This window comes from Rhinolophus sinicus, chromosome 14 (genome assembly GCF_057876585.1).
Source record: "Rhinolophus sinicus isolate RSI-liver-muscle chromosome 14, RSI-T2T, whole genome shotgun sequence".
In the NCBI taxonomy this organism is placed as follows: domain Eukaryota; kingdom Metazoa; phylum Chordata; class Mammalia; order Chiroptera; family Rhinolophidae; genus Rhinolophus; species Rhinolophus sinicus.
The window spans coordinates 125,422,442-125,494,530 of record NC_142514.1 but is presented as its reverse complement, the minus strand read 5'-3'; positions in this window follow the sequence as shown (position 1 = coordinate 125,494,530).

Here is a 72,089-nt window from a genome sequence, read left to right as displayed (position 1 = left end):
TGATTTCAGAGCTTGGTTCCGTCTGTTGCACCACATGGCCTCCCATTTAAGGGCTTGAATATCAAGCTGTGTCTGAGCTTCTGGGAAGGGGAACTCTGACTCCTGCTTCAGAGGAGAGCCCTGGTAAATTAATCAAATTGGCTAGTGCAGTAAAAACAGCCCAGTGGCCTGAGTAACTAAAAAACTGAATATGGGACCCTGAACTACAAGGTGTATGGAGGAGGGTGGCTAATCACAGATGGGCCATGTGTACTTGCTCAGAGTGTGTAACACACTAGAGTAACTCTAACTATACAAAGCAGTGGAGCAATTGCAATCACAGTTATGCATAAGACTGTCCATTACATGAGTCACAACAGGTAAAAAAAAGGTGGTGAAACAGTGCATCTCAACTGTTAATTCTGCAGACAAGCTTTGGGTCGGTAACTGGTTCATGGGTGTAAGCTCAGCACCTAACACAGTGTCTTCACACAATGGAGTTTCAACACATGTTGACTAAATGAATGAATGACTAAATGACTAAATGAATGATGGCAGCATACAAAAATCCATATACTTCAATACAAATTATAAGCCAGGTCTTTCTTTCTCGTTCAGGAGGTGGGGCTGAGAGTGAAGCCCTGGAATCTGAGGGACAAACTCCCATTTACCTGCTGGGGAAACCTACAGTCTTTTGGGTGAATGCACTGTCTTCATGTATTTTCCCCAGGTCTCAGCTGCAGCATCTGTTCAAAGGGCAGCATTGATGTTTGCCTCAGCGTTTAAAAGGCCCAGTGGAACTCGAGTGTGCTCTGCAAGCTCATTTTTTTTATTACAAGGACTTACCACTTTCTCTCTATGCATATCTAGTCTACAGATAAGCAGAGATGAATAAATAGTGCACTGCATTAGTGCAGAGATTTGGAACCTCCATTGGCACATGTTGTCTCTCTAGCCTCACCAGTTTCTAAGAATACATCTAATTATCATGGTGAAGAAGCAGAGGACCTACCTGATGTGAAAGAGAAAGTAAGTGAATGCTGACTGGCAGGGTGTGTATTTGTGAGGCGGTGTGTGTGGAGGGGGGCACTGGGGAGTATGTGTTAGTCTCAATGTGTTTAAGAGATAAAAATAAACATGTCAGGAAGATAGTGTGATATGGAAAGAGCACGGACCTTGCTGACCGACAGATTTAAGTTTAAATCTTACTTCTAACATTTACTTTGTCATATTACCTTGGAAGGTCACTTCTCTGGGTGAACTTATCCATGAAACAAAACAATTGAATGTACTTTCATGGATTATGGTACAACTGAATTGAGAGAACTATGGAAATCAAATGGCCAAGTATTTGGTCTACAGCTGGCACTTCATTAATATTTTTCTCCCTTCTGAAGGGGAAAGCATCCCTTGTTAGTATGCCCCCTTCTTCCCATTCATCCAGACCCATTTTGCCATTACCTAGTCATTGAGGCCTAGGTTAACAACCCAAACAACCAGGGAGACTTTCCTGGTTAGCTGTTAGAGATATCATCCATCCTGTCTTTTTAAAAAGATTTTTATTAAAATATAGCTAACATACAATATTACATTAGTTTCAAGTGTACACCATAGTTATTCAATATTTATACGTATACCTAAAGAAGTGATCACCATGATACGTCCAGCAACCATCTGACACCATACCACGCTATCACCATATTATTGATTATATTTCCTATGCTGTATATTACATCCCCAAAACTTATTGGTTATATACCTGGAAATTTGAACCTCTTATTCCCCTTCACTTTTTTAGCCCTTTTTTAAATTTTTCAGTTACAGTAGACATTCAATTTGATTTTATATTAGTTTCTGGTGTACAGCATAGTGGTTACACATTTGTATAATTTAAGAAGAAGTCCTTCTTGCTAGTCTAGTACCCTCCGGCACTATACCTAGTTATTATCATATTATTGACTATATATGACTATGCTTTACTTTACATCCCATGACTATTTTGTAAGCACAGAGAGTCTCAAATAAGATGAACCCAAAGAGGCTTATACAAAGACACATCATAATTAAAATGTAAAAGTTAGACAAATAAAAAATCTTAAAAGCAGCAAGAAAAAATTAGTTGGTTACCAACAAGGGAGCTCCCATAAGACTATCAGCTGATATTGCAACAGAAGCTTTGCAGGCAAGAAGGAACTGGCACACAATATTGAAAGTGATGAAAAGCAAGGACCTACAACCAAGATTACTCTATCCAGCAAAGTTATCATTTAGAATTGAAGGACAGAGAAAGAGCTTCCCAGAAAAGAAAAAGCTGAAAGAGTTCATGGCCACCTTACAAGGAATGTTAGAGGAACTACTTTAAGATGAAAAAAAAAAGCTGAAAAGTTATGAATAATAACATGGCAATAACTACATATCTATCAACAATTACTTTCAGTGTAAATGAATTAAATGCTCCAATCAAAATATATAGGATGGGGCTGGCCCGGTGGCTCAGGCGGTTGGTGCTCTGTGCTCCTAACTCCAAAGGCTGCCGGTTCGATTCCCACATGGGCCAGTGGGCTCTCAACCACAAGGTTGCTGGTTCAACTCCTCAAGTCCCACAAGGGATGGTGGGCTTCGCCCCCTGCAACTAAGATTGAACACGGCACCTTGAGCTGAGCTACCTCCTGGGATGGTTCAGCTGGTTGGAGCACAGGCTCTCAAACACACGGTTGCCAGCTCGACTCGCACAAGGGATGGTGGGCTGTGCCCTCTGCAACTAGCAATGGCAACTGGACCTGGAGCTGAGCTGCGCCCTCCACAACTAAGACTGAAAGGACAACAACTTGAAGTTGAACAGCACCCTCCACAACTAAGATTGAAAAGACACAACTTGACTTGGAAAAAAGTCCTGGAAGTGCACACTGTTCCCCAATAAAGTCCTGTTCCCCTTAAAAAAAAGAATCCATTCAGCCATTATATATATATATATATATATATATATATATATATATATATATATATATATACATATAATGGCTGAAAGGATAAGAAAACAAGATCTATACACATGCTGCCTAAAAGAGACTCACTTCAGATAGAAAGACACACACAGACTGAAAGTAAGGGGATGGAAAAAGGTATTTCATGAAAATGGAAACAACGAAAAGCTGGGTAACAACACTTATACCAGACAAATGAGACTTTAAAAAAAAGGCTATAACAAGATACAAAGGAGGACCCAGTAATCCCACTTCTGGGTAATTATAAAAAAAAAAACCAAAACAACACAAACACTACTTCAAGGGGACCTGTATGCTTCCATATATTCTTTGCTGCATTATTTATAATAGCCAAGATATGTAAGGCAACCTGGGTGTCCTCAAATGGAAGAATGGATAAAGAAGAAGTGGTACATATATACAATGGAATATTACTCAGAATAAAAAAAAAAAGAAATCTTGACATCTGCAACAACATGGATGCACCTACAGGGTATTGTACTAAGTGTAGTAAGTTAGACAGACAAATGGCATGTGATTTCACATATAAGTGGAATCTAAAGAACAAAATAAACAAATGAACAGAAACAAACTCATATATACAGAGAAAATTTTGATGGTCACCAGATGGGAAGGAGGTTGAAGGTGGGTGAAAAATGGGAAGGGATTAAGAAGTACAAATTGGTAATTACAAAATAGTCACCCATCTTGTCTGACTATCAGAGATATGGACAAAGCCTCTACCATAAAGTAATGCTATTACCATTCAGATTGTCAAAGTACCTTGGACAATGAACATTGGAGCACACATGTCTTTATGCATAAATGTTTTCAGATTTTTTGGGTAGATATCCAGGAGAGGGATTGCTGGGTCATATGGTAATTCTTTTCGTAATTTTTTGAGGAACCTCCACACTGCCTTCCATAGCGGCTGCACCAGTCTGCATTCCCACCAACAGTGTATGAGGGTTTCTTTTTCTCCACAGCCTCTCCAACACTTGTTACTATTTGTCTTGATGATAGCCATTCTGACTGGGGTGAGGTGATATCTCATTGTGGTTTTTATTTGCATTTCTCTGACGATTAGTGATGTTGAGCATTTTTTTCATATGTCTATTTGCCATTTGTATGTCCTTGTGTTTGGAGTGTTTGGAGAAATGTCTCTTCAAGTCCTCTGCCCATTTTTCAATTGGGTTGTTTGTTTTTTTGTGGTTGAGTTTCATGAGTTCTTTGTATATTTTGGATATTAGCCCCTTATCGGAGGCACTGTTTGCAAAAATCTTCTCCTATTCACTTGGTTGCCTCTTTATTTTGTTGATGGTTTCTTTTGCTGTGCAGAAGCTTTTAAGTTTCCTATAGTCCCATTTGTTTATTTTAGCTTTTACTTCCATTGCCTTTGGAGGCAAATTCATAAAACGCTCTTTGAATCAAAGGTCCATACGTTTAGTACCTATGTTTTCTTCTATGCAGTTTATTGTTTCAGGTCTTATGCTTAAGTCTTTGACCCATTTTGAATTAATTTTGGTACATGGTGACAGATAGCAGTCCAGTTTCATTCTTTTGCATGTGGCTATACAATTCTCCCAGCACCATTTATTGAAGAGGCTGTCTTTCCTCCATTGTATGTTTTTAGCTTCTTTGTCAAAAATTATCTGTCCATATTTATGGGGGTTTATTTCTGGGTTCTCAATTCTATTCCATTGGTCTATGTGTCTGTTTTTCTGCCAATACCATGCTGTTTTGATTATTGTAGCCCTGTAGTACAAGCTAAAGTCAGGGAGTGTGATACCTCCAGTATTGTTCTTTTTTCTTAAGATTGTTTTTGCTATTCGGGGGCTTTTGTGTTTCCAAACAAATCTGATGAGTTTTTGTTCTATTTCTTTAAAAAATGCCATTGAGATTTTCATGGGGATTGCATTAAATCTGTATATTGCTTTGGGTAATATGGCCATTTTAACTATGTTGATTCTTGCAATCCATGAGCACAGAATGTCTTTCCATTTCTTTGTGTCTTCTTCAATTTTTTTCAAAAATGTCTTATAGTTTTCAGCATATAGGTCCTTCACATCCTTGGTGAAGTTTATTCCTAGGTATTTTATTCTTTTTGCTGCAATTGCAGAAGGAATTGTTTTTTATATTTCTTTTTCTGAGATTTCATTGTTAGTATGTAGGAATGCAATGGACTTTTGTACATTGATTTTGTAGTCAGCAACTTTACTGTATTTGTTGATTGTTTCTAATAGCTTTTTGGGGGAGTCTTTATGGTTTTCTATATATAGCATCATGTCATCTGCAAAGAGTGATAATTTAACTTCTTCAATCCCAATTTGGATGCCTTTTTTTTCTTTCTCTTGTCTGATTGCTCTGGCAAGGACTTCCAACACTATGTTGAAAAGCAGAGGTGATGCGGGACAGCCCTGTCATGTTCCTGAATGTAGAGCAAAGGGCTTCAGTTTTTCACCATTAATTATGAGATTAGCTGAGGGCTTGTCATATATGGCCTTTATTATGTTAAGGTATTTTCCTTCTATACCTATTTTGTTAAGTGTTTTAATCATAAATGGATGTTGTATCTTGTCAAATGCCTTTTCCGCATCAATTGATATAATCATATGATTTTTGTCCTTTATTTTGTTTATGTGATGTATCACATTGATGGATTTGCGGATGTTGAACCATCCTTGTGCCCCAGGGATGAAACCACCTTGGTCGTGATGAATATTCTTTTTAATGCATTGTTGTATTTGATTTGGTAGAATTTTGTTTAGGATGTTTGCATCTGTATCATCAGAGATATTGGTCTGTAGTTTTCTTTTTTTGTGTTGTCCTTACCAGGAAAAACAGTATTTTCAATCCACGTTGGGAATATTTGCCTACAGAGGGCCAACTGTATGCATTTTCTATGCCATTTTATATAAGGTATTTGAGCACCTACGGATTTTGGTATTCATTGGGCGTGGCTGCCTAGAACCAATCCCCCATGGATACCGAGGGATGACTGCAGTTAGGTTTTGGGGGAATCAAAAGTTATATGCAGATCTACAACATATTGTCCAAGGGTCAACTGGGAATGGGTATTTTGAAGTCAGAACTCGCATAAAATTTCACTGCACCTTCTAACTCTATAACTCTGGGCATTTATTTTACCTCTTTAAGCTTTGATTACAATTCTATAATATGGAAATAAAAATAGCATCTATTTTTCAGAGTTTTTGTGAAGATTAAATGAGGTGTTTATGTAAGATAGCAGTTAGAGTAATACCTGGCCCGTGGAAGTGCTCCGCATTTGTTAATTTTTATTGTTATATAGCTGATGCTATGGAGACTTTTCTAATTTAATCATTTCAGCCCAGGGCAGTTGAGGTAACTGATATCCAGAGAAGTTTAGGAACTTTCCTAGGTTCCCATACTATCCTAACTTCTTTTTTGATTGAGCCTCCCTACATAAGGTAATTTCTTCAAACCTGCCTAGAGCAAGGAGGCCCCTGTAGCGTGCAAAGCAAGCTAGACTAGGAGGTGTGAGAAAAAGTTTAAGCAGTGGTTACTCCACTTACCAGCCTCATAAAGGGGCAATTCACTTCATCACTCTGTAAATGGAAGGTTTGACAAGGTGTTTGCTAAGGTCACTCCTGGCTCTGACACACAGATTCCATGCAAGGGGCTTGGAGACTTAAGAGAAGCACACACATCTCATGGGACCTCAGTGGGCCTAATTGATGGTGATGACATTCCTGGGATCATCACCCTGCTTCCTTCACTTTTCCATTCACAAGGATGGCCCTGTCATCCCTCTCCCCACAGGGAACTGAATGAGGTTCTCATTATAATTCAACTTCCTCATCTGGAAAAGTATATTCCCAAACACCAGTCATGTTTCCATATGTACAAAGAACAATTCATTTCCTCTCTTTGTTTCCTTTGATTTGTCATCTTCAGTCTGGGTATATTTCCTTGGATATTTTCAGGCAATCTCCACTAAAAATAATCACAAGAGTCAGGGGATGCAAATATTGAAATCATAAATATCATTTTGAATTCTAATTCGAAGGGCAGACTTGCATTGCATCGATTCTGGGGTGGGGCACCTACTTTTATACTGAGATAACATGTGTAAAAGTAGTATTAAAGAAATTTTGTTTAAATTAAAATGCAGGTAATCTCATCACATTGGCACAACTATATTTATTGCCTTGCAATATTTAACACGCATTGATCTCTTTCTATGTATCAGGCACTGTGCTAAGAATTTAATAGGACCTATCTCATTAGAGCACCCTGAGGATACTAGAACTATAATCAACTCCATTTTACAAATGGGAAAACAAGCATAAAATGGTTAAGAAAAAAATCCCTCAGATCACACTGAGATAACTTGGGTCAAGTTTTTAATCCAGGCCTATCAGACTCTAAGTTGTAGGTGGCTAAACTGTTCTACCTGCATTTGTAGTCATTCATATTTTTACATAGTTTCAATGATAGTGGACATGATGCTCTGCTATTTCTGTGTAACATTTTCATAAACATTTGCTGGATTCACATGAATTAGTCTTTAAAAATAACAACCAACATCAGCATTGCCAGGCACTGTGTTAAGTGCTTTACCACCACTCTTTGATCTGACCTTCAAAATAATCCTGTAAGGTAAGGAACTATGAATGGCTCCATTTGATGGAGAAAGAGCAAGTTCGGGGAAGTTGAACAGCTTGTCATGGTCACAGAGCTTAGACACGGCAGAGACACCATTTAATCTCAGGTCTGCCTGACTGCAGAGCCCAAACTCGTAACTACAGTAACACACTGAAGAGCATCCTGATCAAACTAAAACATTCTCTGTTTTCGAAAAGGTGAAGAGAAAGCAAGAAGTACCAGTACTCCCTCTAGAAGTGGTGTTTCTTTCCATTTTTACTTGTCATCATTCAGGGACTCTGAGCTTTCAATAAAGGCCCAGGACCTCAGCAAAACCATGGGTGAGATTATAAGCCGCTCTGGTTGGAAAGGGGTTTGTGATGAAACCACCCACAGCAATGCTCCAAACACTGATAAGGTCAGCGATGACCACCCACATGGAAGTTTCCTGGAAACCAAGAGGAAGGCAGAGAAATGTGTGATTCCTTCAGGTTCAATCGTCAATGACATCATCTACCACTAGGCAAGCCAGCAACTGCCCCCTATGGATGTCCATGTGGTCATGCCAAATACGCCATTTCTCTCTATGGACAGACATAGCTTTCTAATCGTTTTCTCTGGCAACAAAAAGTCAACAAATGCCCACTGGTGGAGTCTTGAGCTCCACAAACAATTCATGTGAAAGAAATCATAAGGAAAACTCATGAACTTACAGAGGCGGGCTTCAATTTCTGCTATACCACTTCCTAGGCATGTCACTTTACCCTTTGAATATCAGGTTTGTCACCTATAAATCCAGGCAATAATGCCTCTCTCGAGACTCTGTAGGAATCAATTGAGATAATCTACACAAGTCAGCTGGAACATTTTTTAGCCATAATACACAGAGTACACAAATTCTGGGCCCTCGTGCAATACCCACCCTTTCTCATGGACACACACCCCTAAAATCAGAAAACATTCTAATCCAAAAACCACAAAAGCTTACTCACAGCCTTAAAAGCTGCTGAGATATCCAGTGGTGCTACACAGTCTATACAATTTTATGGCAAGCAGCACAGTCATATTCTTTGGGAAATCATCGGTTTGGAGCCTTTTGTCTCACTTCTATTAATTTCCTTGTGCAGACGATAAAACTTAACAGAAGAGAGCTCGATAGTGCCAAGGCTTCAGACGGCAAAAGTTAAGAGGCAAAATCCCTCTCAGCTGAATTCACTTACACATAGATTATGCTTAAACACTGGTCATTATGCAGGCGTAGATAAGATTTCCAGATGTGCACATTTGGGAGACCAACCCCGTATGTTAGAAGACAGAAGTGAGTTGTGTTTTCACTGATGATGAATGATCTCTTCACCCACAGAATAACTCTCAGGAAAGATAGGGACAAACATGTCTGGTCACCACAGGGCTAATCCCCAGTTTTCAGGCACATGTGAGGCTCCTATCCTGGCTGAGGCAAGACCCTCATCCATCAATGGAGGGAAATCTGGGTTCTTTAATACTTGAAGTTACTTCTGAGGCTTGGAATGCAGGATGGTGGGATGGCTGGAATTCTGCATCAGACCCTAGTGTTACCTCTCCTTGTGCAGACTCTGAATCATTCAAGGAAAAGAAAAAAAAGAAAGAAAAAGAACACTAGCCTTTACCTCCTCTGATACTTTTTATACCATGAAGAAAACTGGAGTTGTAACAGTGATACCTGTGTCTAATTATAGCGAGGGCAAGGATTATGTAGCAGTTCAGCCAGGATGGTTTAAGAGCACTTTTCAAAATACAGTTCAGCCGCCCTCTCAAGCTTCTGCCAGTCTCATAAGCCAATTTCTGAGTGCTAAAATTATTTTAACAGGCTCAGAGCATGGTGCATTAATAAATGATCAAAGGGTGTGCATTTCCTAATGACCCTTTGGCCTTGATAAAGAAACTGGCAAACATTCCATTAACCACAACCCAGGAAGTCATTTTTTAAACTTCAAATATATTTCTCCCATCTCATGCTGGAGGTGGGTCACTAGGATTGCTTAGCTTATGCACTTGAAAACTGGATTCTTAAAGAAAAAGGTTGAGATGGATTATTTATGAACAAGCGTAAATTATGTAGTGATTTCATTGAGACTTCTGGGACTTCTATGAAGTAGAATGTCCCCTGTGGTGGCCACATCTCACTTAATCCATCCGTTTCATCTTTTCTTGCACTTGAGAGACTTCCCATATTTCAAGGTTCATTTTGAAACAATACTTCATTTCGAAATGTAATTTAGAAATGTACTTACTACATGTTTCTGTGTAGAACGAAATATTGCTTTATAAAAGAGAAGCCCACACAACATGCACAAACACAAAGGAAATTGTACCTAAGAGTCATCATGCATTCCTGATAAGATGGGTGGAGGAGTAACAATAGCAAACAAAGTCATAATAGGGAAGATCGATGAGAAAAGTTAGAAAATAATAACCATGAAAACTATATGTGACAGTATTCTTCCCAGTCTCCTCTCTTCCACAAAGGTTGAAGGTAAATATTATTGGTTTAATTTTCTGGGTAAACCATTGAGGGACATAATGTTACATGTTTTACCAACACTATATAAATGAATCATTTGCAAATCAACACCAGAAATCTGCAAAAAATATTATTTTCATCTCAGCCACAGAATTGAAAGACATGAATCATTTTGGCCCTTTTTTGTCAGTGTTCCAAGAGACACAGCCACATAAACAAGAGAACATTCTAACGTGTATTTGCATGTTTAGACTATATACTTACATATGTATGTAAGTACCTTATCATACAAATAATATCTAAGATAATATAGCAAAGACATATGCATAAAATTTTTCATCACAATTTTTTCAAACAACTTCAATGTTTAGTCGTAAGGGATTATATCCATACACTAAAACACCAAGCAGAAATTTAAAATAGCATTAAAGGCAAATCTTTATTGATATGGAAAAATGTTTTATTATATTGCTAAGAGAAAAATAAAACAGACTTCAAAATGACTTAAATTGTTTTGTTTGTTTTGTAAAGAAAACTGGAAAATCCAGGCATACACCAAATTTTAATAATAATTATCCTTGCTGGTAGAATTAGAGTTAATTTTTGTTTTCTTCTCTGTAAACTCCCCTGCATTCTAATATTACCATACTGAGTTTTACTACAGTTGCAACTAGGTAAAAAATTGCAGCCTCCTCTTTTTAAAGGAAAAACAAAAAAAATTTTATAAAGAGGCCACACCCAGTAATACTTACTAATTAAATGAATATATGGATTCTGTGAGTTCTAGTCTAGAACCTTTCAAATTTTGCACTAGGTTAAATATGTACTTTGACACCATGGTCATGAAAATAGGAAGATCAGCATCTGTAAAGACCTCATCCTTAATTTTCAAAATACAAGTGGAATCTAACAGGAAGAACATTTAATGGGGATTTATCTATAGTTTTATAAGTTAAAGCAGTTGGGTTCTGAATCATATGAGGAAACACAGCATAAGGTTTTGAGGTTGTCTAAGCTAACCATCTAATGTCTAAGCTAAATCAACAGTTTAATTTTGATTAAACAACAGTCTAAGTTTAATTCAACCAATATTTATTGAATAGCCAATATATAATATGCCAGGAAGTCTGCTGGGTGAAAGGAAAACAAAGGATGAATAAGACATAGTCCTTACAACTCACAGTCCAACGTGGAAGGCTGTGTGTGATACAGGGAAGCATAGGACTCATGTTAAATCAGAGAATGGGCATCCAAGTCACACTAAGGATTGAGAGGCAATGATTCCCTGAAGAAGATGATGCTGAACTGAATGTGAAGAATCTAAAGAAAGTGAAGCAAATAAGGGAAGCAAGGAAGATCACTTGAGGAGTAGGGGACTGCACAACTAAAAGAAAAAGAGAAAAAAAACAAACGTTAAAAGATTCAAATATTTGAGTCCTGCTAGCACAAAGCCCAAGATGCTGGTAGTGGTGGGGCTGAAGGCTGAACAAGTAGGCAAAGGCCAGAGCTTGTAGTTACTTGGTTGGGGAGAAGGTGGGACTTGGGACAGATAGTGAGATTTGGGATGACTTTCAATATTCTGGCTTGGGTACATGGTTCAGTGATATCACTGGGTGAGATACGAATAACAAGTAGTAAGAAATAAAAAGAATAACAAGTAACAAGTAATAACAAGTAATAAGAACAACAAGAAATAAGTAATCATGGCAAACATTTCTTGAGACTGAAATATTTGCCAGGCCCTCTGCTAAACATGTTCACATACTGACTCCCTTAACCCTCACAGCTAGCTTACGAGCCAGAGTGATGCTGAGAAGTTAGGAAAAGGAAGGTGAACAGGCTGAGTGGGAGGAGCAGATGGAAACCAATCTCAGACATGTTGAATTCAAAGTAAACACAGAGCCTCCAGATGGAGTGGTCCATCATCAGGAGGAAGCTGGATTCTCACATCAGGAGAAGAAACTAGGAACAAAGTTGTACATGGGAGAAATTTTTATATATAAGAATTCCTTAAAAATGAAGCGTTTTTGTTTCGTTTTGCTTTGCTTTGCCTAAGTTATTGCGAGTTCAGGCAACATACATAGGTGAAATAAAGGTGGATTACAGACAGGACCTTGGGGGTGAGGCAACAACACTAGAGAAAAGCAGACAGATATTTTTGTTATACTTGCGAAGGAAGAGCCAATGTGTTGGGGGAGAGAAGTTGCCACAAACACCAAGGCAAATAGAGTTCTAAGAAGATTAGTATAAAGGGCCAATGCTGGCAAGAGATCAGATAAGATAAGAACCAAAATATGCCCATTAAATTTGACAACAGGAAGTCACTGTTGACTGCATTGTCAGTGCCTGTAAGAATGGAAGCCAGACTGTTGCTGACCAGAGATTCAAATGGAAAAGAGAAAGTGAAATCAAAAAGCCTAAGGACACTACTAAGATGCCTGCCTTAAGGGAGTGAGATAAACCAGTAGGTAGGATGGTAGCAGCAGGGGTTAAAGACACAAGAGAGTAGGTTTTTGCTGGTTTGTTTTACTGGGCTGGCAGAAAACTGAGGAGGTTGTAGATGGAGAAAAGGAGCTAGTATAGAGGCGCACGGATAGAGGCTGAAAGAAGGAAATCATTTTTAATACACTATTTTTTAGAGCAGGTTTAGCTTCTCCGCAATATTGAGCAGAAGGTACAGAGATTTCCCACGTACTTTCTGCTCTCCACATATACAAAACTTTCCTGGTTATCAAAATCCTGAACCAGAGTGGTGCATTTGTTACAACTGATGAATCTACACTGACACATCATTACCACCCAAAGTCCATAATTTACGTTAGGACTCACTCTTGGTGTTGTACATTCTATGGATTTGGACAAATGTATAATGACACGTATTTATCATTATGGTATCAAACACAGTAGTTTCTCTGTTCCACATATTCCTTTCACCGCCATAACCCCTGGCAAGCTCTGATCCTTGTACTGTCTCCATAGTTTTATCTTTTCCAGAATGTCAGAGAGTTGGACTCATGAAATTTGTAGCCTTTTCAAATTGGATTCTTTTTCTTAATAGTATGCATGTCTTTTCATGGCTTGATAACTCATTTCTTTTCAGTGATGAATAATATTCCATTGTTTGGATATACCACAGTTTATTTACCCATTCACCTCTGTAAGACATCTTGGTTGCTCCCAAGTTTTTGTAATTTTGAATGGAGCTGTCATGAACATTCACATGCAGATTTTTGTGTAGATACAAGTTTTCAATTCATTTGATTCAAAGAGTGCGATTGCTGGATAATATGGTAAGAGTATGTTTTGTTATACACTCATGGATGGACATGAGTACTTTTTCAGCTGAAAGTAAACAGCGGCCGAGATTGAAGAAACAGGACAGAGGAATAATTGCTGAATTGAGTCTCAGGGGGAAAACAGGAGCCAGAGCACGGATGGTGGGATTACCCCCTTTTCACCCACCAAGATGAGAATAAGATAAAGAAAGGGGAGGAGGCAGATAAGATAATTGCCTCGAAATGTTTTATGGATTATGCTTTACATATCAGACCCTGTGGGGTTAAAGATTACGTTAAAAAGAAAACCATAAGAGACCCTAGATTGATAGTTTTTTGAAGCTCATAACACATGTTTAAATATATTTGTTAAATTATTTCCTCACCACAGCATATTATCCTAATTGCTAATAGTCTAAGGAAAGAATCAAGAAGTCAACATATTAACTCTCTTATGAACCCTGCTGGTCTTCAAAAAACCGACACTTTCTGAGGTCAAAACAATAATTAAAATCATAAATATGTATTACTACATCGTCAAACAATTGGAAAATGCAAACTCACTTAGACTATTTTAATCATCTCATTACTTCTGTGGCATGGCTGCATATAAGTAATTTTAATTGCCCTACAATTTAAGTAAAACATTTGAAAGGGCGACTTGTTTTTTGTATTTTTTCCCCAAGGCAAAAGCACAAATTGACTGAAACTGGGGTACTTCCTATGGGATAAACCTTTCAACAAGGAAATAGGAGATGAAAAGGCATATGAATGTAGTGACATTTTGGTTTAATTATTGAGACCACTGTACAAACAAATATTGTGAATCATGAAACAGGTTGCTATAAACAGAGGTGAAAAATTCCACCAACAGATGATACCTTTAATTCTACTGAAAGTGGTCTTCTCAGATAGCACAATTAAACTGGTTATTGGCAATTTGCTTCTAGTTACCTTCATCTCATGGTAAAGAAGTGTGGGAAATAAACCCATTCATCCGAATTGCATCAGCAATCAAGAAAATGGATAGAGATACACATGCATCGCCCTTTTCTCCACCTCTCCTCACTGCCCCACTCTAGGCAGGTCATCTCTCTTTCCAGAATCAGACACAGGAAAAAGAATAGCTTTCCAAATGACAAATAAATATTCACAATAGAGTTTCAGTTTTTAGCTTTGCAATGAGCTTCATTATGTTGCACCATTGGCCTCCAGTCTGGCACGACAAGACATATTTTCAGAATTGGTGGGCAGCAGCAATAATGTGAACAAGGCCTTGTTTCACATTAACCAGAGAAACAAGCAAGACTCTTCTCTTCAGTGAACCCAAAGGTGTCACTGCCACAAATCAGCAGAACTCTCAGCCCGTGCAGAGCAAGGCAAGTATTCATAGGAGATGAGTGGTTAATATTTCACTGCACACATTGCAAGCCCAGATAAAGGCTGCTTGCTTTTATGTATTAAAAACAACAAAAGTCCAGTCTTCTCAGCAGCCCAAAGACTATTTAACAAATATGCATATTTTAAATTTGCTTTTTATAGGCTTAGAGAATTCTATGTATGAAGTCTGACATTTAAGATCACGAACTCATCCTAGAAAAAGTGCTACATACCTCATTGCTGAATATCACTATGGTCACCTTCGAAGTACTCCCCTTGGGAAGCTATGCACCAACACCAGCACCTAGTCCACCCTTCAAAGCAATTTTGGAACTCTTTTTCTGGAATGGCCATCAGAGGTGTTGTCATATTACCCTTGATGTCCTGAATGTCATCAAAATGTCTTCCTTTCAATATTTCCTTTATCTTTGGGTAAAGAAAGAAGTTATTGGGGGCCAGATCAGGTGAGTACAGAGGGTGTTTCAATTCAGTTATTTGTTTACTGGCTGAAAGCTCCCTCACAGAGAGTGTCATGTGAGCTGGTGCATTGTCGTGATGCAACAGCCATGAATTTTTGACGAAAAGTTCAGGTTGTTTTCGTCTAATTTTTTTAAGCAGCATTTCCAGCACTTTCAAATTCTAAACTTGGTTAACTATTTGTCCAGTTGGTACAAATTCATAATGAATAATCATTCTGATTTCAAAAAACATTAGCAACATAGTTTTGATGGAACTTTTTTGGTGGCAGAGAATTGGCTGACTTCCATTGTGCTTTGTTTTTGATGCTTTGTTTCAGGGTCATATTGGTACACTCATGTTTCATCACCAGTGATAACACAGCCCAAAACATCGTCTTGCCTCTCCAAAAGGTCTTGGCAAACTTCGATTCTCCTTTTCCTTTTCACCGATTGCTTTTGTTCATCGGTGAGCTCCTTCAGGACCATTTTTGCACATACCTTTCTCATGCCAAGATTTTCGGTTAAGATTTTCCTAACTGTTTATCATAGTTTACTTGGTCAGCTATGTTTCTCACAGTCAGCCAATGATTTTGACGCACAATTCAACAAATTGCTGCAATGCTTTCGTCAGGTCTGCTCCTTACTGGCCACCGTGATCTCTCTTCATCAGTGACGCATCCTCTCCTCTCAGAAAAATGTTTAACCCATTTGTACACTGCCTTTTTTTCATGGTATTATTCCAATGAACTTGGACTAATATGTCCCTGATTTCACTTCCACTTTTGCCAAGTTTAACAAGAAATTTAATGTTTGTTTGTTGCTCTAATTCAAGCTCAGACATTCTCATGATGGCATATAAAAACACACAACAACAATAACGAACGTCATTCGACAAGGCACCACCACATGTCGACATGAACACAGCTGTGAGACACTGATATACCAACGTTATGAAACTTTACCGAGCTGTTTGTACAATGCTGTCAATGTAAGTGCATGGTGGGAAGTTTGCAAAACCAATTGTCAGAACTTGTACACTGAAAACATATTTGGCCAACACTTCCCACCTCATCCCACTGATCATACCCATTACTACTAATCAGCCAAAAGAAATACACAGGCTAACTTAACTCCTAACCAGACCAGGGAATATTGATTTGCATAGGAAAAAATATGTTAGGAATGAAAAAGCAGACGTCATCAAAATGGTGGCGTGAGGTGAGCCTCTGTAAATCTCCCCTGGAATTCACAACAAATTGAACAACTATAACTCCACAAAGGACTCCCTGCACAGCAGACAGGCAAGACGAAGAGGCCCACTACTGAATTCACCTAAAGGTGGACAAATTGTGTGAGTGGGGGAGGAGGGAACGGAGAAGTGTGGAGACGGGGCCACGCGGGCACAGGACGCAGACCTAGCTCGGTGCTCCGAGCTCGCTATATCCCAGAACTACTGCAGCTGCGGGAGAGGGAAGAACTCGGACTGCTAGGGCTCTGTTTATGGCCCACAGGGCTGAGGGGACAACATATAAGATGGCTGAACCCAACGCTCACGGCAAAGACCTCGGAGTAAAGGCTGAGGGAAGAAGGCTGAAAACGGTGGTTTAAGCCCTCACTGCCAAGCAGAGAATGGAACTCTTACAAACGGAGACTAGCCGCCCCCTCCCTACCCTCTCAGAGCTTGGCCCGCCCCCACCTGCCCAGTGTTGGAAGCGGAACAGTAGCAGTGTTAGATCAAAAGAACAGAATATTTGCTGTCCTGAGATCTGTTGACCGCAGACACAGATTTACAGTCCAACTAGTTTCAGCAAAGGGGAGGGAGTTGTGGAAACAGGACCAGCTGTGGTGGTGGTCACTGCCGTTGCTCTGGGCCACCTGTCACAACTCACCCCACCCTTGGCCCCACCTATCTGGGCAGATCTCTGCAGGAGAAAATAGAACTGCTGAAACAAACGGGTTCTGAATCTGCTGCAGGAAGAGCTTTGGAACTTCAAAAGCTCTCCACATACCCACACAGACACTGCGCACTGTAACCCAGGTGAACTGTTAACAGAAGAGAAGTCCACCTTCCAGGGAATCCCCCCATTGTGTGAGAAGCTGGAATAGTGCAGAGAAAACATAACACTACCGTGTGAGAGAGAAAAAAGGGCTGCAGTTGCAGAGAAAATAAAAGCATTCTACCATCAAGTACTGGAAAACAAAAGAAAGACCGCTTCCTATCAACCTGTTGCAGAAGCCACTCCTGTAGATGTCTAGGAAGAGAAATAATAAATCAGTAATTGCCATGAATAACCAAGGCAACAAGATAGCTCAGAAACAAAGTGAAAAGTCTCCAGAAAATGAATGTAAAGATATGGAAATATGTGATTTAAATGACAGAGAATTCAAGATTGCAGTTCTGAAAAAACTCAACGAGATGCAAGAAGATACAGAAAGGCAGTTTAATGAACTCAGAAACACAATCAAAGAACAACATGAGCATTTTACCAAAGAGATCGAAATTTAAAAAAAGAACCAAATAGAATTTCTGGAGATTAAGAACTCAATAGAAGAAATTAAGAATGAAATAGCCAGCTTAGGTAGTAGAGTTGACCAGATGGAGGAAAGAATCAGTGACATCGAAGATAGAAACTTGGAAATCACATGGATGGAAGAAGAAAGAGACTTGAGACTTAAAAGAAATGAAAGAACTCTACAAGAACTTTCCGACTCCATCAGAAAGAGCAATATAAGAATAATGGGCATACCAGAAGGAGAAGAAAGAGAGAAGGGAACAGAGAGTATATTCAAACAAATAGTCGATGAGAACTTTCCAAACTTGTGGAAAGACCTGGATCCTCGAATCCAAGAAGCAAATAGAACACCTAATTACCTCAACCCCAACGGGCCTTTTCCAAGGCACATTGTATTGAAGCTGTCAAAAATCAACCACAAAGAAACTATCATCAAGGCAGACAGGGAAAAGAAGATGGTAACCTACAAAGGAAAGCCCCTTAGATTATCATCAGCTTTCTCAGCAGAAACTCTACAAGGCAGGAGGGAGTGGAACCAAATATTCAAACTATTGAAAGAGAAAAACTATGAGCCAAGAATAATGTACCCACCAAAGATATCCTTTAGATATGAAGGAGGAATAAAGACCTTTCCAGACATACAGAACCTGAGGGAATTTTCTAATACACAACCTACACTACTAGAAATACTAAAGGAGGCTATTCGACCACCATCAACAGGGACAATTTGTGGCAACTAAAACATAAAAATGGGGAGAGTAAAGGCCTGAACTGGAATATGGGAATGGAGAAAGTAAGCATTCTGAAGAAAATGGAATACTCTAAATATCAAACTTTCTTTTACATTAACTTAAGGGTAACCACTCAAAAAAAAATCCAGAACTGAAATACGTACTCTAGTAAAAGAAGAAACAGAGGGAAACATCATAGAATACCACCACACAGAAATAATAGACTACAACAAAAAGGCAAAGAAACCATGGAGACACAATCTTACCAGAAAACTAAAGATAGAATGATAGGAGATCCTCACATAGCAATAATCACCCTAAATGTAAATGGACTGAACTCACCAATAAAAAGCACAGAGCAGCAGATTGGATCAAAAAACTAAACTTAACTATATTCTGTCTCCAAGAGACACATCTCAGCTACAAGGACAAGCATAGACTCAAAGTGAAAGGGTGAAAATTGACACTCCAAGCAAATGGTATCCAGAGAAAATCAGGTGTAGCAATAATGATATCAGATGAAACAGCCTTCAGGGTGAAAATGATAACAAGAGACAAAGATAGACATTTCATAATGGTAAAGGGGACTATACAACAAGAAGACATAACAGTCATGAATATTTATGCCCCTAATCAGGGAGCACCAAAATATACCAAGCAACTACTAACAGAACTGAAGGGAGAAATTGACCAAAACACAATTATGCTAGGGGACCTAAATACATCATTGACAGCTATGGATAGATCATCCAAACAGAAAATAAATAACTAAATAGCAGCCCTAAATTACACATTAGATGAAATGGACATAATTGACATTTATAGAGCACTTCATCCTAAAACATCAGACTATACATTTTTTTCTAGTGTACATGGAACGTTCTCAAGGATAGACCATATATTGGGACATAAAACTAACCTCAGCAAATTTAAGAAATTGAAATCATATCAAGCATATTCTCTGATCACAAGGCTTTGAAATTGGATATGAACTGCAAAACGAAAGCAGGAAAAAACACAAATATGTGGAGATTAAACAACATACTTTTAAAGAATGACCAGATCAAAGAAGAAATTAGAGGAGAGATCAAAAGATACATAGAAACAAACGACAATGAAAATACATCCTACCAAAATTTTTGGGATGCAGCGAAAGCAGTTTTAAGAGGGAAATTTATATCATTACAGGCCTATCTCAAAAAACAAGAAAAATCCCAAATAAATAACCTCATGTTACACCTTAAAGAACTAGAAAAAGAAGAACAAATGAAACCTAACATCAGCAGAAGAAAGGAAATAAAAATCAGAGCAGAACTAAATGAAATAGAGAACAAAAAGACAATAGAAAAAATTAATGTGACAAAGAGCTGGTTCTATGAAAAGATTGACAAAATTGACAAACCCTTGGCTAGGCTCACTAAGAGGAAAAGAGAGAAGACACTAATAAATAATCTCAGAAATGAAAAAGGGGAAGTTATAACGGATGCCACAGAAATACAAAGGATCATCCAAGAATATTATAAAGGTCTATATGCCACCAAATTCAATAACCTAGAAGAAATGGACAAGTTCTTAGAAACATATAGCCTTCCTAGGCTGAACCATGAAGAACTGGAAAATCTAAACAGACCGATCACCAGTAAGGAAATTGAATCAGTCATCCAAAACCTTCCCAAAAGCAAAAGTCCGGGACCAGATGGCTTCACTAGTGAATTCTACCAAACCTTCAAAGAGGATCTAATGCCAATCCTGCTCAAACTCTTCTGAAAAACTGAAGAAGAGACAGTACTACCGACTCATTTTATGAGGTCAACATTACCCTGATACCAAAACCTGGCAAGGATAACACAAAAAAAGAGAATTACAAACCAATATCTCTGATGAATACATATGCAAAAATCCTAAACAAAATTCTAGCAATTCGAATGCAACAATGCATTAAAAAGATTATTCATCACGACCAAGTGGGGTTCATCCCTGGGGCACAAGGATGGTTCAACATCCGCAAATCCATCAATGTGATACATCACATAAACAAAATAAAGGACAAAAATCATATGATTATATCAATTGATGCAGAAAAGGCATTTGACAAGATACAACATCCATTTATGATTAAAACATGTAATAAAATTGGTACAGAAGGAAAATAACTTAACATAATAAAGACCATATATGACAAGCCCTCAGCTAATCTCATAATTAATGGTGAAAAACTGAAGCCCTTTGCTCTACGTTCAGGAACACGACAGGGCTTTCCCCTATCACGTCTGCTTTTCAACATAGTGTTGGAAGTCTTTGCCAGAGCAATCAGGCAAGAGAAAGAAAGAAAAGGCATCCAAATTGGGAATGAAGAACTTAAATTATCACTCTTTGCAGATGACATGATGCTATATATAGAAAACCCTGAAGACTCCACCAAAAAGCTATTAGAAACAATCAACAGATATAGTAAAGTTGCTGGCTACAAAATCAACGTACAAAAGTCCATTGCATTCCTATATACTAACAATGAAATCTCAGAAAAAGAAATATAAAAAACAATTCCTTTTGCAATTGCAGCAAAAAGAATAAAATCCCTAGGAATAAACTTAACCAAGGATGTGAAGGACCTATATGCTGAAAACTATAAGACATTTTTGAAAAAAATTGAAGAAGACACAAAGAAATGGAAAGACATTCTGTGCTCATGGATTGCAAGAATCAACATAGTTAAAATGGCCATATTACCCAAAGCAATATACAGATTTAATGCAATCCCCATGAAAATCCCAATGGCATTTTTAAAAGAACTAGAACAAAAAATCATCAGATTTGTTTGGAACCACAAAAGACCCCGAATAGCAAAAGCAATCTTAAGAAAAAAGAGCAATGCTGGAGATATCACACTCCCTGACTTTAGCTTATACTACAGGGCAACAATAATCAAAACAGCATGGTACTGGCAGAAAAACAGACACGTAGACAAATGGAATAGAATTGAGAACCCAGAAATAAAACCACGTAAATATGGACAGATAATTTTTGACAAAGAAGCTAAAAACATACAATGGAGCAAAGACAGCCTCTTCAATAAATGGTGCTGGGAGAATTGGATAGCCACGTGCAAAAGAATGAAACTGTACTACTAACATCTACCAAAATTAATTCAAAATGGATCGAAGACTTAAGCATAAGACTTGAAACAATAAACTGCACAGAAGAAAACATAGATACTAAACTTACGGATCTTGCGTTCAAAGAAATTTTATGAATTTGACTCCAAAGGCAATGGAAGTAAAAGCTAAAATAAATGAATGGGACTATATCAAACTTAAAAGTTCTGCACAGCAAAAGAAACCATCAACAAAATAAAGAGGCAACCAAGTGAATGGAAGAAGATGTTTGCAAACAGTGTCTCTGATAAGGGGCTAATATCCAAAATATACAAGAAACTCATGAAACTCAACAACAAAAAAACAAACAACCCAATTGAAAAATGGGCAGAGGACTTGCAGAGACATTTCTCCAAACACTCCAAACACAAGGACATACAAATGGCAAATAGATATATGAAAAAATGCTCAACATCACTAATCATCAGAGAAATGCAAATCAAAACCACAACGAGATATCACCTCACCCCAGTTACAATTGCTATCATCAACAAGACAAATAGTAACAAGTGTTGGAGAGGCTGTGGAGAAAAAGGAACCCTCATACAACGTTGGTGGGAATGCAGATTGGTGCAGCCGCTATGGAAGGCAGTGTGAAGGTTCCTCAAAAAATTATGAATAGAATTACCATATGACCCAGCAATCCCACTCCTGGGTATCTACCCAAAAAATCTGAAAACATTTATCCATAAAGACACATGTGCTCCAATGTTCATTGCAGGTTTATTTACGGTGGCCAAGACATGGAAACAACCAAAATGTCCTTCGATAGATGAATGGATAAACAAGTTGTGGTATATATACACAATGGAATACTATTCGGCAGTAAGAAAAGATGATACAGGAAACATTTGTGACAACATGGATGGATCTTGAGATTATAATGCTAAGCGAAATAAATCAGACAGAAAAAGCAGAGAACCATATGATTTCACTGATGTGTGGTATATAAACCAAACAAAAGAACAAGACAAACAAATGAGAAACAGAAACTCATAGACACAGACAATAGTTTAGTGGTTACCAGAGGGTGAGGGGGGTGGGGGGTGGGAGATGAGGATAAGGGGGATCAAATATACGGTGATGGAAGGAGAACTGACTCTGGGTGGTGAACACACAATGGGATTTATAGATGATGTAATGCAGAATTGTACACCTGAAATCTATGTAACTTAACTGACAATTGTCACTCCAATAAACTTTAATTAAAAAAAAAAAAAGAAGAATGACAAAGCACTGCCTCCTAAGGCCAAAAAAACAAAAACAAACAAAAAAAAAAAAAAACAAAAAACCAGAAGATGTTGAAAGAGGGTACTGAAAGAAAAAAGAGAGAGAGAGAAAAGGCATGTCAGATGGGGAGCAAGGAAATGATTTTTATTTCATAGCCAAAGTAATTAAAATGTCTTATGGTAAAGATGGCAGTTCTATTCTAAGATGCTTTTAGGCCCAACTTTAGCAGAAGGCTGGGCCCTACTGTCTACCACCCCCAGTGCTAGTTCCCTCTCACTCCTGTGATCAGAAGACACTCACTTGTCAACCTTAGACAACCTGCCCAGCAAGTGCTCATCACTCCTGAGACAGGTCAGTCACCACCAGTTCACCAGGAAATCTAAACAGGGCCTTACATCTGTCCATCCATTCAATCAGCCAGTAAGCAGACAATTAGTCTGAAAACATTTACCAAATCCTATTATATACTTGGCATTGTGCTGTAAAGTGGTCAGAATCATGGACACAAGTGCCACCCTGATAGGGCTTATAGTTTAGTGGGATCAACAGATAGATACTGATGTAATAAAATAAAACGGCTGTGGGCTCTGCTTTAATCTGGGATGGAGTTGGTGTGTGTGTGGGGGGGGTGTTGGTGAACATAGCTCTGACAAAAGGTAAATTTGAACTGAGATCTCAACAAGAAATAGGAGTGAGTTAGGATGTGTGCCTCCCACAGAGGAAAGAGAATATGGAAAACCCTTGAGACAGGCAGGAGCATGGGACAGTCAAAGAACTGACCCAAGTGACTGAAGAGCAGAAAGGCAGAAAGGGATCCGGCATAGACTAGCGGTGGCAAATGTTTCCAACAAACAAATAATGGATGAGTGAACACATGAATGAACAGGTATCCAGTTACGCAATCACCCAGCATTCCAGACACTCATTCACACACGGATACTCAGTAAAATCCTACTTGTTCGTTCCTTTTGCCGTCTCCCAGTTTACCTTTTTAAAATTCAAGTTTAATTCAAGTGGAAAAATTAGAGAAAGAAAAAAAAAAGGCAGCAGAGCCATCCTCTCCAGTATCTTCAAACTGAGATTCAAACCTTCCTGAATTCAAACACCCTATAGGAGGAGAGTAGTGTGCCTGGCATTTAGTTAGGAAGAGATAAATAGATGACAGATAGATAGATAGATAGATAGATAGATAGATAGATAGATAGATAGATAGATAGATAGATAGATAGATAGATAGATAGATAGATAGATAGATGATAGATAGATAGACAGATTTAATCTGTACCATAAAGGTAGCTATTATTACTTCTAATTTTGAAGATAAAGAACAGACAGATTTTGCTACTTTGCCAACATCCTAGCACTGCTATTCAAATAGCCAAAAAGTAGGGGAACAAATGTCCATCAACTGATGAATGGATTTTAAAAACGTGATATGTCCACACAATGAAGTATTTTTCAGCTATAAAAAGGGAAAATATACCACATATGCTACAGTATTGATATACCTGAAAACATTATGCTAATTGAAAAAAGCCAGACACAAAAAGCCATATATAGTCTGACTCCATTTATATGAAACGTCCAGAAGAGGTAAATCCACAAAGACAGAAAGTAGATTCACAGTTGCTAGGAACTGGGGGCAGATAAAATGTGCAGTGACTGTAAATGTGTCTGCGTTTCTTTTTGGGTGATGAAAGTGTTCTAAAATTAGATAGTGTTGATGGTTACACAACTTTGTAAATACACCAAAACCACTGAATCATACACCTTAAAGGGGTGAATATTATGGTAGGTGAATTTTATGTCAGTGACGTTCTTGTAAAAAACAAAGGCATTTAAAGTATTTCATTTCCTTCAGTGATAGGATTCATTAAGTTTACTGTTCACATCATTCTTGATGCTGTATCTTAAAAGTATTATTGTGTATCTTTTCATAGGTAATTGAATGATTATGATACAAATTCATTTAGAGATTTCATGACTAAAATGTATCATTTCTGAAGATGATTTCAGCTGCCTTCTTAGGATTGCAAGTCCTTCAAGACTTCTCTAGTGCTTACGGAATAAGTATGCGTCTATTTTCCTCAAGAGTCCACATCCTCAGTGGTATCGCTCATTATGAACTTGCCTGGGGATGTCACAGGATCAGGTCAGATAGAACTGAAACCTTAAAAGGGAGGTCCTTGTGCCATTTGATCAAATATCTTTAACTTTTTGCTCATAGTTTTTTAAAACCTTTGAGAGTACCTGTTTCATTTTCTTGTAACATCAATACTCCAATCCTTTCAAGATTATAAGAAAAATTGTATCTTGAAAAAAAGCACATCTACTCTCAATTTCAAACTAACTCTAATCTCTTGATGTTTCCATCCTAGGTTTTATTAACTACATCAGTGGCGAGAGCTTTAAAGATTAAAATTTAAAGGACACTAGGATCCTTCCAACCTTCACTCTGTCTCAGGAAACAGAGCCTTCCCTTCACCCTTCACCTCACACCCTTGTCGGCTGAAACCTGCCAGGGGAGGAGATCGAAGAAAGAGACTCTTTGATTTTCCCCAAGGTCCTTTTCTGGGCCCAGAATGTTCAGTCCTTTTACCTATTCAGCAGAAAAAGGAAAGACTAGCATAGAGAAGATACGTAAGTTCTGAGATTCTTCTCATTGACTCCCATCGCCAAAATAATCACTGCATGTAGACATCATAGTCTATGGATTTTATAAACCCGTGGGTAGCTCCATGATGCCGCCTGGAGTTCTGCAGTCCTGTTCACACCTGTGGGCTCAGTGATGCCTGGACATGTAGAGGCTCATGGGACATGACATCATCTTTTGATGAAAATACAAAATCTCATAGTTGAGAGAACACGAAACAGGAAGTTTCATGCTTCTCCTCCAAAAGTAATTATCTAGCCTTCATTCGCATATCACTATTAATGAGATACTCACTACATGGAAAATAATGACTTGAACTTCATTCCTCTTTCAGGATTAAGGCAACCAAAATGCAGAGCATGTTTTGGTATAGATTTTAATTGTAGTTTTATCGCTTACCAATTGTGCACTAGTATTACCATTATCATTATTCCCCATCCATCCTTTCCATTATTATTCCTATCCTTTCTCTCAGCAAAATGTCATGGATGAGATAGAAAAGACAGAAATGCTGTGTTAGACTCTCTTCCCAATTCAAGGGCTGAACGGAGGTGCCCAAGCAATAGAGCAGAGCAGCTGATCAGCTAACACTACAGAGCACCACACATCCTTAATAAAAGCAGGGAGCTTGCTCCCATCTAACACTTATCCGAAAAAGGGAAGGAGCCAGGCTGTGATTGCCTGATAGTTTGAGTGTCACTATTCAGAAGTCGCAACGCAATCCAGCCATTGCCCCTGAGAAGGAGGCCTTAAGTGGATACAGGGCAGGGCACGCATGAGCACACGGATAACACCGTTGGGCTATGGCACCAACATGTAGTACTGTGTTACAAGATTTCCTACAGATTTGGGGAGAAGGAGATGATTTATTTAATTAAATGTTATATTAAGTGATCCTAAACTGGTTTGGTGAAGGGAAACAAAGGAGAAATCAATCTTATTTTTACTGAGAAACTACAGTATGCCAAGTCTGGTGCCAAATACAAAAGCATTCAGTCGTCACAAAGGCAATGACTAAGTCCAGAGGGTAGAGCTGAAGCTGAAGAATTGAGACAAGACCCAAGAACCTGCCTAGTCCCTGCTCAGACCAACAGGAGTCACCCACGGGGGCTCCCTCAAGGTCCCCATTTTAAAGCCCATTGCAAGCAAAATGACTTATGTAAGCATCCTAACAAGAGCCCTAATTCTCAGATGAAAAAACCCAAGAGTAATTCCTTATAACACCCAAATGAAGCACAGAACCTCATTCCTTGAATCCAGCAAATGAGCACCACATGGAGAGTCCCTATTTTGTCCCTGGGACAGTCTGTGTTCTCTACGCCAGTCAGCTAACATTTATTAAGTCGTACTATGTCTGAGGCACTGCGATACAAACGGGGCATTTAATGATAAACAGCAATTAGTCTGTATCTTAAGGAATTCATACTCTTTTAAGCGAGGTAGGAACATGCAGCCAGCTGTATGAGTTGAGATGTTGCTAAGTGACATAACAGAACGTGCTAAGGCAACCTAAAAGACGGAGGAATTAATTCCTACTGAAATAATCCAGAGAGGCTTTTCAGATCTGGCTATTAAAAAGGCCAAAGATTTTAACGTAGTGTAGGACATTCCAGGTAGAGACCACAGGGTAAGAAAGGCACGAGGGCACATAACATGTTTGGGAAATCTATAGGTGACTTGATTATAAAGGGCATGTAATGCTAAAATGTTTAGACTTGACTCATCAGGGAATTAGAAGCCAACAAAGTTCTTGAGCACTGTCTTAACATGATCAGCACTATATACAAAGAAAGGGAATAAGTTGGAAGAACAAGGGAGGGTTTAACAGAGGAAGTGACAATTAAGCTGAGTCTTGAAAACTATTTCAGAAAATAAGAATCAAAGGAAAGGCAAAGAGCTTTCCCTCGAAGGTGAGTAAAGACAAAAAGGCAACAGAGCCCAGGACACATTTCAACAACAACATCCTAAAATCTGGTTTATCCAGAAAATAGACAGTAGATATGATGGGAGGGTGAGAAGAAGATCTTGAAACACAAAATTGAATACAAAAACAAAGTGTTTATTTATGATTTCTCAAGAGATGCTGAAACGGTACCAAAGTTTTTGCTTAAATTTTGTTGATTAAAGTTTTGCATAATGAGATTGTAACAGACAGCCAGAGATAGGAGAGTTTAGAGAGACAGCAGAAGAGAGGAAATCAGTGGAATGTTATAATAACAACAGCTAACTTTTATTGAGTACATATATAATTACTTTATAATAATGTACACTATTTCACTCAGTGTTCACCTATGAGGTCAAAGCTTATTTTGACTGAGTTGAGGAAACCAAGCACTTGAGCGATTAAATAACTTTTACTACAGCTTATAGCTAGAAAATAGCAGAGCTGGGACACAGTTCCATCATATGTGAAACTGCACTTAGGCTAGCTCCTGACATAGGGTAAGTATCTAATGAAAAATGATTGAATTACTTTTGTTGAACCATCTTAACTCCAAGGCCAAGATTCAATACTATCTATCGAAAAAATATTTTTCCCAATCTTTGCAGATCAAAATGGATACATTTGTCTGCATCTCAAGTTGTATGGATTATATTCATTTGCGAGTATGTCCTCCTCCAAGTGTATGGGGGTGGGGTGGCAGGAAATACATATCATTCACTCATGTATTTCTCACAAGATGTCCAGCACAGTGTCTACCAGAGAGGAGGCTTGATACATATGGGATGAATGAATGGATGAGTGAATAAATGAGTCACTTTGCTAAGTGGTCTGTTCTCCATTTCAGCACAGGTAAATTTCGATGACTTTTCATGAAATACCCAAGGCACATAATTGACTCAGGGTTCACAATCAGATAATTCCTTTCATTTTCTTTTCTGATGAAAATCTTTATTGGCTGTGACTTAATTTAATCATTGCATTCATATTCTCTTTATAGAAGCCCAGGGACTCTAAGGTGGTGGGTTCTGTTTAATTAAATTTGATCAAGTCATAATGATGTTTAATTTCCTAAAATCAGGATCATTGAGCATATAAGAGGTGTTACTTAATGCAATTTTATGACGATGTTCTTACTTCTGTGTTAACAGAGACATGGATGGACTAAGTGTCCTCACTGTGAGGTGTAGTGGAACTGGAAAGTCACCTTACTTACAAATATTTCTCACACCAGCCTGCCCCACTCTCTAAAATTCCACCATCTATATTTCTTTTGAGTCGACAAAGGATCCCTTTTAAAATGCAAATAAGCCATGTCAGGGAAAGCAAAACATTAAGTGATTTATCACATCTCTTTTATCTTTTCTGTGCAGGGAAAAAGCAAACCAACATTTATTGGCAACGTCTACACACCAGGCTTGTACTAAGCACTTTGCACACATTATCTCATTTAATATTCACAACTCTGTGTAGTATTTCTTTATTTATAGATGAGAAACCCAAAACTCAAAGGAGAGGAGTAATTGGACAAAATCAAACAGGAAAGAGTAGAACTGGGATTCTGGGTTTTGTTTCTCTGCTTCAGTAGCTCTCTCTACTTTTTTATGTTGCCTCATCTTTGAGAGCGTGGAGTTGTGAGAGGAGGAGGGATCTATAATGTTGGAATACAGGAATGGCATGGCATGCCTTAATTTATGTCAGGAGCTATGATGGGAGATTCCAAACTGTCAGGAGCGACTGGAGATTGAGGAGATTCTAAGAGAAAGGGGGGTGGTTACAGGATTTATTGGCCGTAGATGTTCTACTGTGTTTCCCTGAAAAAAAGACTGGGTCTTATATTAATTTTTGCTCCAAAAGACACGTTAGGGCTTATGTTCAGGGAATGTCATCCTGAAAAATCGTGCTAGGGCTTATTTTTCAGTTAGGTCTTATTTTCGGGGAAACACAGTAGTCCGACTGACTTTATAGGATGGCTAATGGATAGTTAATTTTGAAGAAGACGCTTACTGACAAATGTCATCTCATACATTCAATAAATCATAAATTGGAAAAATATATATATAGTAAGGTACTATTTTCTTTCCTTTTTTTTGATTTAAAACCATACATTGAGAGATTTTCCAAAAATGTTAAGATGTTTGCACACCATCCATTATGAGTGTTTGTGTGAAAACCTTTAGAGACCTACAGTGTGGGTTGTGAAGGCAGAATTGAGAAGTCTCCAGCCATATGAAAAACTCACCATCCTTTTGACCTGACTTGGACTCAGGACTTCTTAACCTGTCTCTGAATGATAAGTGACATTTGGCTGGAGTCTTACAGATCAAAGACTCCATGCCCCCAAAAGAGTGGTCTGGGTAAAACACCCACAATTTTGCAGCTGGATGTTCAACTTTAATGTCTTTATAGCGATGACTTAAATCAGTCTGCATGTTTGCCAACCACAGTGTTTTGGCGGTGTTTCACCTTTAATTTTAGAAAAAGTCACTTTGGGAAAAACTGTGATTTTGTATTTTTCAGTGTAAATTAATTCTTCCCTCTTCATTTCCATGCTCACCAATAATTGTTGTAGGGTTTTTTTGGGAGGGAGGGCTTGTCAAGAGACTAGAAAAATCAGCACATTTAAAAGGAAAAGAGCACCTAAATAAAATAAAGTATGTTTCCATCCTTGACTTATATCTTATATCTGAACAGATTGCCTCAACCCAATTCTTCCTACAACCTACCCCACTGAGTGGGAGATGGCTCTTCTGAAACATGCACATCTTTTTGTGGCAAAGGCACTGTGTGTCGCTTACAAAGATCCTGTGGTAACAGGATCAATATGGCAGGGCGCCCCAGTGTACTGTATTATTGTTAACATCCTGCTGGCTAGAACCCAGATTTCCATTTAATTGTGTTCTTATTTAAAATGTCTGCTGCACCTGCAGCTGGCTCGATCAGTATTAGCTATTTGCCTAGTGTCATGTACACTTATGAACAATGAAACTTTAGGAAAAAATGTCAGCCGAGATGCATAGATCATAAATCACAAGATGATAACATCTCACGTGAAAAGAAAGTCTCTGAGAAAACAGCCCCGGTAATGTAAATATTGAATTTACCAGCACTTCCATATCCCAGTGGAGACTGGACAATAGACCATTTCTTAAATGGCAAAAGGGATGAGCTCTCTTCTTTATCCTTATTCACTTTTTCTTTTATTTCATTCCTGGGAAAGAGAAATGCCAGAGGAGAAGCTTAAGACAGATTAGACTGTGAGTACTGTATATAGGCTATTACATCATAACTGTCTTTGAAAACTCTCAAACAGCTGACCTGTTTATATTACAAGGCAGGGTCAATTTCCATTCTAGAGACTCTTTTGATGTTTGTGAATGCTAATGCTCTCCCCAGAATGCTGGCTTTAGAATAACAGCAATTGAACCATTCAGCCTTCTCTGATGCAATCTTTCTGCAGCTAGATAGGATTCTATACATGGATTTCATTCAGCCACACAGCTTGGCATGATCAAAAGCTTTGCTGGAGCCATCAGTAAATGATGTTTCAAGTAATAGAATCACACTAATGCCTATAGTTTCTATTCTAGTCACTGAGGCTATATGTATGAGTGTGTATGTGTGTGCATGTATGTAACACAAAGTCAGTTTTGCTTCCACTGGAACTCAGAATGAGTAAACATCAAAACGAAACAACAGCGTCATTTTCACAGCAAATATCTGAGAAAATAAGAAAAGACTCTACAGCCATATAGAGTCTAAAGAAACTGTCATGGCTTTGGTGTGACCAAGACACAGATATGACTTCCATTTCCACACCTTTCCAACTATGGGAACTCAAGCAATTTACTTGACCGAGGCCTCTGATGGTTCATTTCTAAGATGAGGATGACATCATCAATCTCACAAGATAATAACACAGAACAAATTTACATACAAGATTAATAATGATCAACGCTTATTGGGAAATTATTCTGTGCAAGGAACTCAACACTTTATGTGCATCATCTCAAACCAATCTTCACAATAGCTTCATGAACCAGACACCATATTGATTCCCTTCTATAGAGAGAGAATCCGAGACTTAGAAATAAGGTTGTAGAAATTTGTAAAAGGTCTTCAGTACACACCAATTCCCCTTAGGACAAATTGAATTGAAGAATCTGCTTAAACAGATTCAAGCCAGCGCATATTTTTAATGGAAAGACAGTTCCAACCAACATTTTATCTTTGAATATTAGCAATAGAAAAGACCTTAAATTTTGTGCAGTTTAACACTGTACATCCCAAAGTAGGAATTCAGACATCAGCATCCCTGGTTAGCATTCTGAACACCAAGGATACCGCCCCACAAACCAGCCTGTTCCATGCTTGGACAGTGCTCTTTGTTACAAAGGATTTTGACCTGCTTCCCTTTATATTTCACCCCGGGGCACTCCAGAGCTAAACATCTACTCTTCAAATAGAAAAAACAGTTTTCTTATTTTCTCTAAGCCTCATCTGGTTGAGAATCCCCAGTTCCTCAACTGTTTCTTGTAAAATAATGTCTTTACAATGGTAAAATTTGCTCTAGTTTGTCAATATCTCCCTAAAAATATGGTAAGCAAATTCTAGTCTCGATATAAACTACATTCCCTGTGCGCTTTAATTTTAAATTAAAGTAGTTTGTAGGAGTAGTTCATTTAGAGATTCATAAAGGAAAGATATCAACTCCCTTGTCAGCCACAATCTATATAGAAAATCAGATTTCGGATACTCTTCCCTCCATAACCCACCTTCTATAGAGTTCACTGCTGGTTTTTCCACTTGCACTAGAAAGGCTTTGCTATTCAGATGGAGGCAAATTATGAATTATTTAAATTTTATTTAAATACCTTTCCAGAGTTTAATCTTCTTCAGCCAGCTGGGCACCAAATACTTGATAGCTTCAATTTTGTAGTGGCAGGTGAATCAGACACAGAGTCTTCCAATGGAAATACTGACTCTAAAAGCTGAATCACTGACATTACAATTTGCTCCATTTAAGGCAGAAATGGGACATGAATTAAAGACATTTCTTCCTGCAATGTAAGGAATTCATTTTCTTTCTTTCTTTTCTTTCTTTTTTTTTTTTTTTTTTTATGGCAATGGTCCCAGGGTTCAAATTGATTAAATTTTTATAGTATTTTTTATTCCACTTTGATATAGTGGAAGAATGTTCCAGCTCTATTGTTATCTGGCCATATTACTTTGGGCACTTCTGTGTGTCAATCCTTCATTTATGAAATGCGTATAGTATTTATCTAACCAAGTGTGCTCTGATGATTAAACAAAGTATATGAAAGCATAAACGTTTTAGTATATTTCCACTGAAAAGGCGAAAAGGCAATGAGGTGAGAGAAAGATGTGGCAAGAGGTGAAGAAGAAATTAGCACTCAGGAAGGGGAGAACCAGTATATTTCTTTGGGAAAAGTCATGAAGTTTATTTCTTTACAATAAAATTATATCTGCATAGTTGTTTTGCTTTTATCTACACCTCTCATTGAACTGCAAAACAGTCCCATGATATATGTAGGTCAAAAATCATTGTTATACACTTGACACATGAGGAAAGAGAGATTGAGGGAGCATGGGTACCAAACTTTCAAGATTATTCAACCCAATGAGACAAACTGCACTGAGAACGCTTTCTGACTCCAGAAAGAGTCACTGCTGCAGAATAGAAAGAGTAAGACCTGTCTACAGACCTGGTCTGCCCATACCAGCTGTGGGTCATGAGATAATTGACTTGCTAACCTTGTTTAGTTTCCATACAATGCCAATAATCACTACCTTTTGCAGTCAGGATGGGGGGAGGGAAGGGAGAGCCAGAGAGAGAGAGAGAGAGAGAGAGAGATTTAAATTAGCGCACAGCACTATGGGGATTAGTGCACAGCACAGGGCAGGTCAGAGGGCTGCAAACTCAGGCAGGATTTCTATGTTACATTCTTGAGGCAGAAATCCTTCATCTCCAGGAAACCTCAGTTTTTATCTTAAAGTGTTCAACTGATTGTCGGAGGTCCATTCACATTATCTCCTTTACCTAAACTCAACTGGTTGTAGATGTTAATCACATCTACAAAATACTTTCACAGCAACATCTAGACTAGTATTTTACCCAAACGCCATATCCTAACCAAGTTGACATATAAAAATGACCATCATGCTGTCTCAGAGTCTTGTAAACTTTGAAAGAAAAACTATGTATCGGGTTCAAAGTGGTGATCTCCGAAGGTCAGTAGAGGGCAATTTGGGAATTAAGGGGATGCTTAACTCAGGCTTGGGGTATCAGGGTGGAATTCCCAAAAGAAGACATGCTTCAATGTCCATTCAGGAATGGATCCAGGTGTATGAAGTCTGAAGCTTTTGCAATTTGGATGCCCTTCTTTACTAAGAAGCATTTAAAAATTATGAACAAAAATTAATATTTAGTTACAATGAGAAAAAAGTTACCATCGTTACATATCTAAAGCAAATGAGAAATTATACACAATTTGGTCAACATAGAAGTAGACCTTCTTTGTTGTCTTATATTTACTTATTAAAGAATAAAGAAAAATCGAATTAAAAGTTAAAGAAATATGAAAGGAAAGCAAACAAGATAAGCACTGGAATCAACAGAAATTGTTTTGACATGGAGAGGAAAATTATAAAAATAATCTGTTCAGCTCTTACCCAAGGCAATAAATTATTAAAAGGAAAAGATAAATTTTGAATAGCAGTAATAACTAGTCTCCTGGATTGTTTGCTAATGCATCCAATTCATGAAGAAGAGTGAATACTATGACAACTTTGGCAAAATATTTTAATTTCTTGCTGATTTGACACTTAATAAAAGTATCATGTTACTTTTCTGGACTTTATGATGTTTGAGTTATTTGTCAGCTTTTAATCATTTGTGTTTAAAATTGTATACACTGCATTATTTAAAAACCACTTGATAGGAGAGGACTTGTCTTTTGACCAGGTATCTGTGAAAACTGAATCCTCTGCTTACAATTTCATGTCTCACGTTGAGAAGAGTTTTCCACAGATCAGTTTCTGGCTCCGTATATAGTAAACCTTGCTTCCCTTCCACGACCCATGGACTTCCAACGGTGGGTGCTGACTATACGGGGTGTGTTCTTATCACAAGACAACTTCTAGTTCTGAACTTTTATGTCATGACACCAATTGAGTCAACACAATGGGCAGCAGGAGTATTCCTGGAAACTGTTCCCACACCACGGTGACTAGCAAAAGCTTAACTTTACAGAGAATTAACTGAGACCCATGTATGTATGACCCACTCAATTCAAATCAAAAGTATCTTCAACTTAACTTTCTCTTAAGAGAAGGTTAAAAATGTCATGACCGCTCCATCACGTGCTGACAGGAAGAAAATGATGGAGGGGAAGCCAGAGCAGAAAGACAGACACAGGCTGTAAATGCTTTTAGTTAAAATATCTTACTTTTCCAAATTATACAAAATGTGTGTGTGTGTGTGTGTGTGTGTGTGTGTGTCATATATATATATGATATATATTATATGTATATATATATATATATATGATCATGTATCAATGTGTACCCTGAAGGCAAGGTCTTTGCAAGGTCATGTGCAATGCTTCATTATATATATGATATATATATATATGTATATATGTATATATGTATATATGTATATATGTATATATATATGATACATATATATCAATCATATATATATATATACATTATATATTATATATTATATACACATACAGGTGATTGCAGAGCCAGGATATTGAAAAGATATTGTAAAAGTGAAGGGCTCTGAAGCTTAAGCTTAATTATTTTAATGTAAATCAGCCTCCGCCTAGTGCAAAAATGTTTTATTTTTCCCCAAAGGAAGAAGTAGAATAGCTTTGAAAAAGTGTAAGGCTCTCTGCATCACGTGTTAGCTGGCATATTCTTTGTGTCTGTATGGGGCTCTCCTCTCAACTGAGCTCTTAGCCTCAGGAAATCAAAGCTGTTGATCTTCACTCTGGACCCCTTGCAACTAGAACAGTTTAGGCAACAAGTAGGTATTCAATAAATACTTTAGTTATTAACAAAGTGTTTAGGGTTAAAAGTTTTAAATAAATTGAAACGAAAAGGTACACTTTTAAAACAGCTGTAGTGACAGCCTTCTAATCAAAGCTCCTGGAGTTCCACAGGTGTTCCAGTTTTTATAGCTACAAACAAATTACCCCAAAACTTAGCAATTTAAAACAACAACAATCATTTATTTTCACTCACAGTTTCCGTTGGCTGAGACTCTGGTGCAGCTGAGCTGCGTGGTTGTGTTCTCTCCTGAGGATGCCATCAGATGGTGGCTGGGGCCGTGGTCATCTCAAAGGCTTCTTCACTCCCGTATCTGGTGCCTGGGCTAGAAGACCCTGACAGCTGAGGCTGAAACAGCTGCAGCCACTCAAGCATATCTCTCTTTCTCTCTCTCTCTCTCTCTCTCTCTCTCTCTCTCTCTCTCTCTCTCTCTCTCTCTCTCTCTCTCTCTCTCTCTCTCTCTCTCTCTCTCGTTTCTCCACATAATCTCTCCAGCAAGCAGATTCAGGGGAGCTGGACTTCTTCACGTTAGCTCAGGCTCTCAAGAGGCATGTCCGAAGGGGTGAGCCAGGGGGGAGCTATTTCACCTTTTATGATCCAGTCTCAGAAAACATGCAGCATCACTGTAATGCAGGGACTCAGCTCCCGCTCCCCACACAAGAACGCAGGACATGGTGAGGCCAGAAAGGAACAACAGAGCCATAGATAGGGGAGTCATACCACTATATTCTCGCTGGCAGCTGGTCGAGACACAAAAGCAAACATCCGCCAGTACCCCAATGAGGGGTCTTCCTGCACCCCCAACTCACTGGCAGCCAGGCGAGACACAGGAAGTAGGATCAACACGATCTGCACCATCGGCAATTCACTTGCTAACTGCACCTGCCAGCTGCAGTCTGTCATCCACTTCTCTGCCAACCAACCCCTTTGCCAGCGTAGCCACGGCAGTTATATCAATGGCCAGTGGCTAACTGGTTAGAGCTGATGGCCATCTACTACCCGAGCCAGCACCTTTCCACGTGAGGTCGATAGCTTGCAAACTACTCTCCTGGTTCTGTCTCCAAAATCACTTCCTCTACATTCTATCAGCTGAGGCAGTTACAATGTTCCTCCCGGTTTTAAGGGTTGGGAACATAGACTTCACCTCCTTAGGGAGGAGCATCCAGGTCACATTGTAAGTATAAGGTAGGTGCAACAGTAATTGCGGTTTTTGCATTGTTAAAATTCGCCGTTTGATATTGGAATACATTCTTAAATGTGGTTATGTTATACATCATTTTAATGCGCATTTCTTGCTTTATGTTTCTTTGCTAATGACTTATTACTTGCTGTTTATATTTATTTTAGACTATGGAAATGATGTTAGACAAAAAGCAAATGTGAGCGATTTTCTTATTTGAGTTCAAAATGGGTCGTAAAGCAGTGGAGACAATGTAGTGAGTTCACAACATCAACAACACATTTGGCCCAGGAACTGCTAATGAACATACAGAGCAGTGGTGGTTCAAGAAGTTTTGCAAAGGAGACAAGAGCCTTGTAGATGAGGAACGTAGTGGCCAGTCATTGGAAGTTGACAACGACCAATTGAGAGCAATCATCGAAGCTGATCCTCTTATAATTACACGAGAAGTTTCCGAAGAACTCATCATCGACCATCCTATGGTTGTTTGGCATTTAAAGCAAACTGGAAAGGTGACAAAGCTCGATAAGTGAGAGCCTCATGAACTGACTGAAAATAAAAAAAATATCGTCATTTTGAAGTGTCATCTTCTCTTATTCTACGCAACAACAATGACATTTTTTTATCAGATTGTGATAAGTGATGAAAAGTGGATTTTATATGACAATTGGTGATGACCAGCTCAGTGGTTGGACCAAGAAGAAGCTCCAAAGTACTTCCCAAAGCCAAACTTGCACCAAGAAAAGGTCATGGTCACTGTTCGGTAGTCTACTGCTGGTGTGATCCACTACAGCTTTCTGAATCCCGGCAACACAATTACATCTGAGAGGCATGCTCAGCAAATTGATGAGATGCACTGAAAACTGCAATGCCTACAGCCGGCATTGGTCAACAGAAAGGATCCAATTCTTTTCCACGACAACGTCCAACCGCAGGTCACACAACCAACGCTTCAAAAGTTGAACGAATTGGGCTACGAAGTTTTGCCTCATCTGCCATATTCACCTGACCTCTTGCCAACCGACTACCACTTCTTCACACATCTCGACAACGTTTTGCAGGGAAAACGCTTCCACAATCAGCAGGATACAGAAAATGCTTTTCAAGCGTTCATCGAATCCCAAAGCATGGATTTTTACAATACAGGAATAAACAAACTTATTTCTCATTGGCAAAAATTGTAATGGTTCTTATTTTGTTGATTGTAATGGTTCCTATTTTGATTGATAAAGATGTGCTCGAGTCTAGTTATAATGATTTAAAATTCATGGTCTGAAACCGCAATCACTTTTGCACCAACCTAATAAATCATCTGGGATAAGACATATATTCGTGTGGCCATATTAGGAAAATATAATCTGTACTATAGAAGATAGAAGTTTCTAAATGTATAAGCATTTCTGAAATGTATTTTGTTTTTTCAATGCTCTTGCTAATAGCTACTAGCTACTGTTCTCTTTGTGCCAGACCACGAGGTGCCTCTGCTAAGGAAATAAAGCATTGCACATGAACTTGCAGAGACCTTGCCTTCAGGATACACACTGGTAGATGATGCTATTTCTAAGAATATCTGCTACATGTGGTCTGATGTGGTTTTAGAAGTGCCTTCTAGAGTTCCACGCAGCAGCAGCATCTCCCTGTTGCCACCACTATTCAATACCGAATGGACAAAATTGAATAATTAATATTAGTACAGCCCAGCTATAGACTGTATAGACTGTATGTTTCTGTCTTCCCCAAAATTCATGTTGAAATCCAGTCCCCAATGTGATGGGATTAGGAGGTGGGGCCTTTGGGAGGCAATAAGGTCATGAGGGTACAGCCCTCATGAATGGGATTAGTGCCCATTTAAAGAGCCCAGAGAGCTCCCTTGTCTCTTCCACCACATGAGTGCACAGGGGGAAGACAGCCATCTGTTAACCAGAGAATGGGCCCTAACCAAACACTGAACTTACTGGAACCTTGATATTGAACTTCTCGGCCTCTAGAACTGTGAAAAATAAGTTTGCATTGTTTATAAACCACTCAGTCTATTAGTATTCTGTAAGAATAGCCTGAACTGAGACAAGCGCTATATTCTGTTTCACCATCTGCAGATGTAACAGGCACATCTACGGACCTCCTGAGATTCCTGGACCCCTGAATGTTTTGTTCTCACTTGGCCATAGAAACAAACAACTTAGCAGATCCTGGAGGCTCTGCCTTCACATGCTAACTAGCCTCATTCCTATAGTTGCGAACTCCTCCCACCATTTCTACTTCCAGATTCCGATAAGCTGCCCAACAGGATATGGGATCTGACTTTCTCAGCAGCTGCCAAAGTTAATTCCCCCATGGGACAAATCGTGACCAGTTGCAGACAAGACACAGGAAGAAGCCAGCAGATGAATTCCCGTTCCCTTCCTCCCACTGATGCTCGGTCTGGAAGCACAGTATTATTTGTCTGTAGATATCCTGTAAGGCCAAACTGGTGCACCTGCCAAGTGACCGGCCGTGTCTCTGTGAAAAACACCGCAGTGGCCTGCATAGTATTGCATCTTGTTATGTAGTATCCCTTCCTTACCTGCTACAATTCCCTTTTCGCTCTCAATGCCCTGGGAATATCAGCGCCCAAATCAAACATCGTGAGTTCATCCTTTACTCAGGCTTGGTATTTTAGAGAGAACCCGGACTGAGACCCAAACCATCGATACTGTCATCATTGTCTTCTTTTCAAACATGAGGAAACTGAGATTCAGAGAGTTTTCCAACATCTCATAGCTTAGTGAAAAACTTAAGATTTAAAATAAGGACTTTTTTTCATTGCTACAAAGCCCACATTTGTTGCTTCTCCACCATCCTACTTTCTCAAGAAGTATAGGACGTAGGAAAGCTATAAAACAGGGTTGTAGTCCTAACTGCACTAGCAATGAAATAAATACTGGGAGTTAAGTAATGTAATAATATTAATAATTATTAAATAATAACAAAAATGGGTAACATTTGAGAGTCTTTACGATGTACCAGGCTTTGTTCAAAGTAATTTATATGTAATTTCTTTAATTACATAAATTTTCTTACGATTTAAGTAGTATCATTATCACCACTTTATAGATGAGGAAACACCTATCGATGAGGCACAGGGTTACTACCAAAGATTCCACAGGTACTAAATGGTGGAGTCTTTGTATGCCTCAGTTTCCTTGTCTGGTAAGTGTCGACATAGCTCCTCTCATGTCTACCTCGCAGCATTCTCATTTAAAGATTGATCATGACGTAAAAATGCTTGGAAACATGCAAATATGAAACATCTTTAATGTTAGAGCTGTTGTTTTGATAAATGGAGTGGAAGACAGACCAATTCATCCGCAACATCAGAAAGTAGTTCCTAAAGTGTGACCTTCAGCCAAGGACAGGCTCTTCCACTTATAGCCACATCCCTAAATAGGCATCGGCCACGTGTCCACACTCATGGTGAGGAAAGGCCCACTGCTCTCTCTCCTATCATCAGATCTCAGCCACACACATGGACAGCAGAACTCATGAACCTTCTGTTCCTTTTTTTAGTACAACATACCCATTTCCTGCCAATTTCTACTTATTCTAAATATTGCATCATATCAGTAAAGGTCACTTAGAAGGAATCACAAATCATGGTCAATCCCACCGCCAGCCCCTCAGGAGATTAGCTATTCATAGGTCTGGTTTCCCTTTCAGTCTTTGTCCTTATGCATGAACATTTTTTACATAGTGGTAACTACAGTGTGGGAAAAAATATTGTTTCATTTTATTCAATATTATAGAATACATTTTTAACATATTTCTAATGAATCACTGATGCCAAGATTGAGTAGTTACTAGAAGAGGACTCCATCATAAAATATAGTCAATTTTCACTATGAATTTAGTAAGAGACAAAATGAAGGCGAGGGTAATCCTTTACCAATCCCTTTCCTAACTCCCCTTAATCTGACCTCACCATTATCCTATTTTCCCAACCATATAAATTCATCACTGCCTCATCAACCTCACCCTAACTTCTATGATGGAAGGGACTTTATTTGTCTTATATATCTGTGCTTTAATAAATGAAAGTGTTTGAAACTCAAAAGATCAATTCCCTCTATTTTAGAAACAGCTCAAAATCTCATTACACTGCATTTTACAAGGAATTTTCCTATCAACTGCATCACCCAAGAACACATATACAATGCTAAATACACATTAGAAAGGAACATTGTAAGCTGATTATATTATATTTGAAAAGAAACTAACTTCAAAATTATTGTTTAATTGTATCTCCAAGCCCATGATCTGGCTTTGGTGACAGTTCTATAGTTTCTAAAAATTGAAAATGTAACATTCAAATAACAATTAATGTGTAAATTGTTAAGCTCTGTCTGGGAAAAGGCTGTTTTGTTTTTGTTTTTTTTGCTTAAAGTATACTTTATCTGGTATTTATACCACCCCTCTTTTCTCGTTTTTATCAGTGTTTCCACAGTGTAATTTTTCTCATTTTTTCACTTTCAACCTACATACGAGTATGTAACCATTCTTCAAAGAGAGGTTTTCTCTCAACGAATACTGTTTGTTTTCATTCATCGGAAAATGTCTGTCTTTCCTCTTCATTCCTTAAGGATGTTTTCACGGAATATAGAGTTTATACATGACAGTTCTTTCCTTTCAGTACTCAAAGACCATCGCACCATCTGCTTCTGGTCTCCCTCCTTCCAAATGAGGAACCTACTGCCATTCTAATTGGTGTCCCCCTGTAAGTAATGTATCATTTCTCTATGACTGCTTTCAATGCTTTTTTTTCCTTCAATTTCCTAAGTTTAATTATGATGTGACTTAGCCTGGATTTCTTTGGGGTTATTCTATTTGGGGTTTGCTCACCTTGAATCTAGGTTTTTGTCTTTTGTCATATTTGAGAAGTTTTCAGCCATTATTTCTTTAAATATTTCTTTAGTACCACTCTTTCCTCTCCTTCTAAAACGCAGATGACATGAATGTTAGCAGTTTTGTTGTCCCACAGGTCCCTCAGACTGTTCATTTTTGTTTAGTACATTTTCTCTCATATTCAGATTAGGAAATTCTATTGATCTAGCTTCAAGTTCACCGATTCTATACTCTGTCATCTCCATTCTACTTTTTCAGGGCGGTGTTTTGTTTTGCTTTGTTTTGTTTTTCTCAGTCATTGCATATCTGTTCTCTAATTTCCATGATTTTTACAACTTTTCATTCTTTGCTGAGATTTTCTTTCTTTTTTTTTTTTTTTTTTTTTTCTATTCCATGACCATTTTTGAAGTATTTCTATGATGGCTGCTTTAAAATACTTGTCAGACAATTTTGACATCTAATTCATCTCGGGGTTGGTTTCTGTTGATAGTCTTTTTTCATTCATGTTGTGATATTCCTGGTTCTTGGTATGAAAAGTGATTTTCTATTGCATCCTGGACATATTAGATATTATGTTATATTACTAGACTCCGGATTTTATTTTGTCTTTTTTTAATGGCTGGTCTCTTTGTTGAGGTATAACATGAGGGCTAGATGGGCCCAACCAACACCAACCAGCATAAGAGAGGTACTGACTCTCAGTGCCCCATGACAGATTGGTAGGGAACATGTTTAGCTCCCTGCTTTGCTCTGCTGACTCCTTTCTTTAAAAATAAATCACCAAAGGCCATACAGCAGTACCTCGGTTTTTTAATGTCTCCGTTGACAAACATTTCGGTGTATGAATGCCGTAAACCCGGGAGTAAATGCTTGGGTTTTAGAACACGCCTCAGAAGTCGAACATGTCACGTGGTTTCCGCTGAGTGCAAGACCCTGAGGCCTAGCTGTTGGCTGTTTTCTAACGTTTCAGACCTCGAATGGTCTTCCGGAAGGGATTACGTTTGAAAACCGAGATACCTCTGTATTTTCTTACAATCTCCAAGTAGGGGAAGATCAGGTCTCAACTCAGCGCCCTGCTGCCACCCAGGAGGAGTAAGCAGAGAGCTGACTCATAACACTTTGTTGCATGAGAGTAGGTATGGAGTCTCACCTCCCCAGTGAGCCCCACTGACATGGGGTAGGGAGAGAATGAAGTGCTTACTACACACAACTTGCACCACCTTGTTCAGTGTCATAGAAGCCAGGTAAGGGCAGAGGCTCAGCTCACCAATGGAGCCCAATGGCACTAACCTGCTGGGGGAATCAGAATACTGCCTGGTGCTGCTGGACGGGGGATGAAAACCCGCTGCCCATTCAGCCTCCCAATCCAATCCAATAGGACAGTTGGAGTGTTGCCACCTACTCCGGCCAAGCAGGGAATGGAAGACTAGGTCCTTGCTCCATCCTGATATCAGCCAGTGGGGAATTGATGGGTAATGTCTGCTTCACAGAGTGGAGGCTAGCGGGGTGGAATGAACTGTGGGGACGGGGTGGTATGGTTTGTTGGTGTTTGACTGGAGTAAGGTGGATATTGCCACACACATTTTCTGTTGTTAGGTCATGTTTTCCCTAATCCATTGGCTAAGGGAAACAGCTTGGAGATTTTTGTCTGTGACTATTGGTGGTTCTGGGATGGAGGCTTCTGCAGCACCCTGTTGGGGACACATTGGAGGCAATAAGGAAACCCAGGGAATTTATCACTACACTGTTCCTCCAATGTCCCCAGACAGTCCACCCTCGTCTTTCCACCTTTCAGAGTCTTCCTGGCCTTGTTTGTTGTGTTATGATGAGGTTTTTTGTTGCTATTGTTCTTGTTGTTGTTATTGTTGTTTTTATTTGCAAGAAGAAGGACCGGGAGGAATGGAACTATTATATTGACAGAACACCAGAGACTATTCCTTGTTCTGCAAGTTTTCCTGCAAGTTATGAAAGTAGACAATTCAATAAATATTTAGCCTACGAATGAAGAAGTCACTAATGTAAATGTAAATGTAGTACAGGCCTTCCTTGCAGCAGTTCAGATCTGGATTCTCTCAGTCCTAAGTTCACATTCTAGATCTGCCTCTTATCAGCTTGTTTAAGGTCTTAACTTCTTTAACACTTATTATCTCTAAAATGGCATTATTCCTGTTGGGAGTAATCGGTCTTCCCCAATCCTGCTGTTTCTTTCCATGTCAAAGTGGTTCCATTAACATGTCAATCCTGGCTTCTCTGCCCAACTTCTTTTGCTCCATTACAGGCATGCGGGGTGACCTACCTGACTGAGTTAGAAAGGAGAAACTGAGCATGTACACTGAACTTCTGAATTGTTCCAACTTACTCACATAGGTGACAGCAGCACCGGGCAGAAGCACATCTCCCCTGGAGGATCAGAGACAAATGCATGTCTCTGATGGGCATCTCACCTCCAAGAGGAGAAGACAGTGGTGGGTTCTGCATGCCCAGTAGGTTATAAACTCTGTCTCTCTTAGTTCACTGTAAGCTTCTTGAAACAAGCAAGGAAAAATCCATAAAATACTTCTTGAGTGCTGACCAAGGGCCAGATATTTTGTTGTTAAACGAAGATGAATGACTTAAGGTCCCTGCCTTTAAGTAGCACATTGTCTGTTTGGGGAATTGGAACTATAAACAGTGACATGCAAATAACCTCTGGAGTACTGTAACAGAAATATGAAAAACACGGTGAATTGAAACAAAAGTATGGAGCACATGTAAGCTTTCACAAACATTATCGAGATCAACATAATACCTGAAAAAAGCCCTGAGAAGTTATTCATAGTAATAACCACAATAGTATAGACTAACATTTACCGATCACCTTCTGTGATAAAGAGCTGAGTGCTTTACCTGCATTATCTACTTAATTATCACAATAACCCTTTAAAGTACATACTTTCCTACCCTCATTTTATGGTAGAAAGAATTAAAGCATAAAGGGATGACTAGCTTTCTCAGGATCACAGAGGTAATTAATGATGCCTCTACTTACGCAAAAGCCTATAATCCTAACCATTAGGCGACACTGCCTGCTCTGCAAATGAAGAAAGTGAGGGTTAATGGTATTTATTTTTGCATCACCAGCACTTTACAGCATGCATGGCAAACACTGAGCACTCAGTAACTACTGTGGAATCTAACAAAGGAAGGAGGGAAGATAGGAAGGAAGTGAGGGAAGGAGGTTCTTAGAAAAAAATCATCATCCAGAAGAGCAGAATGATATGTTCCTGTGGCTTGTGGTAGTGGTGGGATTGTTGTCACCTGGAAGCAGTCACCTAAGGGTAATATATTTGTAAATATTTAGAGTTCTGATTTATCTTGAAGAGGGCAGGCTGAATACACAGCTGTATTCACTCTTGGATATTTGTTTGGTCTATAAAAATAGCAATGTGGTGACAGTCCGGCACCCGTGCAGAGAAACTACTCCTGGGTTATTTATCTCACCCCCAAATGGCCAAGGCTATGAGACCAGATCAACATCACAAAGCAAAGGTTTTCCTTCTCACCTGACCCTAGTGAGAGAGTCAGGGCAACACAGACACTTGTCAGAGGAATAATTAAAGAGTGAGAAAACAGAAGCAATGGTCAATGTGTGACTATAGTTTTTAAAAAGCGTACTAACTCCATGGAATCATGTTTTAGATGATATGAAAACTATTATGAATTCAAATTGTTAACACCAATTGGAATTAACTATAGCTCTCAAAAATTTAATAGTATTTTGGTTATTTTTTGTGGCCTTTTTTTTTTAACGGTTATTTTTTTTTTTTTTAATTCGAGGTTATTGGGGTGACAATGGTTAGTAAAGTTACAGATGTTTCAGGTGTACAATTTTGTAATACATCATATATATATCACATTGTGTATTCGCCACCCTGAGTCAGTTCTCCTTCCATCACCAAATATTTGACCCCCTTTACCCTCATCTACCACCCCGCTCCCCCCTTACCCTCTGGTAACCACTACAATTTTTCTGTGTCTATGAGTTTTTGTCTCCTTGTTTGTTTATCTTGTTCCTTTGTTATTTTCAGTTTTATATTCCATGTATCAGTGAAATCATATGGTTCTCCATTTTTCCTGTCTGACTTATTTCCTTAGCATAATAATCTCAAGATCCATCATGTCACAAATGGCACTGTGTCATCTTTTCTTATGGTAGAATAGTATTCCATTGTGCATATTTACCACATCTTCTTTATCCAATCATCTATCAAAGGACACTTTGGTTGTTTCTATATCTTGGCCACCGTAAACAAACCTGCAATGAACATTGGAGCACATGTGTCTTTATGTATAAATGTTTTCAGATGTTTTGGGTAGATACCCAGGAGAGGGATTGCTGGGTCATATGGCGATTCTATTCGTAATTTTTTGAGGAACCTCCACACTGCCTTCCATAACGGCTGCACCAGTCTGCATTCCCACCAACAGTGTATGAGGGTTCCTTTTTCTCCACAGCCTCTCCAACACTTGTTACTATTTGTCTTGTTGATGATAGCCATTCTAACTGGGGTGAGGTGATATCTCATTGTGGTTTTCATTTGCATTTCTCTGATGATTAGTGATGTTGAGCATCTTTTCCTGTCTATTTGCCATTTGTATGTCCTCTTTGGAGAAATGTCTCTTCAGGACCTCTGCCCATTTTTTAATTGGATTGTTTGTTGTTGGGTTGCATGAGCTCCTTACTCTGATGTACACCTACGTGATGTTCTAAATACACACACTTGATGGACAAAGGCTATGTTCTTTTACTTGTTTTATTTTATTTATTTCTTTACCCCCATTTCCTTGCATAACAAGGAAATAAAATGACACATAGACGCTCTCAGTAAATTGCTGAAGAATTGATAAGTAAATTTTAAATCTTCAATTTTTCCTCAGGCTACCAAATATTGAGCGTTCAAACACTGAGTTTGTTAGTCAGAACAGGAATAGGATTTAACCTGTTGTCAGCTTCCACCCTACTCCTCCCACCCCAATCCATCCTATCTTCTCCACCTACTTCCTGTTCATCTCTTTAAAAGCAGGAGATCAGGCTGCCTATTTTCTGAGTAGTAACTTAGGAGCCTCTAGTCACAAATGTCTTCTTAAATTTAAACTAGTTAACACTAAATTAAAATTTCAACACCTCGTTTCCTCTTGTGGCTAGTGGTTACTATACTAGATGGCACACATAAAGGACAGTTCCAACCTCAAAAAAAGTATTCTTGGACAATGCTGCTTGAAAAACCTCCTTCGGCCCCCACCTCTTAAGGAAACAACTTTATCAAGAGTCTGATCCAAGCTTTCCTCAGCATGCATCTATGTTTTAAAATGCACGAACATGAATGCTGCAATTTTTCAGAATAATCTGGAGGCAGGCACAGAGCTGGTAGAAAATGTCTAGGGGACTATTATTGAAGGAGTGGACTGATGAAAGTGTCTGGAATGCAACTGTGCTCCACATGAGAATCAGCTCTCTCAGACCTGTGTTATCTGAGCAATTACATGTCCAGGGTTAAATGATTTGCATTCTGATGGGGTTGAGGGCTCAAGTCAAAGAACAGTGCTTTTCTCCATTCTCTTCCTAGGATGTGAGGGATTGTGCATGTATCATTTATATACTGTCCATAAATATTCATAGAAGAGTGTATATATATATAGACATATGTATATATTTACTCTATGCATATGGTTAAAATTCATCTACCTTTGATTTGAAAACCCTAATATTTGCCATACTAGAACAACTGCTATGTGACTAGAAATCATTCTGATGGAAGCAGAGCAGGCAGGATGCCTTGGCTGAGGCACAGCAGCCAGGGGAGGGCAGTTTCTGAGCCATATGCCTTTCCTACAGTCATTTTTTTCTTCATCCTGCCACTGATGATGTAGAGACGCATTGCTGTGACATGGTGATTCTGGCTGTCTACTCCATCAGGGGGTCTCTCTGATTGTCACGCTGCTCCCTCACACCCATTCCCATTGTGAGAATGAACCATATCACTTCTTTTTATTCATCCATTTAAATACCAGTATAGTGAGGAAAAAAACAAACAACAAAGTATTACAATCAATTGATTTTCAACATGCTTTTATCTGTCTAGAATCGAGAATTTGCTTCATTATTATTAATGTATTGAATGCTTATGGTATGCTACGATCAAATAAGCTGGTGAAAAGCCAGCTTATTTGGTCATGATAACACCCTATAAGGTAATACTAGTTATATGCCCATTTTTGAGATGAAAATATTGGTGCTGAGGTAAGTTAAAATCGTTCCCAAGATCACACTGGTTCAACCTGAAGCTCATCATTTCAAAGAAACTGGGAAAGTGGGTGAATTAGGATGGAGGGAAGAGGATCTCATGTTGTATATCTTAGCGATTTACGTTTGCCAGAGAACTGCCCCTGTCAAGGGACACTTCCCTGATGTGGAAGGGCCTTTGTGTCCTAAACTTGACATTCACTCAGTAGTATGCATTCCTGCTGTGTTATTTCCCCATGGATATGTTCATTTTCCAACTACAGTCTTCCTTCTCAGCTCTAAAACTAGCACTGTGCACAGTAGAAAAGCAGGACACTAGGGTTTTAGATTGGTGAATTCCCTGTGTACTTCCCTTCATTTCCTCAGCTTTCATTTTCACATCCCTGGAAAGAGGCACTGACAGATACCCAGACAGAGCAACCAAGCACAGGAGCAGCTCTGGCTTCAGATGAGATTATTCACAAAGACAAAAGCCTGGAACATTTAACAAATGCAAGTACAAGCAGCCAGTTCAGCCTACCAGGGGTAGGGAAAATAGATTGCAGTGTCAACTTAATCAATGGTTCATCGCTGTACTTTTTCAGTGCTTGAACCTTATTAGGATTGAGGCTGCATTGCTCAGCTGAAAATCAATCTGGAATTTTTCAAACAGCTGCAAACTGCAGAAATGCAATTGAAAATAATTTGATGATTTTTCCAAGTGCCTTGGGGAAATCCATGCAGAGCTCAGTGGGGCTGGTACATGCATGTGCCTCTGGCTGGGGCTCAGGGGCAGGAAAAGAAGATGAGAAAGCCAGCAGAGTACATGGTGGAGTTCCAAATTCAGGGCAAATTGACTAAACTTGTGTCTTAGGTCAGCTTTGAAGATGCAGTGACTGAACACAGAAGTGTGACAGTCAGGCTCTCTCAATACAGAAACTGACTTCAGGCTAAGTTGGAACAAGACAGCCTATACAAGTCACTGAGTTTGTCCTTGGGACGTGACCTGGCACCTACAAATGGCTTCAGGGATGATATGGGTTACCAGGACAACGGGAAAGTTTAGATGGGACAGTGACAGATGAAATGATCTAAAGAAAGGGTGAAGTAGAGTCTTAGAGAACCTTAGTAGGCAACAGCATATATAGACCCATGTGTCTACCTCAGTTAGGTAGTGGTTGACTATATGATAAGACAATGCTCAATACAGACATTAGAAAAAGAGTTCCTAAAGTTTTAAGACATAGGAATCTGAAAATGACTAATAGGCTCATGGGTATAAAAATGGAAATACTTGCATTGTGGTTAAGAACACTCACTGTCCTTCATATCAGTGAGATCTGAGTTAAATCCTGGCTCTGCCATTTAGTATAGGACTTGGTGTGAGGTATTCAACCTCCTTGAGTCTCAATTTCACAGCACTTAACTAAGCTAACCCTTCCCACCTCTCAGGCTTTTTGAGAAGATAGAATGAAATAATTAAATGTCTAGCGCCATGATTGGCATGCAATGGATTGTCTCAAACAGTAGAAGTTGATGCTATTACTGTGAGCAAAAGAAAAAAATAGGATTTGGACTAGGTCATTGTTGTGGGTTGAATTGCGTCCCCCCCAAAACGTATGTTGGAGCCCTAATCCCTGATATCTGTGAGTGGGGTCTTATTTGGAAAAAGAGTCTCTGCAGATGTAATCAAGTTAACATGAGTTCATTAGGGTGAGCCCTAATCCATAATAGCTGAAGTCGTTATAAGGAGAGAAGAAACACAGAGACAGACAGACACAAAGGGAAGATGGTATAGAGACACGGAGGGAGACAATGAATAAGAAATTGGAGGCAGAGACTGGGCTTCTGATGTCCCTGGGGATTCCATAAGCTGAAAGAGACAAGGATAATCTCATAGAGGCTTCAGAGGGAACACAGTTCAGCTAACATCTTGACTTGGGACTTCTGGCCTCTAGAATGATGACAGAATAAATCTCTGTTACTTTAAGTCACATAGTTTGTGGTACTTTGTTACAGCAGCCACAGGAAATTAAAACAGTAATGATTCTTACCCAAGGAGTCTCTCCATTTAGCTAGCTTCCCAGCCTTTCCATGTTATGAACTGTCAGTCTTAACCAACCAGAAGTGCTTTGGTTCACTAAGAAAGTTTACAAAAATCCAGAAAAAATACAGAGTTTTTGAATGTTGTAATTTTGTGAAAAATTTTGTTATTTTCAATACAGTTATAATGCTATGTTTCCCTGAAAATAAGACCTGGCCGGACTTCAGCTTAAATGCATCTTTTGGAGCAAAAGTGAATAAAAGACCTGGCCTTATATTATATTAAAATAAGACCGGGTATTATATTATATTATATTATATTATATTATATTATACTATATTATATTATACTATATTATGTTAGACCAGGTCTTATTTTTATGTTAGACCCGGTCTTATTTTGCTATAAGACTGGGTCTAATATAATATCATATAGTATAATATACTATAAAATAATATAATATATTTACTATACAAATTTTTGCTCCAAAAGATGCATTAGAGCTGATGGTCCGTCTAGGTCTTATTTTTGGGTAAACATGGTATAAAAAAATATTATATAGTATATTGTATTAGCTTAGGCTGCCAAAACAAAATACCATAGATTGGGTGGCTGAGACAACAGAAAGTTTTTTTCTCACAGTTGTAAAAGCTGGAAGTCTGAGATCAGTGTGCCAGTATGGTCTGGCTCTGGTGAAGACTCTCTTCCTGACTTGCCTTCCAAAGCTCCAATTTTCAAATTCCATCATACTGGGCTTCAAGATATGAATTTGAGAGAGATACATCCAGTCCACAATATTCGTGCTAAACTGAAAAGCTATATATTATTCGCTTTCTTTCTCAAATATGCCATGAGATCAGGGGGTTTTTGTTTTGTTTTGTTTTGTTTTTTGTTTGTTTGTTTGTTTGTTTTTAGTTCAAGTTTATTGGGGTGACAATTGTTAGTAAAGTTACATAGATTTCAGTGTACAATTCTGTATTACATCATCTCTAAACCCCATTGTGTGTTCACCACCCAGAGTCAGTTCTCCTTCCATCAGGTTAATGCAGTTCAAATAGCTTCAGGGGGTGGAGGGGCCAGGATATGCCCACTGATTAGTAAGACTCGGTCTCTGCCCTCAAGCATCTTACAGACTAAAGGAAGAGAAAAATTGTTAACGGGACATTCCAATATAATACGCAGTGCTGGAGAAAAGCCTGGGGGCAGCAGAAGAGGTTCCCAGAAATCTTCCTGCAGGAGACCCTTGAGTTAAGGCCAAGGACTGTGTCTCATTCCTTTTCATCTATGTGACAGCATAGCATATTGCAACAGACATGATTGGTGTTTAATAAATACTTCTTGAAGAAATAAATGAATGAATAAAAGAACTATATCGCCATTAACTAGAACACCCAAATTCCTTAACCATGTTCAAGGATGCGCTATGTTGAAAGTTCATTATAAAATTAAAATGTAACTTGAGGTATTGTGTAATAAAAGCATTAAACTGGGAATCTGATGAACAGGTTTTATTCCTAACTGCCTTTAACTAGCGCTGAGACCTTGGGTAAGAGACTGAAGAAAAATACTTCTGAGAGTGAGGGTCAGCCCCTGTCAGCTCTAAAACTGTGTCTCTGGGATCCCCTCCTTGCATTTCATCTAAGGAACATTATTAATAACATCTAGAGTGCTAAAAGCAACTCATTATTCTCTGTAACGAGGTGACCCCTGAAAAAGGGCCCAATAATTAAAATATTAGCCATAAGATAAACATTTGTTGAATTAAAGGGGTAAGTAGTTTAATGTAGAGGCTCTAGTGAATTCTATTCATTCATTCAAAAGTGTTTATTGAACTACTACGAAGTGTTAGGCTAAGGGCCAGATACTGATATATTCATATATATACCAGGGGTGTCAAAAAAACACATACACATGACTTGCATTCATCTTTTACTATCAGTATATAATGAGTATTACAATTTTAATACAGCTTTTTCCTTTCTTAAAATGTGTATACATTTTTTGACACTATCTGTATATATATGTTTATATATATGTGTATCTTTAGCTATACAGAGGGTATATATATATCATTTCTTTAGGTATATATGCATATATTATACATACAAATATATGCATATATTATATATACATATATATACATATATATATATACATATAAATTTTTTAAACACTAGAGTCTATTTCTCCCAAGAAGTTTCTAAAAGTCTCTTTAAACTTTTCAACTTGAGTGCTCTATTGCCATAATCTCATGTTAGCAATGTTATGAAGAAAGGAATTTCCCCTAATGTTTTCAGTGCTTGGCTCTTATATCTGAACCGTGTGGTCATTGTACTTGACAAAAGCCAAAAATAGCTTTATACAATGCACCCTCTTTATTCTCTTTAGAATTTGGAGAGTCTTAATAAAGTTTATACTTCACTTCCAGTTTTTGAGGAAGTATATTTTGTAACTCTTCCTGAATTCAAGTCCATCTCTGTATCATTCCAGGATCCCTTCCCAGCCTTTCCTACACCCTGAAGAGATAATGGAGTTTAAATCTATAAAGGCAGTATCAGTCCAAATGTTGTCTCCTTTCTGCCTTAGACGTAGTTTCCAAAGAATCATAGAAAGTTCTGATAAAATAACCAAAGAGATGGTTTAATCCAACTCCTGCATTTTGCAGATAAAAAGTAGGAATAATGTAGTTTACCCAAGGTCATTGAGCTAACTACTAATAAGGTTGAGACTGTCACCCAACTCTCCTGATTTTCCTATCACAATCTCTCCACTAAACCACGCAGCCCAATCACCCTGTTTCTTTTTTGTTCTTCACATATTTTCCCTCACAGATAGGGGCATTGTGAGATCTACATCATGCATCCAACTAGTTCATATCTGTGTAAATCAGGGGTCAGAAAAATTTTCTATAAAGGACCAGATAGCAAATACTTTAGGATTTGAAATCCACATATTTTCTGTGGCAACTACTCAACTCTCACTAGAGTACAAAAGCAGCCATAGACAATATGTAAATAAATAAGAGTGCCAGTGTTCCAATAAAACTTTATTTACAAAACAGGCAGTGGACTGTATTTGGCCGGTTGACCATAGTTTGACAAATCCTGATCTAGGTCTGTCTTCACTACTCATCATTCCAGAAGCCCACTTCCTCTGATTGTTAGAGGATCATTCTTTCCTTATTATAACAAGATGTTGTGAATTGTATGTACTCATTCAACATAAATCTATTAAAAACCTACTTTATGGAAAAGGAACAAGGGGCAAAATAAGTTGTAATAATGATAAGGTATGTTTTCTATTGAGCTCTTACTATGTCCCAGTTACCAGACAAAATACTTTTGTGCATATGCTTCTCATTATCCTTAAAAAAGCCCATTTTCCTGCTAAGTAAAACCCAGCAGGAGTAGAAAACTCATTCAAAGCACACAGTTAGAAAGTTGTAGACGACAGATTTGAATCCAGATCTGCATGGCTCTTATCACTGTCACCTACTGAAGTCTTGAGATCATGAGAGGCCTGGTCTCTTGTTATAAAGGAATCATAGCTCTACCCCTGGGTCCATGTTGTCTTCAGTTAGTACCAGCGATTCTTTCATTCATTCCTCCACCTCTGCTCTCCTATTTGGCGATAATTTGTGTCCACAGAGATAGTTGTGAATGATGTGAATTATTGAATCAAAAGAACACCACGAGATTACAGTGATATACTAGTCTAAGTCTCCAAAGGAGATTAAAGGCCAAACTATAGACTTAAATATAAATATACATATTTCAGCCTCCAGTCTTTCAGTATGTGTGATTTGCCCACTCTGATCAGCACAGTGCCAGGCACTACTTCTCACACAAGCAAAGATTTTAGATCCCGAGGTTGAGGGCTAACTCTGCACCCACTTAGCTAAGAGAATCCAGGCCAATACTTCACACTGTAGCCTTCCATTCCCCTTTAAAAAGTGGGAGTTGTACATAAAGCTCCCCAAAACCCCGTCTAGCTCAGATGGTCTAGTGAATGAGTCTACAAGAAGGGTGAAGGGCTACAGGGGCAGCCTTCCTGGGGCTTGAAAGTTCTTTAAGAACTACCTCTGCTCCACAAGGTTCTTGTGAGGGGTGTTTCTAAGGGACCAATATTTAACCAGGAGCACCTGATTGGAACTCAAAGATGTGCAACTGCATGTGTGAGCACACAGATGTGTGTGTTTATCTGAAACTATTGCCATGCATTGGTGAGCGATGGGGATTTGTTCTGAGAAATGCGACTTCATTCTTGTGCAAATGTCACAGAGTGCACTTACACACACCTAGATGGCATAGCCTGATACACACCGAGGCTGTGTGGTCTAGCCTACTGCTCTATAGGAGAGGAACAGTCATGTTCCCTCAGCCCTTCTGGATTCTTGGCTGAGACCTCTCTAATAAAAGACAGATTCATAGGAAGAAACAAACAAAAGCTTAATAACATGTATACATGGGAGAGACCCAGGAAAATTGAGTAACTTACCAAATGGCTGAAGCCACTACCTTAAATACCATCTTCAGCTGAAGACAAAGGAAGATGCTGGGGGTGGGGACAGTCAGTAATGAGAGGTTACCAAGAAAAGCACAATAAACAAGGGTAAGGTTGTTATGTAGGGTAAATTCATTGTCTTCTGCATTGATTAGAGTTTCTAGAGAAGGTCATCCCCTCTTTCTGATACAATGAGGGTGACACCCTTACAAATAGGGATTTCCCTCACAAATGTAGATGTATTTTATAAAGGGTAACTTTTACTTGGTTTTTAGAGCTTCTCCTTGTTTGCTGTTACTTAAAATTAACCAGCCTAAAATAACCCTTATGCCAAATAGAAATATTTTAGGATAACAAATTCTGTTCCCCTATAGTTCCTAAGCTACAAACCTATATAGCACATTACAGTACTGAATACCGTAGGGAATTGTAACACAATGTGAAGTATTTGTGTAATACATTGTGTTTTTAACATTATCACGACTACAACATCACTGGGCAACAGAAATTTTTCATCTCCATTAGAATCTTATGGAACCACCGTTGTATTAGCAGTTCCACATTGAAGGAAACATAGTTATAAGGAGCATGACTGTATAATGTAATGGTTAAGAACTCAGGCTTGGGTGTCAAACAGCCCTGATATCCTACCTTGATTTTATCATTTGTTAATTGCATGGCCTAAATAGAGGATTAGAGTGGACTGGATAACAATTCTTCTCTAGGTAAGATATAAGAGGGGAGAGAAATACATGTGAGGATACTGGGGACTCCATGAAGTAATACACTGAAACACTAGTGACTATGGGGGAGCTGTCAGATCCCAATAAATTAAAAAGGAAATAAAATGAGTAGGAAGCCAGTGAGCTCTCTGTCCATGGAAAGAGTCAAACAGCAGCTAGACAACAACTTTGTGAAAATTGTATAAAGGGAGCTCAGGTACCAGATGAGAGTATTGTCAGATAGCCTTCAAGATTCCTTCTGACTCTGAAATTCTGTGACCCTAGGATGTATGAAAAGGATTTGTTTCCTTATCATCTGTTAAGTGTAGAAGGAGTCCAAGGATCCTTTAGGTTTGGCTCCCACTCTCTTGGAGTATCATGTAGAGCACTTAGCATAGACCATCAGCATTCGCAAGGGCGTTTTCTCCCTTCCTTACAGCCTAGGCGGCCGGCTCAAATAATTTATTTGCTCAGCTTGTGTGCAGTGACCTTGAATTCACCATGTTTTTTGACGTAAAACAGACTGCCCAGGTGGCTCCATGGACTTCCCAACTCCATGTTCCTTAACTTCATGGTCACAATCCACAAAACCTTGCCCTGCCATTGGAGTTTTCTTCTGAGTAAATCAGAACCCTCAGTGGAATGAGCTGTCTCTACAAGGTGCGGGCCCTTGCATTGAAGTGTGTAATTGAATTAACTATTCTTGCATTCATTTCACAAACCACACTGTTGCACTTTCTACATGACAGGAACAGTGCAAACCACTGGAAATACAGGAGTTCCTTGCAATTGGCCCTTTCTACCCCTAGTTTCCAACATTAGCTTTGTGACTGATATCTTGTGCCTGGATCTCTGTGTAGGCAATACCAAGACTGAGAGGTCATTCCTGAATGTGACAGAGAGAAGCATCACTGCTGAAGCCAAATATGATGAGATGAAATGGGATGCAGTGTCAGCAGTAAGAGCACATGCGATAATGTCCCCTCCACCAGCCACATCTCTGATTCTGACTTTTTTTTTAGCTACTCCTAGAGGCTTAGCAATAAATTTCCCAAGAAAGTCTGTGACCAAGCTTTTGGCATGTCTTTATTAAAGTCAATCACTTGGACTCTATTTTGGACCAGGTCCATTCCTCCCTGCAGATCATCTAACTAAGCATCCAATTCAAAATGTTCCAGCAAGGCTGCGGTGCCCTCCTCCAATTATCATATTCTGACTCCCCTCTCAGTAGATTGCCCTTTACATGATTTCTCACACAGTAGAACTGGTACGGCACTCATAATAATAGCAACAATAATAAATATGGCACATATTGTCTATGGATGCTCAGCACCATCCCTGCACTTCTCATCTCTCCCCTCTACTGCAATGATTGAAAGTCTAGAACCTGTATTTTTAATACTCCACTTCCTCTACAATTTATACTCAACCAATGAAGTATTTGCACAAGATTTATAAAACATCAAAGAAAAAGGAAGCCATTATTTTCAGCTATCTGTAGGCATATGGGTATTGACAGGTAGAGCATTTTTCCAGAAGCTTTCTGGCAAGCACCTGGTAATCACCCACTTCCATGATGCTGGCAGCTGAGACCACAGGCAGTGGCTTCGTTGTTATTCCTGAACATCAGTGAGTTCTGAAATCCAGCAGTGGCCTTCCCAATCTTCTTGCCCCAGGGCCTTCCAAGTTGTGTAAGCATTTCTCTGTGTTAAATTCCTTTCTGCCTGAAATGCCTAAAGTGGATTCTGTTCTCCCACAAATCTGCATGGCAGATTATGATAACTAACTCACAAAATAACTGACATTATTGAATACTATTTGCCAGGCACTCTTCTAAATGTTTTATGAATATTTTCTTGTTTAACCCTCATAAGAAATTATTACTTCCATTTATTAGATAAGGAAAATGGGAACAGAGATGTTAAATCACTTCCACAATGTCATTTAGAAGCTGAGTGAAAAAGCTGAGGGGAAGCAAAGGAAATCTAAGCAGCTCCAGTGAGGATGAGCCATAACCGTGCAGAAGGTGTCTGGAGGAAGTTCAAGCAAGCAGGTAGGACAGAGAAGTATGGTGTAGTGATAGGATGGCCCAGGAAGTACAGGGCCAGATTTAGAGGACAGATGGAAGGTCCATATAGACAATAGTTAGCATGAGTGAGGTTGAGCAGCATGAAACAAGACACCAATTGCTGAAATAGGATTAAGGGCCAGGACAATCGATCCCAGAAGGGCTCATCTAAACAATGACAAGTCTTAGTCTTGAGGGAACTTACCTACCAGGCAAGAGAGCAAAGGAGAAAGTCAAGTATGGGCAATAAGACTGGGATACAGTGATTTTACGTGATCAGAGCAGAGCAATACCTAGTGGAAAGTAGGAAATCATCAAAATACGAAATGAGGTGACATGCCTTAGCAGGTTCCAGCTAGTCTTCCTGAAACCATCCTGAAATTAAATCAGGATTGTTCTCAGAGATTAGTGAGGGAATGAGCTTAAAGGCGGGGGTTAAAAGGCCTCAATTTTGGAGTTCATAAAAGTGAAAAGACAAAACTTAGACAATTTATCATCACTCTATCATGCTTTGTTCGTTTTCCTTATCAGCTATTGTGTTGAACAAAGAACCATGGCTAGAAAAAAACTAAGGAGTGAAAGCTATAGTGTATGTTAGGTAGGGTTCTCTAAAAATTATTCAAGTGGTTTGTTCAGTAAGCATTCTCAGAAGAAGGGAATGAGTGAAGTGGAATAAGGCAAGGTGGAAAAAGCCAAATGGTCTCATCTAGAAACTAGCTTCATTCTGATGTCACAGGAAAGCTCTGGAGAACAAATTCCACTGCAAAATGAGTCCCACCTTGAGGCAAGTGGGCTGGACTTTCATATAACTATGACTGTGAGTCTTTTGCCCTAAAAGAGGGGCAGAAGGATAGCCTCCAAGGTGAGGGGCTTCTTTTTAATCTAAGGCATTGCTCCCAAGAAGGGTACAGCTGTAAACTATTCTCAGCCAACACTCTCAGCAGGTGGGTTATGGGTCCACTGGTTGAGATCTGGGCAATGCCCCCACAGCATCCACTACAGTGCACCACTTAGATCCATCTGTTTCTTACATTAAGTTCATTCCGTCCAAGAGTACCTTATCAGAGTTCTCACTGGTCTCAGTTTCTTGGAGAACTTACAGGATGATGGTTAACTGAAATGAACTCCATCCACTGCTGCAGCAGCAGCAGCATAATTGATACTCATTATCTCTAGCTTCTAATATCCATGTTAGCTTTTCCTCCCCTGGAGCCAGCACTTCTACTAGTCTCGGTGGCTTCTCTGATAGGTTGCCACAAATTCTTATTCCTAGGGGATCGGAAACCCTGGTTATTATGCTCTTGTTAGGCCATGGTTGCTCTCTTTGCCAATGTGAAATTACAACTGGGCATGAAAGTACCAAGAGACACCTAAGTGGATGATCTCTTTGTTAGACACATCCTTGCCTTCATTATATGTAATAAATTCTACCACCTCATGATAATCAGGGGTAAGTACTTCTGCCACTGTGGTAACTCCTTTCTTTGGCTGATAGTCAGCGACCTTGAGAATCCCAAAGGGACAAGATGGCAGCCATAGCTTTAGATTAGGAGTATTCTTACTACATCCCCCTCTGGGACCTAAGACCTCTAAACCCACAGAACCTAAATTTCCAGAAAACAGTTGCAAAAGTCCCATAAATGGGTTACAAGGAGTCAAATCAATGGTGCCACTTCTACTTCCACTCCTTGGTTCTCAGATTCATGTATTCTAACTACTGGGAACACAATGTCATGCTTATTGGTTTAAAGTACATACTGAGAGTACTCCATCTTTGCATGGTGTCTTCTCAAAACTCGTGCTTCAGCTGTGGCATCAAGAGTTTATTTTCATGGTTCTACTAGGCTACAAGCTTCTGGATGGGATAGTATGAGGAAGGACCAGTGAATGCCATAGCCATGTGCTCTCAGCCCCATCTCCTCTGCTATAAAATGGATCCAAGCATTGTTACATGAGATTCCATGTTGCTAACTCAGGTACTCTATGAGTTCCCGGATACTGGTGCCGGACAAGGCACTGCAGACAGGCAAAGGCAAATCTATGTCTAGATTTTATGTTAATCCCAGTAAGTACAAATTACTGGCCTTTCCAAGAAGGAAGAGGTCCAATACGTCAACTCCCCACTCGTTAGTCTCTTTTAAGGATGACATAGTCTCAGAGTCTCTGTTACTGGCGGGTTGAATATTCATTAGTAGCAGTAGCTAGATTAGCCTTGGTGAGCCCATGCATAGCCTCCATCTCTGGCCCTAAAACTAATCTGTTTACTGGAGTGGCTAATGACAGAGGCTGGTTTACATCTACTGGCTGTGTTATAGTAGCTTCTCCATTGGGATGTTTAATCATTGTATAGCATGGGTGTTTTTTGATGGGGAGTGGCACGTGATATAAGATCCTCACACATTTTTCCCACTTCCATGGGACTATCCACATGGCTGTTTCCTAGGACTCCTTGCCTCCAAGTGTCCAATCTTGTTTATTCCAAAGTTTATCTCTGACCAACTAACTAAGCTATTCACTACTGCTTATAATTGTATATATACCCTTGTTCTAAACCACTTTCTCTCCATGCAAATTACATGACCAGGTTCAGTGCCCAACCTCTGGCCTTTGTCTCTATGGAACAAGGATACCACTGTTGTATATATAGGCAATATAAAGCAACTGGGGAGTTTGTCTAACTTTCTAGTAACATTTTAGGGTTTTCATGTATTTTTTTTCTCTCTTCCTAGCCTTTTCCCTCTCTCTTATTTCTTTCAAATAAAGTAAATTGGAAGGATTTCCACGCACCACTGTCTTCGAGGAGCACTCCTGAGTGAGGCTATAGTGTAGCTGTAGTCCACGTATGGCTTATACCTACATACAAAGCCAGCCTGTTCATGAACCAAATGCAGCTTTCCTTTCCTTTATCTGCTGGTCATGTGGAACCCCCACATGTGGGCCTAGGTGTGAGCTGAGAAAACGCAACAGTACAAGAAGTGACAGTTGAGTCTAGGCATCCTGCTCTGTAGTTTACTTAATCCCTCTGGGCCTTCTCATGCTTGATCCTAGATGTACCACTTCTATTTAATGATGACTTGCCGCTGGGCTTATGCATCCTTATGTCTTGGTGGTTTGACAGAACACATTACTTGATCTACAGTTCTGGCCACATGATCACTTAATGACCCATAGTCAGAGGATCAATTTCAATCAGAACACAAAAGCATGTCAGGACAGATTTTAGAATGATGAATAGTGCTCTATTGCAAATGGCAAGACCATGTTCAAGAACCACAAGATTCTACTCTATGACCCTCCTACTGGGTCCTGCCAGAGACCTCACATGGTGTCTTTCTCAACTCTATGCCCCACCAAAGCTAGAAGTCTTATGCATTACCTGATAAATAGGTTGTAAGAGTGGAATATGCTGGTTTCTAAATCCAAAGAACTATTATGAAGTTGGACAATTAAGTTCGCGAACTCATCCTAGAAAAAGTGCTACATACCCCATTGTTAAGTATCACTACGATCACCTTCAAAGTATTGCCCTTGGGAAGCTATGCACTGATGCCAGCACCTAGTCTACCCTTCAAAGCAATTTTGGAACTCTTTTTCTGGAATGGTCATCAGAGCTATCGTCGTATTATACTTGATGCCCTGAATGTCATCAAAATGTCTTACTTTTAATATTTCCTTTATTTTTGTGTAAAGAAAGAAGTCACTGGGGGCCAGATCAGGTGAGTAGGGAGGGTTTTCCAATACAGTTACTTGTTTATTGGCTAAAAACTCCCTCACAGACAGTGCCATGTGAGCTGGTGCATTGTTGTAATGCAAGAGCCATGAATTATTGGCGAAAAGTTCAGGTCGTTTAACTTTTTCATGCAGCCTTTTCAGCACTTCCAAATAGTAAACTTGGTTAACTATTTGTCCAATTGGTACAAATTCATAATGAATAATCCCTCTGGTATCAAAAAAGGTTAGCAACATCATTTCAACAAAGTTCACAAATTTAATTGTGAGACCTCGTAAGTGCTGTATTCCTTTCTTATTGGCAGAGGGAGCAAGGTAAGATAATTTGTCTTTTACTTTGTAAGAGATGTCCTGGCATACCCCAGGCCACTGGGTCCCTACTAAAATCTCTAATGTGGCAGGCACTGAATCTTTGTAAGTTTTATCACCTATCTCCTGTAATGCATGTGTCTTTCCGAGGCATCCAAAGTACATGCCACTTAATGTGTATCAGGTCAAATTAACATGACATCATACATTTTGTAGACTAATGTGATGTTCTGAATTGTTCAGACAATCTAGACCCCTTAGGAATATATTATGACAGAGAACACAGGAATTCACAATGCTGTCGCTAGACCATGAATGTGTATTCTTACTTGTCTCTTGTTAATATGTATATTCTTATCTCTTAATCATCTTTCTTGATGGGTATGGAAAACAATGTAACTGCCAGATTAATAGCTTTATACCGTGTTCCGAAGTCTGTGTTAATCTGCTCTAGTAAAGCTACCACATCAGTATACAGCCGCAATTGGTACTAATACTTGGTTACATTTGGATGGTTTATTGTTAACCAACAGATCCATTTGGATTTTTCAGGATCCAGATTGCTTAAGTACATAGGGATATGATAGAGACCACCAATCCTGAGAGTGGCATTACTTGCTGGCATTCCTGAATGTGTTCTTATTTTAACTTACATGAGGGGGCAGTTTGAGGAGCTTCAGCTTGGCCTGTCTTAGAAGAGTTCTTACTGTACAGAACTAGGAAACAAAGTAAGGGTTCTGTCAACTGCCAAGTACGTCTATTCCAATTAGACATTTAGGAAACAGGGAAATGATATGGTCGGTCTGTGGCCCTTCCATACGTATTTGTTACCCAATACTCACTACATCCTTATTCTATCAGAGAGGCTATGACAGCAGACACCATTGTCAACTCAGATTCTCTATCCAAAAGATCTAAGTGTTCCCTTTCACTAATGACATACTCAAATAAACAGCTTTTGGGAAAGGACTACAGGATGTATACACTTGTCATACTGTTCCAGAGTCCTTCATTATGGGGACCTACTTCTCCTTCAATTGATATCCCTGAGTGTGAGAACTACATCAGGCATAGAAGCTGGGTAAGATAATATGACTTTCCATTAAGGCGGCTAACCTTAGCCTTTTGTTCATCCATGTGTGATCTCTTAATTATATATATTAAGTAATACATTTTTTGGCTGCCCTTCTATCATGCATTTAGGAACACAGTGTTCTATAAGCATCTCCACTTTTGCCTCTGAGTCAATTTCCCTGGCTGCCATTCCAACTTGCTGCCCATGATGGTAATTACACCTACATCACTTCGATTATTATGTGCTGCCACCTGTCCTCTCTTTTACCATGATCCTATAATCTCTATTGCTACTAGGGATCCCAGTTCTATGACAGGATTTTCTACTGCCTGTATCAGTCTACAGAGAACAGCCAGTAGAAGATTATCAGTGATACTGGTGCCCCCCTCACCAGCGTGTTTCTTATCACCTAATAAATAGTGCCCTCTGGGCTTTTGTGAGGAATATGGTCAGCTGGTAGGTTTGCCAGTCTTCTGTAGTAGTCCCATTATAGTATATCCACTTCTCTGAGAAGTTCTCTCCTCCCTCCACAGATTCCCACAGCAGTTCAGACATCTCTATTTTAAGATGGGCCAGTGCATATATCCAAGTTTTTGAGAGCCATTTCAGCATTTAGGGCCCTTGCCCAGGATTAAATCCCGTGTCACAGGCGATGGCCCCCTTATCTTGCTCCCTTTGGTGTAGCATTGTTAGGATCCATTAACAGGTATCCTGTCTAGTCCTGCAGCGACTTCGGCACATAGCCCTGTCCTATCTTATTAGGAAGGTTCGATTATACTGCAATTTGACTTTAGGATCCTGAGGTGTCTTGTAAGACTCCTGCCCCATTTGAAGCCTCTCATAGTCTTCAAGCAAGGGGAAGGGTGGCAGTATTCTATCTCCAACAAAATGAAGAAAGCAACAATGGTTGCCTAGAGAGTTCCAGGGAGTTTGGGAATTCAAGGTTCTCAAGTGTATCTACCCATTGTCCACATTCCAAGCCTCAGAGTTATACTCACTCCTGATGAGGGCCTTGATTTTGGCATAGAAGACTCACTTAGGCTGAGGTTTTAGATTTCTCTGAAGTTCTGCCCTCTTCTGAGTAAGTCCTGGTCTTGACCCTCAGATGTGCTTCCCTCTAGTTGTAGAAGAGAAGCCTCCTTTCAAAACCTTCCAAGGAAGTTCTCTGCCTCTCACTTTGCTTTAAACTGTTGATAGCTAGATCTGAAAATGTCATTTTCTCTCTTCAATGAATGGGTGGTACTTAGAAACAGCTACTTAGTTCAATAGTGCGTGGAGTGATTATTTCCCCATACATCTCACACAACCCAAGACTTTTCATGAGCTAGTACACCCCTTCCACATGTATCCCATCCCAGCTCACCTCAGCCGAATGGCTTAGCATAGCACTGTTACTGCATGCCAGAGACTATCAAGACCCCAATTCCTACCAGTGATGCGGGTCTCACTGCCATCTACCCAGTGAGTGATACCACTGCAGAATTCCATCCCAGGCCCATGTGTGATACCAACTGCCTTAAGTCTAGAAGCAGAACCCAAGAGGGGAACTGAGAATGCTCTCAAGAGAAAGAGAGCAAGGGACACATGATCAGGGATAGGACAAATGCCAAACAAGAATGTGACATTAGCTGAAGACAAGCTTAGATCCAATCCCACAGGCACCCTCTAGGACTCAAACTGCACCACAGAGTTGGTCCCACCTTTAGGCAAGTGGGCTCACCTCTTATATACCTTTCACTATCTGAAGTCTGCAGCAGCTGAGGAGATGGGCACATAGCAATTGCAGCTCACATTCAGTCAATGGTAATTCTCCAGGGGGAGAAAAGCTGTAAATTGTAATCAGTGAAACCTGACAGCAGCTGGGGGATGGATGTACCCGCAGGCAAAGGGGATCTGGGTGAGTCCAACAGTATCCAATCTACAGGAGAAATAGGATTCTGCTCCACAAAATTTAAAATCTTGTAATAGATGTGTTTAGTTATTAATTAATTTTTAAAAATGTCATGAGCAGTCACTAGTGTGGGGTGAATTCCTTATCACTTGAGAGGCGGCATACACTGGCTGGTCATTTGGATCTGACAAAGAAGAGGTTCACTGGACTTTGACACCCCTTCTGCATCCAGGAGGCCATGGAGAGAAAATAATTAGGCAAATGAATGAGGGGGAAAGAGAGGCTGAGAGAAAAATACAGGAATCCAAGTCCTAGAGAAGAGGGTATTGGTTTGGGGGTACATATGAACCCCTGCAATTACATGCAAAACTCCGTGTGAAAAGAAGCGTGCTTTTTGCTAGGAAAGCAATCTCTAGCTTTTTTCATATTCTCAAAAGGCTATTGCCCTAAAGAGAATTAAGTGAGAGTGAGAGGTTCTTTCTTGAATAAGGAGAAATTCCTCACTGGGAACTCTCTTCTCTCCCTATATACTCTATGGCTGGGATTTCCTTCTACCATTTTGAAAACGTGTCAATTGAATTTCTGTAAGAGGAGATTTAAATAAACATTCCAGAGAATAAAGACTATACCTAATATTCTGCCGATAGTTTATAAGTTTTAGACTGAAATTTTGCAGGGCTAGTCCTCTAATAGAGACAAGAAGACCAAAGTAGCTGAAGAGACCTTCATTTGTGCTAAATCTAAAATGAGGCCATTTCTGGTGACCCTCACAATCCCTGCAATCCCTTTGCCACATATATTTTCACTCTGCAGTGAGAGGAAGTTCAAATTTGGGAAGAAAATTATCAGGAGAACAAAGAGGAATCACCTCAGAGGACAGCAAAATCCTGCTGTAGATATAACATATTTCTCTGGAATCCAATAAACCTCAGCTCCATGTCAACAGCTCACAGAAAGAAGAAAAGGCACAACGCCTTTATTACTCACCAAGCAGCCCCACTTCATGATTCAGCAGTGAGTGGGGGTCTGACCTGCAGGACATGACCTTATGTGATTTTTATTATGACAACATTGACTCGCTCTGTTGGCTAGACTCATGGAAAAGATTTTATGGTTTACCTAAATGACTTGCTCATTTTACCAATTAACAAGCTGAGACCCAGAGCAGAGAAATGTCATGCTTGAGAGTAGTAGAGGTGAACCTATCCCCTAGACAATATTGTGCAGAACTGAAAGCAAAGATTCTGGAAATAGATTGGCTGGGGCTAAATCCAGACTCCTGATGCTTACTTGTTGGCCTACAGCAGTCCAGGGAACCTCACAGTTTACTTGAATGTAACGTGGAGATGATGCTATGGCAGATGTAACTGAGTTAGTGCTTAGAATAGCTTAACCCAGGTCTGGTATATGGTGAAGTCTCAGTTAATAAGAGCTCTAGTATTGTTATTTGGACAAAAGCCACCTGGCTCGAAATAGAGCATTTTGTTCAATAAAGAACACAAGGTTCAAATTCTGAATCTTTTACCTACTAGATGGGACACTTTGTAAATATGATTTAATCTCTCTATGGGATCATTTTTTTTTATCCAGAAGGTAGTGATAATAGTGCCTACTTCAAGGAACTGTGTGAGGACAAAATAATAAGAATTAAAATTTAAGAAATGTCCCAACTTTGACATCCGTGTCCCTGAACGCCTTTAATTTAGAACTTCAGATTGCGAGTGAAAGGGGTAAATGGTAGAAAACACACAGAAAATTAGTAATTACGTTATTTTTATAGTGTGTGCACTTTATTGTTTTCATTATCCTCAATCCAAAACCGTGTTTACTATTAGCCCATCTTACAGATGAGGAAAAGTGGGTCAGGAAGATTAAGGTTCGTCCTCCAGCCTGCAGTGTTAATACACACTGGAGTCTGGAGTCTCACCCAGTTGCCAGGCTGCGGAGCTCTTTTCACTCTGCTCCTCTACTTGGATGGGGAGAGACAACATCACATTCTAAAGCCCCTCCCATATGTAACATCCTGTGCTAGGCTTGAATGGGAATACAGACAATGAAAGAGGAGTGAGAACTATCATTTATTGGGGGGCGCCTTTTTCTGGGCTTTGCCTACCTTAGACAAGACATCCTGTAAGCCTGAAAACCTGCTGGTAGAAGACAGCACATGTCTTGTTGTCTTGTCTTTCAATTCACCGCTGTTTGATTATTATTATTTTTTTAATACTAAGGTAAGCAACACTGGTGAAGGGGCTCCTAGGTCTGTCCACACAGGTGTTTACTCAGACACCATTCCTCAAACAATTGCATTATGTGAACTTCGAGTTGAGGAATGAACAGCCAAAATCAATCGCAGTTCCAGAGTCCATATGGGTTATCTGCACAAATATTAAAACGCTTTCCATGAATTTAGAATTACTTTTAATCCAATAAAAAGTAGTGTCCAGAATTCATTGGCTGCTCGTCTAGAAGCAATGAGCTGGAAGCATCACCACCAACACAGAGCCGGCTGTAGACAATTTGGACTAAGAAAGTCAGCTTATCTGAGCTGTAGAAATGTTGCTAATTTAGGCATTTCTTAAAGAAACCACAGTTGTAATATTGTGATGATTAGGCTGATGCACTCCTAGTGAGCTTCTTTCATACTTGTATCGACATATTGCCAAACAGCATTTTAAAAAGTAAAAAAAAAAATATACCGGGAGTGCCAAAAAAAATGTACATACATGACTTGTATTCATCTTGTGTTATCAGTATATATTGAGTATTACAATTTTAATACAGTTTTTTCCTTTCTTAAAATGTGTACACGTTCTTTGGCACCCTCTGTGTGTGTGTGTGTGTGTGTGTGTATTACACATATAACATATATATTATATAGTATATAATATATATGTATTCAGATCACTGGTGATTGTTTTAGCTACACATATCCACATAAATGACTTATTACCATGTTAATAATAATTAGTACCTGCGTGTTATTTTTCCAAAGAAAAATAACATTTAAATATTTATCCTCACAACCCTGGGAAGTGGGCTTGAATTAGTATTCCCAATTTACAGATGAAAAAAAATGAGAATGCCGAAAAATGCAGTTATTTTGCCCAAGCTTACACAGCTGAAGATTCAGCCTTACTTAAGGTAGTCCTAAGTGTTTTCACCTAAAAGCAACTCCTATGCTAAGAAGCCAGATGCTGGGGTTACATGCCTGAGTCCAATCCTAGTTCCCATGTAAATGCTGTGTGCCTTTGAGTGAAGTACTTACCATGTCTAAACATCAGTTTTCTCATGTGTAAAATGGGAAATAATAGTAACTACGTTACAATATTGTGAGGATTAAATGAGCTAATTCATGTAAATCACTTAAAACAGTAGCTGGTACATTGTAAGGACTCACTATATTTTAAGTATATTATTAATATTTCATAACTATAGCCACAGACTAAAAAGCACCAAGGTTCAAGCCCTGACCTAATACTTTGTACAGTAATTGAATGAATTTGGTTCAGTGTCTCAATATAATCTGTCAAATGGGTATAAGTGATTCTTGCCCTCAGAGGATGCATGACATAATGTAAATGAATGTACCTTGAAATTTGCAAAATGCTATGAAAATATCAGAAGTTTATATGTCAGTGTAAAATAAACTTTTCAGGCAGCAGAAATAATACTAGCTCACATAATATTGACTCCTTGCATGCATGGCAGACATAGCATGCTCAGTGTTTTACGTGCTGAATCTCATGTCATTCTCAACAAGACCTTAAGGGGCAGGTATGAACATCCCCATCCTATGGATGAATACACTGAGTCTCAGAGCAATGAAGTAATTTGCCCAAAGTCACTCTATTAGTAAATGATGGATGGAATAGAACTCAAAATGAAACCCAGGTCTTGAGTTTAAGCTTTTAAACACTATACTACAAAGATGAACTATAAAGTTTATAATGGTGAAGGGACAACAATAAAAAAAACACACACATACTTTTACAAATGCAAGTCTCACTGATAACATATGAATGAAACTGAGTAGATGAGCGTTGTTTAGCCCTGCATGAATTATTAAAAATAATAAACATCTTTCGCTTATCGTTTTGTTATCTTCACATATGGATACCATTCTTAATTGGGGGATTTACTGGGGAATTCCAAAGTGATTTCTAGTGAAATCTACCTAAGTATTTTTACCTCTTTCAACTAGAATCCACTACTCAAAACAAAACAAAACAAAACAAAGAAAGAGACAAAAATCAGAAAGCATCTAAAGAAAGTGACCCCCCACCCCAGGGTATTCTAGAGAAGGAAATTAAAATGCCATTTCAATGGGAAAAAATTTGAATTTATAATCTTGGTTATTTCAATCTGTTCTTTTGGAGCTTGGCAGTATTACAAATATAGTGGCATCTTTTTTTAAGGAAAATACTGTGGGAAGTCTGATTGAATTTATTTTTACATAGCCATGCCCCTACCAACCCTATTTAGAAGAGGCCAATCTTGAGGGATATTCCTTTTTTAAAACTTAAAAATAAATCTGAATAATTTTTCCTCCTTTTTTCCAAAAAAGTTTTTCAATGCATTTTAATAAGGCTAAAACTGTCTCCCTGTGTGCCTTCCCTCAAGTTATCCATTTTTAATTGTCTTCAGATCTTGGCAACTTGATGCCACAGATAGGTCTTGTGGCTCTGTTCTGCCAGTCTCTCCCACCCCCTTCTTTGTATGCTCACTGAAATAGGCTTAGCAGCCATCTGTACCTCCGTGTGGAGGCAGGCTGAATGTCAGCCCTCCTGTGGGCTCCACACAGAAGAGAGCTGCAGAAGACCTGCTGGTCTTGCACCTCAACTGTTGTGGGCCCTTCCCTTGCTGGGTTTTATTTCTTTTTTATTTTTATTTTTTTTCCTATTAATATTTCAGCACTTAGGTTGCATGGGCTTGGGAAGCCCTTTTGTCTCAGTAGGGAGCAGAAGACAAGCTTCATAGAGTTTGTTTTCCTGCAGACAGTTTGAGAACTAGTATTTGAATCTAACTGAAGAGCACAGTCTCCATTACTGTTTTTTTGGTTTGTTTCATTTCATTATTATTATTATTATTTTTGTAAACTAGAGAGACGAGATGTTAAACTTTAAGAAAATCAGAGGAGAAAAGTAGACATTGTGTTGAATGCTGACTAGAAGGGGAGAATGGAAAAGAGTGAAAGGAGATAATAAAGAAAAAGACTTAAGGAGAGACAGTTGAGAAAGAAGGAAGCATTTGAGACAGGAATGAAGAAAGGAGGAAAGAATGTAGGCTCTGTGCTTAGCCTTGAGGTTGCAATGATAGCTAATTCTACAGTAGAAAAAAGGGGATTAAGAAAAAGAGACACAGGGAGGAAGACAGAAATAAAGCTTTCTGTAATGCCTATTATATACCAAGCATGTGTCTGGGGTTTTGCTATTCACTCTCTAATGCGATCTTCACCACTATCCTATATGGTAGGTATAGAGAAAGCTCAGAGTGATTTTGAAAGTTGCCTACATTTCAAAGCTAATGGCAGAATCCAGTCCTCACTGGTCATTACATCATCAAACAAATGTTTGCTGAGCACTTTATGAAAAGGTGCCATATGCTGGGCCGGTTAACCTCACAATAAATTATAGCCGACATATTTGACAATAGGTGGGAGTCTGGTCTCAAGGCAACTTGGCAGGGTTAACAATCTGGAGAAGTCCACACAATACAAAACAGTCCCTGAGTTTCAGAATCACATTAGGAGCTAGAGTTCATTCTAGGTTGGCTGCCATGGCTCTCAGCTCTTTAGACTGTTGAAGGAAAGTTGCTTAATGTGTGACTCGGGTTTCCCTCAAACAAGAGGGATTCTCCTGAGGTAAGTGCTTCCCCCATATAGTAGGGTCAGTCTTGAAGAGAACGAGGACAGACATCAACAAGATTGTGGGCTAGGAGTTCCCAATGCTCATTTCGCTCGTGAAAACAACATCAATGAATAAACGACAAACTAATGAAAATAGCTCTGTGAAAGCTGTGGACTACAATGAAGAAGGAGCAGAAATCTTGCTGAGCTCAAAAACTGAGGATGGCCACACAGAAAAGCAGAGTTAACATTTTCTCCGCATTACTCCAGTCCTCGGTCCCAAGCAGCTCAGCACCAAAAGGGATCCCCTCAGAGAGATTGCACCCCACAGGGAAGAGGGGAGAACCCCAGCAAGCCTTGTCACCACTGTGGTCATTTGTAGCCTTTGCTACTAGGACCGTCACAGTCTTCACCAACACTGATCCCAGCTGACCGAACTGTCCAGAGTACCCATCACTGCATCTCCTTCCTGGCACTGGAGCTGTAGCCCAGGGAAGTGAGTAGGGAGCTCACAATTGAACAAGTAAAAAGGGATGGAAGGACAGCTGAGAAGAGCACCATTTAAGAGATGCATCTGCTCTCCTGAAAGAAGTTGCAGCGGAGACCTGGTGTATCCCCTTTGGGGAACCTGTTTCTATCATGCAGCATGGAATTTCATTCCAAAGATTAATACTGAGTATCTACTATGTGTTTACCATGGATCTTCAGTGTGCTATAGTGTGATTCGCAAGCATGAGATGGAAGTTTGGGCATTTCTGCACTAAGCTTTATGGTTTTCATAACAGGTTACACACATATACAATCTAAAGATGAAAACTCACAACTATTGAAGGACTTTAATCATGCCTTCCATAGCCATTTGACAATTACCTTTTTTAACTTCAAGCCCTAAGTTTGTACTTATCTCGAGTTCAGTAGAAAGCCAGTTGTTTTCTTCCTGCTTCTGATGCAAAAAAAAAAGAAAAAAAAAATGCAATTTCAACTCTGATGACAGTTTAGTTGTTGACATGAGTGAGGTGAGGGATTCCTCCTCTCCCACTACTCTATTGATAGAAGAAGAATATAGCTGTCACCTACAGCTGGCAGGAAGAAGACAGGGTATTACACGGGCCAATTTCATATACCCTCCAACTGTAAACACATATTCTGTCCCTAGCATTGTCCATTCTGCTTGGTGCTGAGACTACCTGGGTGAATAAGACACATGACCTGCCTTTTAAAGGTTGCACAAAATCCAAACATAAAAGAGAAACATGTAACCAGCAAACATCAACCTAAAATTATGAGTCCATTTCCATTCCTCTTCTATCTTCAGAGAATTGCTCATTAGCACTTAAGTAGTATTGTGACATAAAGATTCTTTATTCTTACTTTTTGATACCTCCTTCCTTCTCCACAGCCAGGACTGTGGATGTATTTTAAAATCTCATTTCCTTGAACAAGAGCGTCAAGCTGAAAATGGAAGAGTGGTAATAAGCCCCAGAATATTCCTAGCCTACCTGGAGACCCAACTCCATAAATATACCTGGTTTCTAGGGCAACTCAGTGTACGCAAGCTTTCTGAGTATGTGCAAATGCCTATCCCTTTTGTCAGGTTTTGGACACAGTTAGCCTCAAGGCAGTCTTGCATGACAGGGTGTTTCATTGCAGTGAGGTATGTGGTCATCATTAGATGGAAGGATAAGCCCATTGCCTAGTTAGTAGAATTCTTTCAGGAAGAAACATAACCCAGCATTGAGTAAAACTGAAGAAGGGCTCCTTCATCCCGCAAGCACCATGGAGTTCCTTTAGAAACAGGGTGACATGCCACCAGTGGTCCCCATTTCAGGACTCTGGTATGCATCACACAGCTGCTCAGAGTGCTGGCAACTGTATCAGTTTCCCAGGACTGCTGTAAGAAAGTACCACACACTGGGTGGCTTAAACAACAGAAATTTATTGTCTCAAAATTCTGAAGGCCAGACGTCCAAAATCAAGCTATTGGCAGGCTTGATTCCTTCTGGGGACTGTGAGGGAGAATCTGGCCCATGCCTTTCTCTTAGCTTCTGGCAGCCTTTAGCATTCCTTGGCTT